The sequence below is a fragment of the Tachyglossus aculeatus genome, chromosome 4, assembly GCF_015852505.1.
Source record: "Tachyglossus aculeatus isolate mTacAcu1 chromosome 4, mTacAcu1.pri, whole genome shotgun sequence".
NCBI classification, from domain to species: Eukaryota; Metazoa; Chordata; class Mammalia; order Monotremata; family Tachyglossidae; genus Tachyglossus; species Tachyglossus aculeatus.
In genome coordinates, this window is record NC_052069.1 from 67,256,752 (window position 1) to 67,328,840 (window position 72,089).

At 44.5% G+C, this 72,089-nt stretch overlaps 1 protein-coding gene and 2 non-coding genes across 4 annotated transcripts; 1 reads left to right on the forward strand and 2 right to left on the reverse strand.

Moving 5' to 3' along the window:
• Positions 1 to 10,299: 10,299 nt before the first annotated feature.
• On the reverse strand, positions 10,300 to 10,437 carry LOC119927603. Its single transcript, XR_005450590.1, has one exon. It is a non-coding gene; the product is annotated as a small nucleolar RNA SNORA7 (small nucleolar RNA).
• Positions 10,438 to 22,803: 12,366 nt separating this feature from the next.
• LOC119927764 lies at positions 22,804 to 22,941 on the forward strand. The gene has a single exon (XR_005450737.1). It is a non-coding gene; the product is annotated as a small nucleolar RNA SNORA7 (small nucleolar RNA).
• A 7,193-nt stretch (positions 22,942 to 30,134) lies between these two features.
• Positions 30,135 to 58,952, reverse strand: COLEC10 (collectin subfamily member 10). 2 transcript variants are annotated; one of them, XM_038745559.1, is made up of 6 exons: positions 58,784 to 58,952; positions 43,883 to 43,954; positions 40,217 to 40,288; positions 35,461 to 35,514; positions 33,698 to 33,793; positions 30,135 to 30,753 (listed from the first exon to the last, which is right to left on the reverse strand). In XM_038745559.1, exons 1-6 carry the CDS (start codon positions 58,929 to 58,931, stop codon positions 30,353 to 30,355), a joined length of 843 nt encoding a protein of 280 aa, XP_038601487.1. In that variant the 5' UTR covers positions 58,932 to 58,952; the 3' UTR covers positions 30,135 to 30,352. The 2 variants fall into 2 exon arrangements, with proteins under 2 accessions (XP_038601487.1, XP_038601488.1); XM_038745560.1 differs by lacking the exon at positions 33,698 to 33,793.
• Between the last annotated feature and the right edge of the window lie 13,137 nt (positions 58,953 to 72,089).

Here is a 72,089-nt window from a genome sequence, read left to right on the forward strand (position 1 = left end):
GCTGGGTTTTAATTTGTCCTGGAGAAGCAGCATAGTCCAGTGGAAAGAGCATAGATCCTGGGAGTCATGGGATCAGAGTTCTAATCCCATTTCCACCACCTGCCTGCTGTGTGACCTTGGGCAAATCACTGCATTTCTCTGTGCTTCTGTTTCTTCATCTGTGAAACTGTGATTCAATACCTGTTCTCCCTCTTCCCAATTAGACCACAAGCCCCATGAGGGACAGGGACTGTGTCAGATCTGATTGTATCTACCCCAGTGCTTAGTTCAGAGAAGCAGCGTGGCTTAGTGGAAAGAGCACGGGCTTGGGAGTCAGAGGCCGTGGTTTCTAACCTCTGCTCCAAAACTTGTCTGCCATATGGCCTTGGGCAAGCCACTTAACTTCTCTGTGCCTCAGTTACCTCATCTGTAAAATGGGGATTAAGAATGTGAGCCCCACATGGGACAACTTGATTACTTTGTATCTACCCCAGGGCTTAGAACAAAGCTTGGCACATAGTAAGCGCTTGATAAATACTATAATTATTATTACAGCGCTTGACACACTGTAAACACTTAACAAAAACCACAAACATCATCCTGAGAGGTGTCAGAGTGCTGAGGCTTCTAATTGTGGGCAGGTAATATGTCTACCAACTCTATTATATTCATTCATTCAATCGTATTTATTGAGCACTTACTGTGTGCAGAGCACCGTACTAAGCATTTGGGAAATGCAAGTCGGCAACATATAGAGACGGTACCTACCCAACAACGGGCTCACAGTCTAGATGGGGGAGACAGACAACAAAACAAAACATGTAGACAGGTGTCAAAACCATCAGAATAAATAGAATTATAGCTACATGCACATCATTAACAAAATAAATAGAATAGTAAATATGTTCAAGTAAAATAAATAGAGTAATAAATCTGTACAAATATATACAAGTACTGTGGGGAGGGGAAGGAGGTAGGGCTGGGGGGGATGAGGAGGAGGAGAGGTAAAAGGGGGCTCAGTCTGAGAAGGCCTCCTGGAGGAAGTGAGCTCTCAGTAAGGCTTTGAAGGGAGGAAGAGAGCTAGTTTGGCAGATGTATGGAGGGAGGGCATTCCAGGTCAGGGGAAGGATGTGGGCAGGTGGTTGACAGCGGGACAGGTGAGAACGAGGCCCATTGAGAAGGTTAGCGGCAGAGGAGTGGAGGGTGCGGGCTGGGCTGTAGAAGGAGAGAAGGGAGGTGAGGTAGGAGGGGGCGAGATGATGGAGAGTCTTGAAGCCGAGAGTAAGGAGTCTTTGCTTGATTCGTAGGTTGACAGGCAACCACTGGAGATTTTCGAGGAGGTGAGTGACAGGCCCAGAGCATTTCTGTAGTAATAATAATGATGGCATTTATTAAGTGCTTACTATGTGCAAAGCACTGTTCTAAGTGCTGGGGAGGTTACAAGGTGATCAGGTTGTCCCACGGGGGGGCTCACAGTCTTAATCCTCATTTTACAGATGAGGAAACTGAGGCACAGAGAAGTTAAGTGACTTGCCCAAAGTCACACAGCTGACAATTGGCAGAGCCGGGATTTGAACCCATGACCTCTGCCTCCAAAGCCCGGGCTCTTTCCACTGAGCCGCGCTGCTTCTAATTATCTGTACAAAGATAATCCAGGCAGCAGAGTGAAGTATAGTATATATACTCTTCCAAACTCTTAGTACAGTTCCCTGGTGAACACTCAATATGTAGGATTGACTGACCTATTGTCCTCAGGGGCAAAGCCGGGGTGGGAAAGGGAGGAGCCTCTGAGGAGCAGAAAGATCCACTACCCAGACCTTGCTTTGTTTCCTCTCTTGCAGTGCGGTTGAGCTGTTTAAAGGAGATAAGATGTTTTTAATCATTACCCCGGGAAGGGCAGATTGCGATTACTGTTTTCCCTTTCCATGTCATTCCCACCCTTAGCGGTCCCAGACTTCTACTCGCAGATTGGGGGCTGTCCCTCCCCATCACCCCCACCCCAATCAAGCCCAATCCCCTTGCTCCTGTCCTTGGAAAACGTGTTCTTGGAGAGGGCGAGCTGTGGAGGACACCACTGGCCAGGGAGGTGTCTCTCTGATGCAACTCTTGCTCAGCTTTGCTTTCCCAGGAGGTCAGGTCAGGTGGCTGGCCCCAAATCCTCTGTGAACTGGAAGGTTCTGAGGTACCTCCAACTCCTTAACCCTCACTGCCATTGTCTCCTGGCTCACACTCTCCCCTACTCAACTGTTGCATTTCAGGTAGGAGAGCTGTGTGGCCCAGTGGAAAGAGTTGCCGCTGGGCATCAGGTTCCAATCCAGGCTCTGCCACTAGTCTGCTGTGTGACCTTGGGCAAGTCACCTAAATTCTCTGAGCCTCGCTTTCCTTATTTCTCCCCATCTTGGCTTTAACCTCATTCTGGGCAGAGAATGTATCTACCAACTCTGCTGTATTATAGCTCCCTAAGTGCTTTGAGAGCTCACCTCCTTCAGGAAGCCTTCCCAGACTGAGCTCCTTCCTTCCTCTCCCCCTCGTCCCCCTCTCCATCCCCCCCATCTTACCTCCTTCCCTTCCCCACGGCACCTGTATATATGTATATATGTTTGTACATATTTATTACTCCATTTATTTATTTATTTTACTTGTACATATCTATTCTATTTATTTTATTTTGTTAGTATGTTTGGTTTTGTTCTCTGTCTCCCCCTTTTAGAGTGTGAGCCCACTGTTGGGTAGGGACTGTCTCTATATGTTGCCAACTTGTACTTCCCTAGTGCTTAGTACAGTGCTCTGCACACAGTAAGCGCTCAATAAATGCAATTGATTGATTGATTGATTGATTACAGTACTCTGCACACAGACTGTAAGCTCGTGGTGGGCAGAAAATTCATTCATTCAAATGTATTAATTGAGCACTTAGTGTGTGCAGAGCACTATACTAAGCATTTGGGAGAGTCTTGTCTTGTTTTAAGCTGTCAAACTGTCTCCTACCCATAGCGACAATACAACAATAAAATGACGCATTCCCTGACCACAACGAGCTTACCGTCTAGATGGGGAGACAGACATTAATATAAGTAAACAAATTAGAGACATATACATAAGTAATGTGGGGCTGGGAGGGCGGGTGAATAAAAGGAGCAAGTCAGAGGAACACAGAAGAGAGTGGGAGAAGAGGAAAGGAGGGCTTATGTCTGTTATATTGTTATATTCTCCCAAGTGCTTAATACAGTGCTCTGAACACAATAACTACTCAATAAATATGATTTACAGTAAGCACTCAGTAAATAGAGAAGCAGTGTGGCTCAGTGGAAAGAGAACAGGCTTGGGAGCCAGAGGTCATGGGTTCTAATCCCGGCTCCACCACTTGTCAGCTGTGTGACTTTGGGTGAGTCACTTAACTTCTCTGTGCCTGTTACCTCATTTGTAAAATGGGGATTAAGACTGTGAGCCTCTCGTGGGACAACCTGTTTAACTTGTATCCCCCCCCCAGCACTTAAAACAGTGCTTGACACATAGTAAGCGCTTAACAAATACCATTATTGTTATTATTATTAATAAATGCCATTGATTGATTGAATGATTAAGATCAAGTTGCTCTTTGGAGGAGGCACTCAAACCACCATTAGCCAAGGATGGTGGGGTAAGGAGACAGTGAAGGAGGAGGAGTCAATGTTCTTTGATACATCCTTTCCTTTTTTTCCTTTAAAGACAATGCGCCCCTGCCCTTTTCTATTTTTACCACATGGCCATCTGGAATGAGCAAAGGCGACAGGAGACCTAGTTTTAAATCCTGGCCCAACCTTGCACAAACCACTTAACTTCTCTTGGCCTCAGTTTCCTCATCTGTAAAATGGGGAAAATAGCTCCTGCTTCTTTCTACCTTACAGGGTTGTCATGAGGATGGAATGAGATAACTAATGTAAAAGTGGTTTGGAGAAAAGAAAGCACTATTCAAAGGCCAGATTATGCAGTATTGCTTCTAGTTTCAGATTAAGCTCCAATCTCTGATTTTCACGGATTTCTTCCAGGTGGCACAGAGTAGGAAATATTGGCAATCAATCAGCTCTCTTCCTTCTACTTATCCACCCTGTTTTCATTCATTCATTCATTCATTCAATTGTATTTATTGAGCGCTTACTGTGTGCAGAGCACTGTACTTGGGAAATACAAGTTGGCAACATATAGAGATGGTCCCTACCCAACAACGGGCTCACAGTCTAGAAGGGGGAGACAGAGAACAAAACAAAACATGTAGACAGGTTTCAAAATTGTCAGAACAAATAGAATTATAGCTATATGCACATCATTAACAAAATAAATAGAATAGTAAATATGTACAAGTAAAATAGAGTAAGAAATCTGTACAAAATCTCTTCTCCCATTACACTCCATCTTGCTCTCTTCATTCTTCTGTGCCTGTTTTTCATCTCTCCTCTCACCAACTTTTTGATTAATCAGTCAGTTGTATTTACTGACTACCGTGTGCAGGGCATTGTACTAAGTGCTTGGGAGAGTACAACACAACAGTAAAATAGATGCATTCCCTGATCACAACAAGCTTATAATCTAGAGGGGGAGAGAGACATTAATATAAATAAATAAATTTTGAACATTTATATAAGTACTATGGGGATTGGGTGGTGAATAAAGGAAGCAAAGTCAGGGTGACACAGAAGGGAGCAAAAAATAAAAGCTTAGTCTCTTGGAGGAGATGTGACTTTAATAACGCTCTGAAAGTAAGAGGATAATTGTCTGTTGGATATGAAAAAGGGAGGGCATTCCAGGCCAAAGGCAGGACGTGGGCACGAATTTGGCAGCGAGATAGATGAGATCGAGGCACAGTGAGTAGGTTGGTGGTAGAGGAGTGAAGTGTGCGAGCTGAGTTGTAGGAGGAAAGCGGTGAGGTGCGGAAAGAGGGGGTAAGTTGATTGACTGCTTTAAAATCAATGGTAAGGAGTTTCTGTCTGATGTGGAGGTGGATGGGCAACCACTGGAGGTGTTTGAGGGGTGGGGAAACATGTCCTGAACCTTTTTGTAGAAAAATGATTTGGGCAGCAGAGTGACGTATGGAGTGGAGTGGGGAAAGACAGAAAGATGGGAGGTCAGGAAGGAGGTTGACACAGTAATCAAGGCAGCATAGGATAAGTGCTTGGATTAACATGGTAGCATTTTAGGGAGAGGAAAGGATGGATATTAGCGATGTTGTGAAGACTGATTGAAAAGGATTTAGTGATAGATTGAATATGTGGGTTGCATGAGAGAGAAGAGTCAAGGATTATGCCAAGGTTGCAGGTTTGTGAGACAGGAAGGATGGTGGTGCTTTCAAGAGTGATGGAAAAGTCAAGGGGAGGACAGGGTTTGGGTGGGAAGATAAGGACTTCTGTTTTGGACATGTTAAATTTGAGGTGATGGCAGGACATCAAAGTAGAAATGTCTTGAAAGCGGGAGGAAATTTAAGACTGCTGAGAGGGAGAGGAATCAGGGTTGGAGATGTAGATTTAGGAATCATCCACAAAGAGGTGATAGTAGATGCCATATGAGCAAATGAGTTCTCTAAAAGAGAGGGTACAGATGGAGAATAGAAGGGACCCAGATCTGAACCTTAAGGAAAACCTACAATAAGGGGGTGGGAGGCAGAGGAGGAGTCCACGAAAGAGACTGAGAATGAGCAGCCAGAGAGATAGGAGAAGAACAAGAAGACAGTGTCAGTGAAGTGGAGGTTGGATAATGTTTCCAGGTAAAGGGGGTGGTCGACAACGTTGAAGGCAGCTGAAAGGACAAGGAGGATTAGGATGTAGTAGAGGCTGCTTTTGCTCAGATTTATTTCCCCTCCTGGAAGTCCCTTCTCCTTCCAATTTGAAAGACCACAACTCTTTGTTTTCCAAATTCTTTTGAAAATACATCTCCTTCAGGAGGCTTTCCTTGATAGTTTTCTAATCTCCCAGTTTATATACCCAAAGTGCCATTTCGTGTCATTCTGGATCATCTAAAGTACCCTAAATACCCACAGCCACCCATAACAGACCCTGTTATTTAATCAGTAACTTCTGTACATATTCCTCTTTCATTCTTTCTCCTACCTGCAATTTATTTTAATATCAATTTCCCCAGCCAGATATAAAGATCCTTAAGGGCAGGAATCACGTCTACTAACTCAGGTGTACACCCCCAAGTACTGGTACAGTGCTCTGCGTACAGTAGGTGTTCAAACTACATTGATAGATGTGCGGCTCAACTATCCAAGTCCATTCGAGATTGATTCACTGATTGAAGGGTTCTTTCACACTTAATTGCCAATAAATTCTCCCCGTCTGGACTGTGAGCTCATTGTGAGCAGGGACCGTTTCTACCAACTCAGTTGTATTGTACTCTCCCAAGCACTTAGTACAGTTCTGCACATAATAAGTGCTCAGTAAATATGATTGATTGATTGACTGAATAAAATATTTCTTATATCAATCAACCAGACTAAGCTCTTACAGTTCATTTGGCCCAAGGGAGAGAGCACTGCATTGGGAGGAAATCACGAGACCTGGGTTCTAACTTCAGTTCTTTCAATCAATCAATCAATCAATCAATCGTATTTATTGAGCACTTACTGTGTGCAGAGCACTGTACTAAGCGCTTGGGAAGTACAAGTTGGCAACATATAGAGACAGTCCCTACCCAACAGTGGGCTCATTTCACCTGGGACTGTGCCATCAGTGAAGAAGATTTCTGACCAAAGGACACCTAGGACATTCCACGAGCTGGTCAGGACAAGTGGGTCAGCTGAAAAGTAGTTGGTTAATGTGGCTACCGAGACAGTCCCATTCATTCATTCATTCATTCATTCATTCATTCATTCATTCATTCAATCGTATTTATTGAGCACTTACTGTGTGCACAGCACTGTACTAAGCACCTGGGAAGTACAAGTTGGCAACATATAGAGATGGTCCCTACCCAACAGCAGGCTAACAGTCTAGAAGGGGGAGACAGACAACAAAACAAAACATATTAACAAAATAAAATAAATAGAATAAATATGTACAAGTAAAATAAATAAATAAATAGAGTAATAAATATGTACAAACATATATACATATATACAGGTGCTGTGGGGAGGGGAAGGAGGTAATGTGGGGGGAATGGGGAGGGGGAGGAGGTGGAGAGGAAGGAGAGGGCTCAGTCTGGGAAGGCCTCCTGGAGGAGGTGAGCTCTCAGTAGGGCTTTGAAGGGAGGAAGAGAGCTAGCTTGGCGGATGTGCGGAGGATGTGGGCCGGGGGTCGACGGCAGGACAGGTGAGAACGAGGCACAGTGAGGAGGTTAGTGGCCGAGGAGGGGAGGGTGCCGGCTGGGCTGTAGAAGGAAAGAAGAGAAGTGAGGTAGGAGGGGGCGAGGTGATGGGGAGCCTTGAAGCCAAGAGTGAGGAGTTTTTGCCTGATGCGTAGGTTGATTGGTAGCCACTGGAGATCTTTGAGGAGCTTCTACTTGTCAGTCACTTTGGTGAAAATAGGTCCTATGTCTTGGAGTTGATTAGGATTTACACAAGAATAGGGCTGAGAGTGGATTGTTAGAATTGGTGGTTTGAGTTATTATTCCTTTACATATTCCCTTTGGCTGCCAGAATCATCAGTGTCATTTATTAATAGAATGGAATTGACGTTCAACTGATATATGGTGTGTATAAATGAAGCACTAAATAAGAACAGCAGTTTCCTACTACAATAATCCTGATAAGCATGGGTTCTGATCCAGCTCCACACTTGTCTGCTATGTGACCTTGGGCAAGTCACTTAACTTTTCTGCTCCTCAGTTACCCCATCTGTGAGCCCCACATGGGACAACCTGATTACCTGGTATCTACCCCAGTGCTTACAACAGTGTTTGGCACATAATAAGAGCTCAACAAATACTGTTATTCTTCTTATTATTATCATTATAATTGTTATTAGTATTGTTATTATTAATAATCCTAGTACAGTAGTCTGTAAAATGACAAAAGTTTTATATTAATATATAGCTTAAAGATCAGTGTTCTAATCAAATAAAAATAAACTAGGGCAATAAGGTATTTTGTCTTTTAGCATTTTATAATTCTGATCTGTTCTTGAGTCTACTGAATTGAGTAGTATTCTATGACCCTCCCTTTTGATGCTACATTTTACTTAATATATTTATGTTTAATGTATGTAATGTGCTGGCTTCTACTTTTGAAGGCGAATAGCATGTTGGTTTAATAGAGTTTTTAAGAATTCATTAAGATTCATTTTTTTTGCAGGAATTTCTCCTAAGAACACGGACTTGGAAGTCAGAGGTCATGGATTTTAATCCTGGCTCCGCCACTTGTCTGTTATGTGATTTTGGGCAAGTCACTTCACTTCTCTGGGCCTCAGTTACTTCATCTGTTAAATGGGGATTAAGACTGTGAGCCCCATGTGGGACAACCTGATCACCTTGTATCTACCCCAGTGTCTAGAACAGTGCTTGGCACATAGTAAGCACTTAACAAATACAATCGTTATTATGATTATTACTAATATTATAATTCATGGATGTACTTATCCTCCCTCTCATTGTCTCTAATGAAATAAAAAAGGAAATTCACCCAAAATATCTGAAGAAGAATAGTCAAATATATCCTGCAACTTTGTGGGGTCAATGGCACCGAAGCAATGACAGAGTTCAGCTGCAGTTATGCAGTCAACTGGTATTAATGAACCAATTAAAATGTTTCTCAGGATCTTGTATGGGGAGTTCAGCATGGGCACAGCCTCCGGAGATGATCCACATGAAGGACACAAAGAGGCCTGTCACATACACAGTATTCGGTCAACCATAGATCTTAATTGCTCCCTACACTCCTTGTAATGCACCAGAAGGGAGATGGGATGGGACTGAGATTTATATTAATCTTTTACACCATTTCAATGAGATGTCTTTGAATTCATTCATTCTTTCATTCAATCAATCATATTTTTGGAGTGTTTACTGTGTGCAAAACACACAGTACAACAATAAGTAGTGACATTCCCTGTCCACAATCAGGTCACAGTCTAGAGTAGGGGAGACAGACATCACAACAAATAAATAAAATTACAGATGTGTACATAAGTGCTCTGTGGCTGAGTTGGGGGAAGAACAAAGGAAACAAGTCAGGGCAACACAGAAGGGACTGGGAGATGAAGAAAGGGAAGGGTTTAGTCTGGAAAGTCCTTTTGGAGGAGATGCACATTTAATAAGGCTTTGTAGATGGGGAGAGTAATATTCTGTCAGATTTGAGGTGGGAGGACATTCCAAACCAGAGGCAGGATGTGGGCTAGGGATCGGCGGGAGACAGGGGAGATCGAGGCACAGTGAGAAGATTAGCACCAGAGGAGCAAAGTGTGTAGGTTGGGTTGTAGAAGGAGAGAAGAGGTGAAGTAGGAGGGGGCAAGGTGATGGATTGCTTCAAAGCTAATGATGAGAAGCTTTTGTTTGTTACAGAAGTGGATGGGCAACCGCTGGAGTTTTTTGAGGACTGGGGTGACATATCCTGGACATATTTGTAGAAAAGAGATCCAGGCAACAGAATGAAATATGGATTGGTGTGGGGAAAGACAGGAGGCTGGGAGGTCAGCAAGGAGGCTGATGCAGTGACATGCATTTACTAAAGGCAGCAAGATGAAAATGTCTTTCCATTAGAATGCTAGTGTCCATCTTAGTAGGGAAACAGTGTATATTTACCCAAAGAATTCAAAATACAATACCGCAAAGTAGTACCAACTTAAATTGGTACTACTAAATTGAGAAGCAGCATGGCGTAATGGAAAGAGCATGGGCCTGGGAATCAGAAGGTTGTGGGTTCTCATCCTGGCTCTGCCACTTGTCTGTTGTATGGTGTTGGGCAAGTCACTTAACCTCTCTGTGCCTCCGTTACCTCATCTGTAAAAGGGGATTAAGACTGTGAGCCCCACGTCGGACAGGGACTATGTCCAACCTAATTTGCTTGTATCTACCCAGTACTTAGTACAGTGCCTGGCACATAGTAAGTGCTTAACAAATACCATAATAATAGTAATAATAATAATAATCCTCAGCACTTATGCATAGGTGCTTATTCTGGGTTGTTGCTGTTGTCTTATTCTGTTAAGTCATGTCCGACCCATAGCGACTCCATGGACATGTCTCTCCCAGAATGCCTCACCCCCATTTGCAATTGTTCTGGTAGTGTAACCATAGATTTTCTTGGTAAAAATGTGGCAGTGGTTTACCAATGCCTCCTTCCATGCAGTAAACCTGAGTCACCGCCCTCGACTCTCTCTCTTGCATGCTGCTGCCCAGCATGGGCGAGTTTTGACTTGTAGCAGATTGCCTTCCACTCGCTAGCCACTGCCCAAGCTAGGAATGGAATGGGTAGGCCTCTGCTGGACTCTCCCTCCTTTAGTCAAGGCTGGTAGAGTACTGGAAACTCTCCAGTTGTGACCCTGAGAGGGGAATATTATTACTACAAAACAGTTAAAGCAATAGTTAAAATACCATTTTAGCTCCGATAATTATCCTTTCTATTCAATTATTTTCACTCAATTTCACCCTCTATAATACATGCATTTTTTTTCTCTGCCTTTAAACTAAAAGATCCATGAATAAGACCTTTTTTTGATCAATGAGGAAACTCCTTATGTACTGTATGGGTTGCAAATGAAAGATTAATCCAGTGGTAACAATACACCAAGATCATGTTTAGACAAGCAAATAAGATAAGCAGTGGTTTCCAGTGTTTAAACAATGGCTTAGGGAAAACACTCAAGATACTCCTTTTGTTTTTAATTCTGCTCTTAACATGGAAGAAATCTCCTACCAGCCTAATGTAGAGTGTGAACAGGGTGAGACACGTTGTCTATCATTAGTTGTGTCTACCCAGGACACATGAGGGGAATGAGTGATAGCAAGATACCCAAACCACTGTGTATGGAGAGCTAAAACTGGAAAACCAAAAGTAAGCGGTACAGAGAAAATATTTTAAGAAATAAAACAAAGCATCAGGCAATTCTGCCCCACGCAGCTGAAAACTGAGCATCAAATATGGAGCCTATATCAGCATGATGAAGTGGATAGAACACAGGCTTGGGAGTCTCAAGATCATGGGTTATAATTCTGGCTCCACCACTTGTCTGCTGTGAGGTCTTGGGCAAGTCACGTCACTTCTCTGGGCCTCAGTTACCTCATCTGTAAAATGGAGATTGAAACTGTGAGCCCCACGAGGGATAGGGACTGTGTCCAATCTGATTTGATTGTATCCAGCACAGTTGGATAGTAGTAGTAAGCACTTAACAAATACCTCAATTATTATTATCATTCAGTTAATGCCATTTTTGAGCACTTTCTGTTTGCAAAGAACTGTACTAAGTGCTTGGGAGACTACAATGCAGCAGAGTTGGTAGACACATTCCCTGCCCACAAGGAACTTACAGTCTAGAGGGGGAGACAGACATTGTTATGAAGACATAAATTACATATATGTACAGAAATGCTAAGGTAGCTGAGAGTGAGATGAATGTCAAGTGCTTAAAGAGTACAAGTACATAGGTGACACAGAAGGGAAAGGGAGTAGGGGAAAATAGGGCTTAACTGGATAAGCCTCTTGGAGGAGACGCAATCTGAAAGTGGGCTTTGAAGGTGGGAAAGGTAGTGGTTTATCATATATGGAGTGTGATGGAGTTTCAAGCCAGAGGGAAGCAGCGTGTCTCAGTGGAACAAGCATGGGCTTTGGAGTCAGAGGTCATGGGTTCAAATCCCAGCTCTGCCAACTGTCAGCTGTGTGACTTTGGGCATGTCACTTAACTTCTCTGTGCCTCAGTTACCTCATCTGTAAAATGGGGATTAAAACTGTGAGCCCCCCATGGGACAACCTGATCACCTTGTAACCTCCCCAGTGCTTAGAACAGTGTTTTGCACATAGTAAGCACTTAACAAATACCATCATCATCATCATCAAGATGTGGGCCAGTGGGTGGTGGCAAGAAAAATGAGATTGAGGTAAAGGGAGTAGGTTAGCATTAGCATCTTGTTAGAAGCAGCATGGCTTAGTGGAAAGAGCATGGACTTGGGAGTCAGAGGTCGTGGGTTCTAGTCCTGGCTCCACCACTCATCAGCTGTGTGACTTTGGGTGTGTCACTTAACTTCTCTGTGTCTCAGTTACCTCATCTGTAAAGTGGGGATTAAGTTTGTGAGCCCCACATGGGACAACCAGATTACCTCATATCTATCCCAGAGATTAGAACAGTGTTTGGCAAACAGTAAGTGCTTAACAAATCCCATCATCATCATCATCACTAATACACAGCCTTGGATCACTTCCACAGTCTGCTTCCTTTGTTCTCGTGCATGAGCTGCAGAGCGCTGTTAGTGGAAATCCAGTTACCAAGCTGATCTCATCCATCTCAAGTTCATCCTTGCGTGCTTTTACTCTGCCCTCTGTTCTGCCCGGCAACATTATTTCTTCATCCTTATTATTATTATTATTATTATTAATGGCATTATTAAGTGCTTATTATGTGCAAAGCACTGTTAACTCAATCAGTCAGTCAACTGTATTTATTGAGAACTCACTCTGTGTAGAGCACTGTTTTAAGTACTTGGGAGAATAAAATATAACACATTCCTGCCCACTATGAGCTTACAGTCTAGAAGGGAATACAGACATTAATATAAACAAATAAAATTACAGATACATACATAGGGCTCCCATGCCCATTGCCTTTTCCAGTTGTTTCTGACATTCAACTTCCTCCTCAAAACTCCTGTCCAGCTGCCTCACCCATCAGCCCCCATCATCCCCCTTCAGCCATCAGCCTGGCTTCTTGGAAAGAGTACGGGCTTGGGAGTCAGAGGACCTGGGTTTTAATCTCTGCTCCGCCACTTGTCTGCTGTGTGATCTTGGGCAAGCCACTCACCTTCTCTGTGCCTCAGTTACTTCATCTGTAAAATGGGGATTAAGACTGTGAATCCCACATGGGACAACCTGATTACCTTGTATCTGCCTCAGAGTTTAGAACAGTTCTTGGCACATAGTAAGTGCTTAACAAATACCATAATTATTATTATTATTACAATTTCTTGCCCTAATGACTTAATCACATACTTCACTGATAAAATTGAAACCATCAGGCATGATCTCCCTAAAATCTCCCCTGCTCCTCTCCAATTCGTTGTCTGTCTCCCCTTTCTAGATTGTGAGCCCGCTGTTGGGTAGGGACCGTCTCTATATGTTGCTGACTTGTACTTCCCAAGTGCTCAGTACAGTGCTCTGCACACAGTAAGCACTTAATAAATATGATTGAATGAATGAATGAATGAATTCCTCCCTTCTCCTTCCCTTATTTGACTCTCCCATATTTCCTAGCAGTTTTTCAAGAGAACTCCTGCCTTCTCTCAAAATACAGTCACTCCATCTGAACTTCTGACCCCACCCCTTCAGAGCTTAACAGAACACTCATCCCCTCCCTTCTTCCTTCTTTGACTGCCATCTCAACATGGCTTTTTCCCCACTGCTTTCGAACATGTTCATGTCTTTCCAATCCTACAAAAAAAAACCCTCCCCTGACCCCATGGCTCTCTCTAGTTATCACCCCACCACTCTCCTACCATTTCTTTCAGAACACTTCGAGTAAGTTGTCTATACCCGCTTCCTCAATCAATCAATGGTACTTACTGAGCACTTACTTTGTACAGAGCACTGTTCTAAATGCTTGGGAGAGAACAATACAACAGAATTTGCAGACACGTTTCCTGCCCATAGTGAGCTTACAGTCTAGAGGGGGAGAAAGACATTGATATGAATAAATAAGTAATTTATAATAAATAATTTAAAGATAGGTACATAAGTGCTGTGAGGTTGCAGGTAGGGTGGTTATCAAATGTCCAAAGGATACAGATCCAAATGCATAGATGACACGGAAGGGAGAGCAATGCTGATAATGGAAGAACCGTTAGCAAGGTTACAGATTCTGGCAGAAGATAGGGTGTTCTGGAGAAAATATATCTATCGCGGCCTTATGAATCGGAAATGATGTGATGGCACTTAATAATAATAAAGTAGCCCATACCATTCTTGCTATGAACTGTATTTAAAATAAAATATTGTTATCCTCATCATGTGTTGGTAGTGTTCCTCTCTATGATAAAGTCAGAGGATGAGATACGAATGTTTAATTTCTAAAGCTGAAGCTAAATTGTCAGCTGTGTGACTTTGGGCAAGTCACTTAACTTTTCTGTGCCTCAGTTACCTCATCTGTAAAATGGGGATGAAGACTGTGAGCGCCTCCGTGGGACAACCTGATCATCTTGTAACCTCCCCAGCACTTAGAACAGTGCTTTGCATACAGTAAGTGCTTAATAAATGCCATTATTATTATTATTAAAGGGCAAAATTAAAATGATTATAGTGTCCTGGCATGACATAGGTCTGGGGAGGTAAGCAGAGGGCACTGAGCTATGTTTGCACATTTTTTAAAAAATAATAATAGTAATTATGGTACTTGTTTAGTGTTTACTATGTGCCAAGCACTGTTTTAAGTGCTGGGGTGGATGCAACGTAGTCAGGTTGAACACAGTCCCTGTCCCATATTAGGGCGCACACTCTTAATCCCCATTTTACAGATGAGGTAACTGAGGCCCAGAGAAGTGAAGTGATTTGCCCAAGGTCACTCAGCAGATATGTGACAGAGATGGGATTAGAACCCAGAACCTTCTGACTCCCAGCCCTGTGCTGTATCCACTAAGCCACGCTGCTTCTCTGTTATGGTATCTGTTAAGCGCCTATTATGTGTCAAGTACTGTTAGAAGCATGGGGCAGACACAAATCAATCAGGTCGGACGCAGTCCCTGTTCCAAATGGGGCTCACAATCTAAGTAAGAGGGAGAATAGATATTTAATCCCCATTTTACAGTTGAGGAAAGTGAGGCCCAGAGAAGTTAAGTGAGCTGCCCAAGATCATCCAGCAGTCAAGTGGCCAAGGTGGGATTAGAACCCAGGTCCTCTGATTCCCAGGCTTGCACTCTTTCCACTAGGCCATGCCGCTTCCTTCCAGGTCGTAAATGGCCTGAAAGATTTAGGTAACCAAAATTGATTCCTCTCCACGATGTTTCCTGTTTCTCACATATTTATTCTGCATGATTGGCTCAGGTCTGAAATGCTTTTCAGTCACTCAGGAGCCAGAGATCAAAAATCGCTCACTGTAAATCTCAATTACTGGCACCACAATCATTTGCAGGTGCAACCCTGTCATCAAAATTATAACTATATCCTAATTTCTATCTTTTGAAATCAACTACTCCATTCTCCCTGGCAAATGATTTGGCAAGATTTATTTCTCTGAGCCCAGATTGTGTGCACAGAAGTATAAAATTGAGCTCTTAATTGTTGACTTTCCTCTCACTGATCACTGGATGGGAAAAATCGGTTCAGATGTATTTAGGGGAGGAAGGGAATTGGTGGTGTGACAGCTTTTTCAGAGGTTAAAATCTGGTTAATGGGTTCTGTGTTCTGGTGACTTGTCTGAATAAACGAATAAAGGCTTTATTAATTTTATAAATGAAGGATATTCCCAAAGATGAATGTAATAGCCCTATTTCCTTGATAAACGAATTATAAATGAATTGCAAATGGAGGCAAGATATGCAAATACTTTTCTGGTGACCAAAAAGTTCTGCAGAAGCATAAATACCAGGGAATGGGGTGGAATTTCTACAGCATTCAGTTTCAGAGACTAGAAACTGTTTACGGATTAGCCTCTTGAGGTGATTAGCTAGCTGCATAGCAATTAGCTAGTTGCCTAGCAATTAGATGGTAATTTACCCAAAAGACTTTCTTGGGAAAGTGGTATTTTAGCAGGGATCCTGTTCCCACCCAAAGATTCCATGTGTGATCTGGTACCAGTAGCCAGTCTCGAGGGCAGCTGCTCTTTCACCCATGCACAGGTGCATGGGTGAAAATCCCCCAGAAAAAGCCCGTTTACTTGGCTGGTTTCTTGCACTGCAATTTTGGAGCCAGTTTTTCCAATGCCAGAGGAATTGAATAATTGCTCCGGCCTGTGTCTAGCTCTAGAGAAGAAAGATCTCAGCCATGACTCTGTAGACAGTGCCACATGCATCACATACGTCGGTAGTGCCCGATCCAGAAGAGTACACTGAAGACAGTAGAGTAGTTAGCTAAAGAAAGATAAGATTGGATATTAGTTCTCCACTCATGGCTCAGGGAGGATCCTCATGAAGAAATGGAGGATTTGGACTCAGTACCTTGGTCTGAAATGAGGGGATATGGATCCAGACTGTTGATTGATTTCCAAGTGGTATAAGATGCTACTTCATTCCAAAATCAAGGGAAGTTTGAAATGAGGGAGAAATTCACCAGAAATTTAGACCTGCTGGTAGCCTGAATGTTCTGCTTCTCGGCCAGCTCCCTGTGCTAACATGTTTTTGGGGGTTTTTTGGTATTTGTTAGGTGCTTACAAGGTGCCAGGCACTGTGCTGAGTGCTAGGGTAGATACAAGCTAATCAGGTTGGATGCAGTCTCTGTCCCATATGAGATTCGTGGTCTTAATCCCATTTTACAGATACAGGAACTGAAGCACAGAGAAGTGAAGTGATTTGCCCATGGTCACACAGCAGACAAGTTGTGGAACCGGGATTAGACTTGTGAGAACACACTCTTAGAACCTGAAGGGCAGGGAATATGCCTGCTAATTCTGTTGTATTGTACTCTTCCAAGGGCTTAGTACATGGCTCTGCCCACAGTAAGCCCCCAATAAATGCTAATTAATGAATTTAGGGAAATTTGTTTATTTAATGATTTATGTGGATATCAAAACTTTTATATTTAAAGGTGTGGGAAGTGGTGGGTTCTGATTAAATTTCCCCACCTTTTCTCCCCCAGTGCAATGAACTCAAGCTTCTGGATCTGAGTCTTAAGTGTTGGCAAAATTCAGCAAACTTTGCTCAGGCACTTTTCTAGTCACCTTCATAGACCAGCTCAATTAATCCATGATATTTACTGAGCATTTACTATTTGTGAGCACTAGGCTAAGCCCTTGGAAGAGTTCAATGGGACATATGTATTCCCTGTTAGAATTAGAATTGTTAAGCACTTATTCTATGCCAAGCAATGTAGAGCACGGGCCCGGGAGTCAGAAGGACCTTGGTTCTATGTCTGGCTCTGCTACTTGTCTGCTGTGTGACCTTGATCAAGTCACTGCACTTTTCTGTGCCTCAGTTACTTCATCTGTGAAATGGGGATTAAGGCTGTGAGCCCCATGGGGAATGGGGACTGTGTCCAATCAGCTTCGCTTGTATCTACCCTGGAGCTTAGTTATCTCTCCTCCTCCCCATCCCCCTTGACCTACCTCCTTCCCCTCCCCACAGCACCTGTATATATGTTTGTACAGATTTATTACTCTATTTATTTTACTTGTACATATTTACTATTCTATTTATTTTGTTAATGATGTGTATCTAGCTTTATTTTTATTTATTCTGGTGACTTGACACCTGTCCACATGTTTTGTTTTGTTGTCTGTCTCCCACTTCTAGACTGTGAGCCCGTTGTTGGGTAGGGACCGTCTCTATATGTTGCCAGCTTGTACTTCTTAAGTGCTTAGTACAGTGCTCTGCACACAATAAGCACTCAATAAATGCGATTGAATGAATGAATGAATGAACAGAGCAAATAGCACAGTTATTACTGTTATTATTATTACTAAGCACTGTGGCATACCCATATATAATAATAATAATAATAATAATGGCATTTGTTAAGTGCTTACTATTTGCAAATCACTGTTCTAAGCACTGAGGGGGATAAAAGGTGATCAGGTTGTCCCACATGGGGCTCACAGTCTTAATCCCCATTTTACAGATGAGGGAACTGAGGCCTAGAGAAGTTGAGTGACTTGCCCAAGTCACACAGCAGACATGTGGTGGAGCTGGGATTAGAACCCGTGACCTCTGACTCCCAAGCCCAGGCTCTTGCCCCTGAGCTATGCTGCTTCTCTACAAGCTAGTCAGGTCCTGCATGGAGCTCAAGTCCAAGTAGGGAGAACAGTTATTAAATCCCCAATTTCATAGATGAGGGAATTGAGGCATAGAGAAGTTAAGTGACTTGCCCAAGGTCACCCAGCAGGTATGTGGCGAGGCCAGAATCAGAACCCTTGTCCTCAAACTCAGGCCCGTGGTGTTTCCACTAGGCCATGCTGTTCCTCATAGCTTCTTCTGTTCTCAAGAAGCTCACAATGTGATGGGGTGGCAGACAAAACTGATTTACAAGGGGTGTGCATCAGAATATACATCAGGATGAAAGAGCAGAAAAAGCAATTGAATGTATAAATTAGAGTCCAAATAAACTAAGTACACATACCAGCAGCTCTCTCTGAGTACAAGGCAATTACAGTAGGCCCATTGTTTTCTATTATGATTGGAGACATCTTAAAGAGCTTGGAGTCCAGCATTATTTATTGTGTTTAGGTATGCTCTGTTGGTTTAATATGCTAGGAAAGAGGGTGTGTATTTGTGTGTGTGTGTGTGCGTGTGTATGCATATTTGTATGCGAGTGTGCATGTGTGTGAATTCTCAGATGCTCAGCATTCCAGTTGTGCCCCTGATTAAAACTCCAATAAAAAAGTAGAGGCAGAATTCAATGATATTTGTGGCTATCTCATGCTCATAATAATAATAAAACTAAAAACTGTGGTATTTATTAAGTACTTACTGTGACAGGCAGTGTTGTAAATGCTGGGGTAGACCCAAGCTAATCAGGTGGGACACAGACCATGCCCCACATGGGGCTCACAGTCTTAATCTCCATTTTCTAGCTAAGGAAACTGAGGCCCAGAGATGTGAAGAGACTTGCCCAAGGTCACATAATAGTGAAGTGGCTGAGCTAGGATTAGAATTCAGGTCTTTCTGACTCCTAGGCCTGTACTATATCTACTTTCTGCTAGGCAGTGTGCTGCAATAGCAGTATGCTAGAGTGGAGAATGCTTGCTTTGATTCTGACCATGTTCTCAGGGAAAAAAGTACTAAATATTTCACCTAGAAAAAAGGAGGTGGTCTAAGAGAAGCAGGAAAAGAGGCCTTTGGGAACTTCTGCATGACATTTCAAAGTCACAACAAGAGGGATAAGAATGTAAGAAGCAGCATGCCCTAGTGGATAAAGCACCGGCCTCGGAGTCAGAAGGACCTGGGTTCTGGGACCTGCTCCGCTGCTATGTGACCTTGGGCAAGTCACTGCACTTCTCTGTGCTTCAGTTTCCTCATCTGTAAAATGGGGATTAACACTGTGAGCCCCCTATAGGACATGGATTGTGTCCATCCTGATTAGCTTATTTCCACCCCAGCATTTAATACAGTGCTTAGCACTATAGTAAGCATTAGCAAACACTAAAAAAAAACGATGCCATATAGGCTCAGATTATACCTCCAAGAATATTTGGTCTCCAAGAATAGTAACAAAGGACCTTGGAGGAATCTGGGTGTACTTCCTGGCATCCAGCCTCCTGGCTACAAGTAGCCATCCAATATCCTTTAATAATTGCTCCTGGATTGAGCAAGCGTGTCTGGATGCTTTTGATACTTTCTGTCTGCAGAATACTCTATAATAGCTGATTTCATGGACTCACACAGACCATGAGAGGAGATATTTCCTTGTCACTGTTTTGAATCTTCAGCTGGTGCTCCCTTCTCTTGGTGCCATGAGATCTGGGGAGATGCAATTCTGTGTTCACCCCATCCACCTCCTTTCTGGGTATAAAATTTAGTCACATCCTTTTGGGGCCAAAGTGGAATTGTGGGCCTGTGAATCTCACCTCGGTGCTGGTGATCTGACTGCATTCCAAGGCCTTATTGTTGGAGATTCAGTCCTGGCATCTGATGCTGAAAGTGGTCCATAGATGATGCTGGTGAAATAGGTCATTCATTCACTCATTCAATCAATCACATTTATTGAGCATTTACTGTGTGCGGAGCATAGTACTTAGCACTTGGGAGAGTACAATGCAACAATGAACAGACACATTCCTTGCCAACTTGATGATCCTCCATGGTAAGTCCTCATTTTATGACCATATACAAGGACAGACCTACATCATGATGGTAAGCTAAATGTCTTGTTGTATCCCCCCAGTCTTGGTTGTCTGCAGTAAGTCTTTTTGATTGTGCTTATTGGAGCTTGTTCTGCCTACGTAGTCAAATTCATTGACAGCGTATGGCAGAAGAGCTCCTGACAAGAAGCAGCATGGAGTAGTGGATAGAGCATGGGAATGAGAGTCAGAAGTTTATGGGTTCTAATCCTGGCTTTGCCACTTGTCTGCTGTGTGACCTTGAGAAAATCACTTCACTGCTCTGGGCCTCAGTTACCTCATCTGTAAAATGGAGATTAAAATTGTGAGTCCCACATGGGACAATCCGACTACCTTGTATCTACCCTAGCTCTTAGAACAGTGCTTGGCACTTAGTAAGTGCTTAACAAATACCATAATTATTAACAACAGTAATAATAATACCAATAAACACCAGCTCACTATGTCCCTCATTAAGTTTTTTTCACAGCCTCAGTGCACCAGATTCATTCATTCATTCAGTCATATTTATTGAGCGCTTACTGTGTGCAGAGCACTGTACTAAGCACTTGGGAAGTACAGTTGGCAACATAAAGAGACGGTCCCTGTCCAACAACGGGCTTTATGGACAGTGTCAGAGAGTATCTCATCATCTCAATCAATCACATATATTGAGTGCTTACTGTGTGCAGAACACTGCACTAAGTTGTTGGGAGAGTACAATATAATAATAAACAGACTCATTCCCTGCCCACAATAAACATACAGCCTGGGTGGGGGCATGGTGGGCAGACATTAATATAAATTAATAAATTAAGGATATGTACATACGTGATGTGGGGCTGTCGGGGGTGGTGAATAAAGGGAGCAAATCAGGGAAACAGAGAAGGGAGTGGGAGAAGAGAAAAGGAGGGCTTAGTTAGTCAGTAGCCTTCAGTAAGGTTTTGATGATGGGGAGAGTAATTGTCTTTCAGATATGAAGAGGGAGTGTATTCCAGGCCAGAGGCAGGATGCAGGTGAGAAGTCGACAGCTAGATAGAAGAGATCAAGGTATAGTTAGCAGGTTGGCACCAGAGGAGCAAACCAAGTGAGTTGGGTTGTTGTAGGAAAGCAGTGAGGTGAGGTAGGAGGGGGCAAGTTGATTCAGTGAGCAGTATTTCCCTCATTTTACTGAATTAAGTGTCTAGAAATCTCTAGTCCCAGAGGCACCAGTGAGCCACTCTCTGGGCTGACCCCGGCATGCTGCTATTTGCCCAGGTAAATTGTGGCTACTAGGAAAAGACCATGCCTCGTCTACTGATTGCCCAGCCTGGCTTGTAGAGACAAACTGCTCCTCCATAATTGCCTGATTCCCCCAGAGCCAGGGCCATTTGTGTTCTGTTCCGAGTTTGAAGTCACAGTTTGGTGGCCATTATTTATGGAGTGGCCAGTGTGTGCTGGTTGCTGATTTAGAGCAGAGCTGGCCGAGGTCCTTTGAGAACCTATGGGCAGAAAGTAAATAATTCCTGTTACAAAATAAAAAATGACAAACTCTTCACAGGATTTAGTCTATGTTGTTTGCTGTTGTAAATTACTGAAGAAAACGGGTGTTATTAAACTAGCTAAGATTTATAGTTCCCTTCCCTTATGTTCTTGATGCTTCATCTCAATCAGGGTAAAATATGACACTAATTCATATCGTGCTTGGAAATTCTAAAATTCCCTAAGCCAAGAAATTCAAAATTACGGCTCCCCCTGTGTAGTTAATTCTCCATTCAGGTTGTGCTTTAATAATATAGTGCAATTGAGTAGTGATTGTTGAGGGAAATGTAACTGAGAATTTCTCAATTTGTAAGTGAAAGTTCATTAATTCATTCAATCGTATAGATGGAGTGTTTACTGTGTGCAGAGCACTGCACTAAGTGTTTGGACGAGTTCAGCAATGAATGAACACATTCCCTTCCCACAACGAGCTTACGGTCTAGAGGAGGGGAGATAAACATTGTTACAAATAAATAAATTACAGATATGTATATAAGTGCTGTGGGGCTGGGAGGAGGGAAGGACAAAGGGAGCATGTCAGGGTGAAACAGAAGGGAGTTGGAGAAGAAGAAAGTAGGACTTAGTCTGGGAAGGTCTCTTGGAGAAGATGTGCCTTCAATAAGCTTTGAACCACGGGAGAGTAATTGTCTGTTGGATTTGAGGAGAGAGGGCGTTCCAAGTTGCAATGTGACATAAACTGATTTTATAACATTAAGTCTTTTGGTGGGAGATAAAGGAGACCAAGAAGAAAAAAGACATTTTTGCCCAGTCTGATTCTCCACTCCAAACAAAAAGACTACTCTCCTGTATGTGGTCAGGAGAAGCTGGAGGGCTTCTATTTCCCATTGGAGGTTTCCTGAGTTGCATCTGGAAATCTTTTCCCCGAGAAAGATTTTTAGATTGTATCTCCTTGAAGATAGGACTCATGTCTTTTATAATAATAATAATAATAATAATGATGGTATTTGTTAAGCACTTACTATGTGCAAAGAACTGTTCTAAGTGCTGGGCACTGTTCTAAGTGCTGGTATATGCTCTCAAGAGTCCAGTACAGTGTCCTGACCATAGGTGGTACCTATTAAGGTGTATCCTGCCCACTGGAGGTTCCCAGTGCAGGGCCCTGGCTAAAAGAGTTGCCCAGTGCAGTGCTCTGCTCACAGAGAAGCAGCATGGTTTAGTGGAGAGGGCACAAGCATGCGGGTCAGAATACCTGGGCTCTAATCCTTGCTCTCACCTCTCAGGGTCACAGCTGGAGAGTTTCCAGTACTCTAACAGTCTCGACTAGGGGAGGGAGAGTCAAGCAGAGGCCTACCCATTCCATTCCTAGCTTGGACAGTGGCTAGTGAGTGAAAGGTAATCTGCTACAAGTCAAAACTCAACTGTGCTGGGCAGCAGAGGCATGGGAGAGAGTCGAGGATGGAGACTCAGATTTATTGCATGGAAGGAGGCAATGGTAAACAGCTTCGGTATTTTTACCAAGAAAACTCCGTGGATCCACTACCAGAATGATTGCAGGTGGAGGTGGGGCATTCTGGGAGAGATGTGTCCATGGCGTTTCTACGGGTCGGACATGACTTGACAGCATGAGACAACAACAGTAACAATCCCCACTCTGCCACTTGTCTGTTGTGTGACCTTGGGCAAGTCCCTTCACTTCTCTATGCTTCAGTTACCTCATCTGTAAAATCCAGACTGTAAGCTCCATGTGGGACATGGACTGTGTCTGACCTGATTACCTTGTATCTGATTACCTTGTATAGAGAAGCAATGTGGCTCAGTGGAAAGAGCCCGGGCTTTGGAGTCAGAGGTAATGGGTTCAAATCCCGGCTTTGCCATTTGTCAGCTGTGTGACTTTGGGCAAGTCACTTAACTTCTCTGTGCCTCAGTTCCTCTTCTGTAAAATGGGGATTAAGACTGTGAGCCTCCTGTGGGACAACCTGATCAGCTTGTAACCTCCCCAGCACTTAGAACAGTGCTTTGCACATAGTAAGCACTTAATAAATACTATTATTATTATTATTATTATTATTATCTACCCTCTTGCTTAGAACAGTGTCTGACACACAGTAAATGCTTAATAAATACTATTTTTTTAAAAAAAGGAAGTTCTTACAGGGATTTCCCAACAGGGGGCATCCAGTATAGTGCCTATACCCCAGGAGCCGCCCACTAAAATGTCTTTCCCGCAGGAGGCACCAGGTACATACTGATGATGTTGATCAGCCTGGGTTCTAATCTTGGCTCTGTCACATATCTGCTGTGTGACTTTGATCAAGTCACTTCATTTCTCTGTGCCTCAGTTCCCTCACCTGTGAAAGGGAACTCAGTACCTGTGCTCCCTCCTATTTAGAATATGAGTCTCATGTGGGAATGGATTATCTTGTATCTACCCTAGCGTTTAGTACAGTGTTTGGCACAAAGTAAGCACTTAACAAATACCACAATTATGATTGTGATTATTATTGTAGTCCCGAGAACCAGAAACACATTTTTCTTCTTCTCCCCCATCTTCTAGCCATCCTCCTTTGAAGGAAGACAGGTGTGAGATATTTCAGCCAGAGTCAGACCAGTGAATGCTTCTGAATCCAAGGGTTGGGTTGAAAGCACTTCATCAAGTACACCTAGAATAGGCTATATTTCCCTAATAAAGCATACATTTGATACCCTCTCTTTTCTTCTCTCTCTGTTCCTCTCCACACTCTCCTCTGCATCTGCCCTGCGTTGATCACGTTCTCCTTTGACTGCAAAACTGTAAACACACTGGTTGGTTTTTGGTTCATTAGAAAAAAAAAACACATAAGAAATTCTGAACCCTCCCAAACCAGTCAGCCTGCATTCTTGGGAATTCATTACCAGCCGTTTGGTACAAGGAAGTAAAAATGCCCATGGTACATAAAGATAGGCTGGTTCACTGCTAGGCCTATGCATTGCTTGCCTTTACAGTGCCATTTGAGAGCAAAGATCAGAAAAAGAACGGTGTTTTTGCTGTCATGCATGGGTACTCCGATGTGGTCCCCATAGCCAACCTGAACCCCATCCAAGGCCTACTCACCTCTGGGGGCTGCAGAAGTAATAATAATAATAATAATAATGGCATTTATTAAGTGCTTGGTGAAGTATCCAGGGGTGAAAGACAATGAGATCGGGGTAAAGTTTTCTGAAACAACAAACCACCTGGGGCATCTTGGATGGTGGGTGTCCTGGCTGCGCAGAAATCCAGAAAATAACTGGCTACTGTCTCTGCAGCCCGAAAGGTGGCTAAACTGGATGCCCTCCCCTGGCTTCTGGGAGCTGGGGCACCCGGTAGTCACTCTCTGGTACATCCACACTGGCCATAAATGGGTTTTGTGAGAAATTCTAGTGTGTACTTCGCAATTCTTGGCCTAGTGGAGAAAGCCCGGCCTGGGAGGTTGAAGGACCTGGGTTCCCATCCCAACTCCACCACTTGCCTGCTGGGTGACCTTGGACAAGTCACTTCGCTTCTCTGTTCCTCAGATAACACATCTGTAAAATGGGGATTAAGACTGAAAACCAAATGTGGGACAGGGACTGTGTCCAACCCAGTTACCTTGTATCTACCCCAGAACTTAGTACAGTGTCTGGCACATACTAGGTGCTTAAAAAATAACACAATTATTAATATTATTATTATTATTAGAGAAGCAACATGACCTAGTAGATAGAGCACGGGAATGGGAGTCAGAAGGTCATGGGTTCTAATCCCGGCTTGGCCACTTGTCTGCTATGTGACTTTGGGCAAGTCGCTTCACTTCTCTGTGCCTCAGTGATCTCACGTGGAGAATGGGGATTGAGAATGTGAGCCCCACGTGGGAAAGGGACTGTTTCCAAATTGATTTGCTTGTATCTAACACAGCACTTAGTCCAGTGCCTGGCACATAATAAGTACTTAACAGATAACATTGTTATTATTATTGATAATAATAATTTTGCTGCACCCCTATCCCCCTACTCAATTATCACATCTACTGTCCCAGAGGAAACAGATCTGCTGGAGATGAGACTCTGGATGAGGCATCATAATCACTGTCACTAAACTCCTTATCAGTGACTGACTGATAGTGACTGATAGTGACTGACAGTGACTGACAGAGGATTCCCTTCTCTAGACTGTAAGCTCCTTGTGGGCTGGGATCGTGCCTATCAGTTCTGTTCACTGTACTTTCCCAACCACTTAATAGAGTGCCCTGCCCACAGTAAGCACTCAATAAATATCATTGATTGATTGATTTGTGCAAGGAGCATAGACTTGTATTCGTTGCTTCCCTTACTGTAATTTATTTTAATATCAGTCCTTCCAACTAGATTGTAAGCTTCTTGAGTTCAGGTACTCAACATGGCCCACATGTCTTGTCTTGTCTTATGCCATCGAGTCGTTTCCGAACCATAGCGACACATCTCTCCCAAAACACCCTGCTCTCCATTTGTGATCGTTCTGGTAGTGTATCCTTAGAGTTTTCTTGGTAAAAATACAGAAGTGGTTTACCATTGCCTTCTTCCGCACCTGAGTCTCTGCCCTTGACTCTCTCCCCTGCTGCTGGTGCCCAGCGTGGGTGAGTTTTGACATATAACAGATTGCTTTCCACTCGCTAGCCACTACCCAAGCTAGGAATGGAATAGTTAGGCCTCTGCTTGACTCTCCCTTTCTGTAGCAGAGACTGCTGGAGTACTGGAAACTCTCCAGGGGCGACCCTGAGAGGTTCCCACATGTCAACTATCTCTTTCATATTGTAATAATAATAATAATGGCATTTATTAAGCGCTTACTATGTGCAAAGCACCATTCTAAATGCTGGGGTAGATACAAGGTAATCAATTTGTCCCACGGGGGGCTCACAGTCAATCCACATTTTACAGATGAGGTAACTGAGGCACAGAGAAGTTAAGTGACTTGCCCAAAGTCACACAGCTGACAATTGGCGGAGCTGGGATTTGAACCCATGACCACTGACTCCAAAGCCCGTGCTCTTTCCACTGAGCCATGCTGCTTCTCTAAGCCATGCTGCTTGTACTCTTCTGAGCACTTAGAACAGTGCTCTGAACACAGTAAGGGCTCAACAAATACCATTAACTGAATAATTGATTGAAAGTGTTACTGACTGGGCCGATGTTTGTCAATCATTTATGATAGGATATCTGTAATTTATTTATTCATATTAATGTCTGTCTCCCCCTCTAGAATGTAAGCTCAATGTGGGCAGGGAATGTGTTTGTTATATTGTTATATTGTACTCTCCCAAGCAGTTAGTACAGTGCTCTGCACACAGTGTTTGCTCAATAAATAAGATTGAATAATAGGATACTCCCTTTTATGCAGTAAATAAAGTCACTCAAACCCATAAAAAAGAAGTCCTTGCCCACCCTGCACTTTGCTTCTGATACCTGTGTATCAGGCCAGATGAGATCATTCCTGTGGGCATGGGGGTGGTTCAGGGGCTACATACTACATGATACGTACAATACGATTACCTTGTATCTACCCCAGTGCTTAGTAAAGTGCCTGGCACATGCAGTGGGGATCCAATCAAATGGGGATGGATATAGCCCCTGTCCCACGTGGGGCTCACACTCTTCATTCCCTTCCCATTTTAAGATGAGATACTTTTGAGGCACAGAAAATTGAAGTGACTTGCCCAAGGTCACACAGCAGACAAGCAGCAGAGCCAGGATTAGAAGCCGGGTCCTTCTAACTCCCAGCCAGTGCTCTATCCACTAGGCCATGCTGCTTTTTAATATAGTGCTCTGTGGACAGCACGCACACAAAGTAGGGCTCTGACGGCAGTAAGCCCTCAGTTCAGTGCTCTGGAGGCAGTGGGCACTCCATAAATCTTGATAATTACATCAACACCTGTTTCCCAGGAATGCTGAGGCCCAGGGTTAGCCTGTCTGTACCGTGGTGTCTGCCATGACCACCTTAAAGTGGGCAGTGATGAGAGAGCACAGGCCTTGGGGGGCAAGTGAAAATGGTGGATAGAAAAGGCTAGAATAGTCTGAGAGACCCATGCCAACCAGAGAAATGTTCAGAACTTCCTTTTCAGGTTCATATTTCTACAGCAGAGGAGCTGATGGTATTCAGATTCTAAGCAGAAAGCCAGGCCACCCCCAACTCTGCAACATAGTTTTCAGTGTCTACTGGAAGGAAAATTGAGCACTATTTTGTCAGGGATCTTTCTCTTGCTTCCAGATTTTATCCTAGAAGTTAAAATTACATGAGAAACAGCATGGTCTATGGCAAAGAGCACAGGCCTATGAGTCATAGGACATGGGTTCTAATCCAGGCTCCTCCCCCTTATCAGATATGTGACCTTGGGTAAATCACTTCATTTCTCTCTGCTTTGATTTTCCCATCTGTAAAATGTGAATTAAATACCCACTCTCTCTCCCTCTCCTTTAGATTGCAAGCTTGTCATGAGCAGGGAAGGTGTCTCCCATATTGTTATATTGTACTCTTCCAAGAGCTTAGTACAGTGTTCTGCACACAGTAAGCGCTCAATAAATGTGACTGACTGACTAGATTCTGAACCCTATGTGGGATAGAGACTGTGTCTGACCTGATCATCCCCATTTTATAGATGAGGACACTGAAGTACGGAGAAATTGAAGGACTTGCCCAAGGTCACACAGACTTACACTAGACTAGAACTGGGACTAGAATCCCAGTCCCATGCTCTTTCCACCAGGCTATGCCGCCTTTCTAGAACAAACACACCAGAAAAATGTGATTTTTTTTAATGTAGCAAGTGTGAGGAAAAGTACCACGCAAATCAGGAATGTGGTGGCGAATAACAGATGGTGAGGGAGGTAGTAATGAGCAATTCCAGCATCAACAAGCCTCCTCAGAATGTGAATCATGGAATAAGCCATTCAGCAGGGGGCTTTACCACCCAGTTCTGGGTCAATCATCTCCATAATCAGAACTGATAACAGAGAACCCAAAACCTGAAGTAGAAGAGTTAAGATAAATCTGTAGGGAGCAAAGACTTGCATGAAAATAACTGTTTTTCCATCATATAATTTTATTCCCCAAAGAGCTTTTTATCATTTCTATGGGTAGAGAAGGGTGAAGATGGAAGATTAATAAGGGCTGAGGAGACAGAAGAATGAGTGAAGTCTACATTTAAAGTCCCCCACGTGCCGGTCTAACCTTAATTCTCCACACCTGTGAGATTCCAGGGCGTGAAACCAGTCATCACCGTGACAATGTCAACTGCAGATCATCAACCTGAGCCTCCCATCCTCCCCTTCTTGCTAAAAATATGTTGCTCAGGGTGTGGGAATTTGGGTTGGAGGGAGACCCTTGGAAGAGACAACTAAAATATATCCTCTGACTAGTCAGCAGGCACTGGTGAAGGGAAAATAATGAATAACAAAGGAACTCAGAATTAGATTGTTAGTTATTTTTTTCCTTTAAGGCACACAACACCTTTTTCTAGGAATTTTAGAACGGCCAATGGAAACAATAGACTCTGGAATAATTAAAGAGTGGTAATACGGGAATCTTAGCAAGATCCAGAGATCCTATAGACACCACATGAGCAACAACTTTGGTCTGTTGCAGCCTCAACTGTGGACAGATGGTTTAGGCAAAGATAGGTTGATAATGTATTTTCCAAGTTTATTAATCATTTCCCGGAGATTTCAAATGTTATCAGGCCCCAGATTAAAGGGCTTCAGCTGTCACTTTATTGCTATTTTTGTCTTTTTTCATTTCTAGCTGAGCTGTGCAATGAGTCAGGATGCCTGTAACGGGGGGATTCCTCCTCACCCCCCACAGCTAGGAAGGACTATCTCAAGGGCAGGAACTTGTGATCAGAGATCTCTGTGCTGTCCTGGGAGTAAGATTAGAGGGTGTATATTGGGGTTTGCTGATGCTACTGCGCTTCCCTTCCTGAAAAGTGTGGGTGACCATACATCTTCCTGTCCCAAGGGGCTAGTCCATTAATGGTTTAAGGACACAGAGTGAACCAGATATCTCCTCAGTGGGGAGATAGCTGAGAGGCAGGGTAGTCTAGTGGACAGATCACAAGACTGAGAGTCAGAAGATTGGATTTTTGCCCCAGAGCTACCCCTAGAAGGCTGAATGACCTTCAGCCAGTCACTTCCCCTCTCTATGTCCTAGTTTTCTACTCTGTTAAAATGGGGATAAAATCAGTCATGAGTCTGGGGAGGGACAATCAGATAATGAGAATCCTGTGTCTGTCTCAGCCCTTAGCAACACAGTAATAATTTAATAGATACCATCATTATTATATCTGAAACCATAACTAATTATGTCTTCCACTCCTAGTGTAGTGGTAGAGAGGGACCAGAACTTTGGGGGACATGTCTAGTGCTTTTATTTTCCCAAAACACTTTCACTTCTTTGACCTGTTTTGCCCTCACAACATCCTGTGAGACAGGAAGATTAACCCAGCCGTTTTACAACTGAGAAAACTGAGGCCCAGAGAGGTTAAGTGACACACCCTAAGTCACTTGTCGTGGGCAGGGAATTTGTCTGCTTATTGTTATATTGTACTCTACCAAGCATTTAGTAATGTTCTCTGCACACAGTAAGCACTCAATAAATAGGGTTGAATGGATGAATGAATGAATGAACACAGTGCCAGTCTGGGGCAGGCTGGAAGCTGGATTTCCTGCCTTCCCAGGCTTCATGACACTCTCCACCCGGTTTGTGATGGGGCAGTGAAAGTGATTTCACATTCTCAGAATGATCCCGTGAACCCCAGCCCTGGCATCCTCCCCACCCCCACAAAATGGCAAAGTCAGCGAGCCTCCACCCTCCTCTTGGCAAATTCGCAAATGAAGTACATGGCGCGCTGGCACTCGGTGTCATTCCAATGTCCAGAGCTGAGCATCTCCACGCAGTCCTCACGGCCGGAGGGGTCGTCGGGTTCCCCCTCACGCCAGTGGCTGTAGTTCTGTAGTGGCATGTCATCTGTGAACACGTAGCGTCCCTCCTGTTCCAGGTCGTTGACTCCGATGAAGACCCGGAACAGGCCGCTCTGGGCCACATAGTCGGCGATGAGCGCATTGGCCCCCTCATCCTTGGGCATGGCCAGAGCCCCTCCCCGGATGCGGCAGTGGGTAAGGGACTCACGGTAATTCTTCTCCTCCCTCACCAGGTAGTAGAACTTGTCCTCCGTCTCCCTGATCCCTGCGATGACTGGCAGGGTGACAGAACAGAATCAGGAGCTGTTAGCGGCCTGGAAAAGGCCTTCCCTGACTAAGCCCTTCTTTCCTCTTCTCCCACTCCCTTCCACGTCACCCTGACTTCCCCCTTTCTTCATCCCCTCTCCCAGCCCCACACCACTTATGTCCATATCTGTCATTTATTTATTTATGTTCATGTCTGTCTCCTCCTCTAGACTGGAAGCTCACTGTGGGCAGGGAATGAGTTTATTGTTGATCGTACTCTCCCAAGCTCTTGGAACAATGGTCTGCACACAATAAGCACTCAATAAATATGACTGTCTGACTGAAAGGGAAATGACAAAACACCCTGCTTACAATCCCTGTTTTGTTAAAAGTGGTCGGATGGGATAAAACAGAGCCTTGGTTGAGGTCACATCTCAGTGAGTCAGTCCTTGAGGGAAGACCTGAAGGGCTATTTGAGCAAAAGCTTCTTATGTAAGCTCCCTAGACTGTAAGCTCCTTGTGGGCAGGGAACATCTCTACCACCTCTGTTATAGTGTATTGTCCCAAGGCTTTTCATTCACTCATCCAATCGTATTTACTGAGCGCTATTGCTATATTGTACTCCCCCAAGTGCTTGTCCAGAGCACTGTACTAAGCACTTGGGAGAGTAAAATATAGCAATAAACAGACATATGCCACGATGACAACGAGCTTTCAGTCTAGAAGGGGGAACAGACCTTAATATAAATAAATAAATTCCAGATATGGACATAAGTGCTGTGTCGCTGAAGTGGGGGCGGTGAATAAAGGGAGCAAATTGGGGCAACGCAGAACAGAATGGGAGAAGTGGAAAGGAAAGGTTAAGTCAGAGAAGGCTTTTTGGAGGCGATGTGCCTTTCATAAGGCTTTGAAAGCGCGGAGATTAGTGTTCTGCACACAGTAAGTGCTCAATAAATACCACTGATTGATTAATGGAAAGCAAGACAAGGAAGCAAAAGAGAACTACAAGCATGAAGCACAACCCCACCCAGGACAGTCTTTTTGTGTTCACGATATGTTCAGCACTGTGGATCTTGCATTGGCCTTTCCAGCAGTGCACTCACTTACAGGTGAACTTCACTGTCAGGGGTGTTTTCTTCAAATACCAAGGGCAACATCTTTGTATTTGAAGAAGACATCCCTGACATAGAAGCAGCATGGCCCAGTGGATAGAATACATGCCTGGGAGTCAGAGGACCTGGGTTCTAATCCCAGCTCTGCCGCTTGTGTGCTGTGTGACCCTGGGCAAGTCACTTCACTTCTCTGCGCCTCGGTTACCTCATCTGTAAAATGGGGATTAAGACTGTGAATCCCATGTGGGTCAGGGATTCCATCCAACTTGATTTGCTTGTATCCACTCCAGCACTTAGTGCAGTGTCTGGCACATAGTAAGTGCTTAAAAAAATACCACAATTATATATATATATATATATATATTACACACACACATATATGTGTGTGTATATATATGTAATTGTGGAATATACATATAATTATGGAATAATAGTGGTATATCTATCTATCTATATGTATAGATATCTATATATAGATAGATATTGTTGTCCTTTGTATTTGAAGAAGGAACCCCTGAAATTTGCACATATAAATGTATGTGTATAATGTGTATGTATGGCTACAAAAATGTCTCCTAGCTTTGCTCTATGGTTCTGGTATTTATCCTGCCCTAGGCATTCTAGTTATGAGCCGAGAGTGGTAGGAAAACAAAATGAACCTCTTCTCTTTCCCATTTTCCCTTCTGCTCCCACTCCTTCTCCTTTTCCCCCAGGGATGTGGTTCTAGTGTAGAGCAGACCTAAAGAGCCCACTCCTCTCTAAGGGCTTCTGGCCTAGGTCTAGGGGCCTTCCAGGCCCCAGGGCAACAGGGATTTGGGTCAGCTGGTCTCAGGCTGATGTCAGACTTCAGAGCTGCTCTGGAATGGGCTTGGGAATCTGGAATAGTAGTGATACTATTGATTACATGCTTACTATGTGAATAGCACTAGTCTAAGAACAGGGAAAGAATTTTCAGGTGAGAATTCGACACAGACCCTGTCTCTTGAATGGCTCATCTGGGGTCTGGAGATTGTCCCTGGGCCTATCCAACACGCCACACTGCCTTCCATCTCAGGAAATCAGGTTTATCCCGGGCTAGAATTTCATGGGGCCTGGGAATCAGAGGACCTGGGTTCTAATTCCAGCTCTGCTCATTGCCTGCTGTGTGACCTTGGGCAAGTCACTTCACTCCCCTGGGTCTCAATTTCCTCACCTGCAAAATGGGAATTCAATACCTGTTCTCCCTTCTACTTTGCAGTGAACCCGGTGTGAGATAGGAATTGTGTCCAAGCTGATTAACTTTCACTGGCCCAAGCACTCATTACAGTGGTTGGCACATGGTAAGCACTTTACAAACACCACAGTTAGCATTATTATTATTAAACCACTCTCCACAGTGTGGCTCAGTGGAAAGATCACGGGCTTTGGAGTCAGAGGTCATGGGTTCAAACCCCGGCTCCGCCAATTGTCAGCTGTGTGACTTTGGGCAAGTCACTTAACTTCTCTGTGTCTCAGTTACCTCATCTGTAAAATGGGGATTAAGACTGTGAGCCCCCGTGGGACAACCTGATCAACTTGTAACCTCCCCAGTGCTTAGAACAGTGCTTTGCACATAGTAAGTGCTTAATAAATGCCATCATCATCATTATTATTATTATTCTCTAGCACTTGTCCCTACAACAGTGAACTAGCAAATTGGATCTATTCATTGGAGCTGCTTTCCTCTGACCCTAGGCAAATGTTTCAGGGTAGGGTTGCTTCCTATTCTGTCTCCCTAATTAACAAGGCAGATTGGATGATTGTGTAGTTTGGATGGCTGGCAAGATCAGCAGTTGATAACATGCTAACTTGAGGGCCCAGAGTGAAGTTTAAAATGCTCACCATTCTTTACAAATTTCATCGAGGTTTTGAGTCTAGCAACACTAATATCCAACTGTCCAACCACTTTGCGGTACCTTCCACAGTCACAGACAGTGCCTAGAAAGAGGATCAGGAACTTTGAGTTTTCTGGGAAGAGATGACAAAAATGAATGTGCTCACTGACCCTCAGAAAATATGCACCCAGGGTCTTCCCTACTTTCAAAGCCACCTCTTCCAGCAGGCATTCCCTGATTTATTCCTAACTTCCTGTTATGTCACCTCACTCACCACCTTTCGCGCATATTGGTTTATTCATTCTCTTTATTCATCTAGTTTGGGGTTGGATTATTTTTATGTCTTTGTTGTTACTTATTGAATCTGTCCTTATTTCTGCTTCTGTAGGACACATCTGATTTGTGCCTGCCTCTTTCTCCCAGTAGGTTGTGAGCTCCTTGAGGGAAGGCACCACTTCCTTTACTTTACTAAAGGTAGTGTTGTCTACAGTGTTGTGTTGTCTACAGGATCCTTTACTTTACTATCCTCCTAAGTGCCTTATCCATTGCTCCACATGCAGTAGGCAGACTCCACATCAGAGGGAAGGAAATCACCCCACATAGTGCTTTGCACACAGTGGGAGCCCAGGAGAACACTTTGGAGCTAGAGAGCACTCTGTAAATATGAATGAATGAATGAATGAATGAATGAATGGATGAGGCACTTTGGAAATATGAATGAATGAATAAATGAATGAGGTACTCTGGATGAATGAATAAATGAGACACTCTGGATGGATGGATGAATGAATGAATGAGGTACTCTAGAAGAAGGAAGGAAGGAAGGAAGGAAGGAAGGAAGGAAGGAAGGAAGGAAGGAAGGAAGGAAGGAAGGAAGGAAGGAAGGAAGGAGGGACGCACTCTGGAAATAGGAATGAATGAAAGGCATTCTGGAAAGTGAATGAATGAATGAATGAATGAATGAATGAATGACTGAAGGCTCTGGAAAAGGAATGCTTGAATGAATGAATGAATGAATTAATGAATGAATGAGGCTCTCTGGAAGAATGAATACATGAATAAATGAAGCACTAGGGACCGTCTCTATATGTTGACAACTGGTACTTCCCAAGCACTTAATACAGTGCTGTGCACACAGTAAGCACTCAATAAATACGATTGAATGAAAATGAATACATAGGAATGAATGAATGAGGCATTCTGGAAAGGCAAATGAATGAATGATGAATAAAGCACTCTGGAAATAGTAATGAATGGATGAATGAATGAATGAGGCACTCTGGAAATGCGAATGAATGAATGAATGAATGAATGAATGTATTGCAATGAAACTGTGCCTATACCTTAACCAGATTCAGCTTCAGTTCCAATCCGGATTCTAGTGGACAGTCAGTTGACACAGCCGAGCCATTTTCAAATGTGTGCCCGAAGGGTCTAGGTCAGTGCTAGTCACTGTGGGACCACCAGGCTTAGTTGTTGTGTTGGGGTCCCTTCTCCCAACATGACCCAACAAGAATAAAAAGCACTGCACCTCCCCACCAGGCCTGGGATGCTGTCTGGAGAGGACCGTTCTCCCCTCAGCCCAGGGCTCTTTAAGGAAGTACAGAAAACTGGTTTGAGAAGAAGGAATGATATGGAGGTCAGCAGAACCTCCATCTCGGGCTCGGGGGAAGAGTGGTGATATTTATTCAAACTTGACAAACTAATTCAACTGAATGAATCTGGCAACTCACCAGGACATGAAGGGAAGCCAGAGAAACGATACTGTACCTGCTTTTCCCTTTCCTCCTGCGCCCCCAGGTGAACCCTTCTGCCCTTTGTCTCCTGTGAGGGGAAGAAAAAGGGAAGGTCAATCAGCCGATCAGTCAGTCAGTCGAATTTATTGAGCAGGTTACTGTCTGCAGAGCACTGGACTAAGTCAAGCAATGCTGCAGACTGCTCGCTCGCCCTTAATAGGTGGGAAACGCTTCAGCAGAGCCGGTGAGCCATTTCACCAGGTGGCCGTGAGCCCTGGCCTGGAACAAGCCCTGAGGGGCTCGCACAGGGAAGTCAGACCAATGCCACCTGATGGATTCACTTGGCTGAGCATGGAAGGGTGGCCAAAGCTGAATCCTGGAATGGCACCTGTGATGCCTTCTAATCTGGTGTGCTCTGTGGGCAGATTTGAGTCACCGGGACTTTGTCTCTGACCACTCGATTAATCAATCAATGGTATTTATTGAGCATTTACTCTGCACAGAACATTGTGTTAGGTTTGGGAGAGTACAAAAGAGTAGAATTGTTTTGAAGGCACATCTCCTTCAAGAGGCCTTGCCTGAAGAAACTCCTCCTTTCTCCTTCTCCCACTCCCCTCTGCATCAACTTGACTTGCTCCCTTTCTTCATCCCTGCTCCAAACCTCACAGCAATTATGTATAGAGCTGTAATTTTACTTATTTACATTAATGTCTGTCTCCCCCTCTAGACTGTAAGCTCATTGTGGGCAGGAAATGTGTCTGTTTATTGTTATATTGTAGTCTCCCAAGTGCTTAGTACAATGCTCTGCACAGAGTAACCACTCAATAAATATGATGGAATGAATGAATGAGTTAGCAGACACAATCCCTGCCCATGAGGAGCTTCTAGTTAAGAGGAGGAGGTAGATCTGAAAATAAATTACAGGTAGGAGCAAAGGCAGAATATAATAACAATAATAATATAAGAATATTCATTCATTCAAGCTTTTAATCACATTTAGTGAGCATCTATTGTGTGCAAAGCACTGGACTAAGTGCTTGGGAGAGTAAAATACAGCAATAAACAGACACATTCCCTGCCCACAACAAGTTTACAATCTAGAAAATCTGTACTTAGGTGCTGGGGGGCTGGGGAAGAGGTGAATATCAAGTGTTCAGGGGTACAGAGCGAAATGCATGAAATGATGTCTGAGTCTGGGATGGCCATTTGGAGGAGATGAGATTTTTGTGGGACTTTGAAGGTGAAGGGAAGGGTGGTCTTTTGGGTTAGTGTGGGGAGAGAATTACAAACCGGAGAGAGGATGTGAGCAAGGATTGGTGGCAAGAACAACGAAATTGCAGTATACTGCTGCTTCTGCTTGAGTCTCACAGATGGGAAACAGTTCATTCTTGGGTGGTTGGAAACTGGGAGAGCTGGGGAAGCAGTGTGGTCTAGTGGATAGAGCACAGGCCTGGGCGTCAGAAGACCCGGCTTCTAATCCTGACTCTGCCACTTGCTTGCCGTGTGACCTTGATTAGGTCACTTATTTTCTCTGGGCTTCAATTTCCATTCAGAGTGAAGTGGAAAACTATTCCCCAAAGCATCAGGTTATTGAATTCAGATACCGTAAGTATTTTACTCTGATGCTGAACCCATCATGATGAGGCCTCAGTAAATCATGAAGTTTCCTTATTCCTGGGATGAGCTACTGAAACCCAGAAATCTTCCTCACTCAAAGAAATGCTGGCATTCAGGTCAACTGCCGTAGGTGAGATTAATTTGAACGAACAGAAAACTTTGGAAGCTCTGGAGAGCAAGGTTGGCTGTAAATTTCCAAGACTAGATCCAAAACGAAATCTCTTCCAGCAAGCCAGAGTGGGGAGATGGTGTTTGAATTCTGCAGGAGCAGTCAAATAGAGGGATATCATGTTTCCATTCACACAATGTTCTTGTCTTTCCTTCTCCCTCTGAATGAAAAGCAATAAAAATATTAGTGTGGGATCAATAAGGAGGAGGGGGGATTCTTGCCCCTAAGCTCATTCCTTGTCAGTCAGAAGTGCTTCAGGAGTGATTGCTGCAGTTTTGATGAGCGGAAAGGAGGGCAAATTTTTTTCCCTAGAAAGTGCACTTCCTATTTGTTGAATGCTCAACACAGAGAGCATTGCACATTTGTGCCAGCGTCTGGACACTTTGCATTTAGTCAGTGCTCAAACACAGAGAACACTGCAAGTTGGTTTGCTCCTCCAGACAGTTTGCATTCATTCAGTGTTTGTGCACAGAGAGCACTGCACGTTGGTATGATCGTCCCAGCAGTTTGTATTTATTCAGTTCTCGAGCACAGAGAGCACCGCACATTGGTACGAATGTCTGGGCAGTTTGTATTTATTGAGTGCTTGAGCACAGAGAGTACTGCACGTTTGTACGATCGTCCAGACATTTTGTATTTATTCAGTGCTCGACCACAGAGAGCATCTCATGTTAGCATGATGGTTAGGGCAGTTTATATTAATTAGTGCTTTGTCTCTGAGGAGCAGCAAGTGATTCTTTTTATGGATAGAAAAAAAATCCACATTGGTATTCCAGGTGAAAAAATTTCACAGGGTCACAGGCTTCTATGATCTTTTTCTTAATTAAAGCAGGTCAGCCCTACCCAGATCCATGGGCTCAGAGAGGAAATGTTAATCAGGAAAGGCCTTTCTACTGGTTTGAACAAAACTAATGAACACAGGCATAAGTGCCTTTGTGTCCTCTGAGGATAGCAAACATCATTCATTCATTCAATCGTTCAGATCACTGTACTAAGCGCACATCATTCCTGGGACTCTGCAAGGGTCAAGGGGCAGGAGAAGGAAGGCTTTCACTATAAACAGAGTGAACTTCTGAGTAGGGGCGATATCGTAGGAGCCCAAGTCTGGATGATAATGAAGGTACCTGTGTGAGACCAGCCTGAGATATGTCCAAAGTCACCTGACCATAACGAGCCAAACTGACTCCATTTTGGAAAGGCCCACCATCTCCTCTGTTATCCAGGACCTGTTACATGCTCTGAGTTGTTTATGTATGGGTATCTAAGGATTAGTAGTCAGAGGCCACAGCTTACAGACGTCCAAATTCCCTGAAACCTTCCCCACCTACCATTTCCACAAAATGTTTATGTGTAGATTAGGGTTCATACGGAAGAAGCTTTATGTTATGCATTACAGACAGATAATCTTTTCCAAAACATGACAGTGATATAGTATGCTCGCCCGGTTGGTTGGCGGAATGCAGATGCTAGGCTAGGACAGCCGGGAATGTGTTCGGCTCTCCCAGGGACACCCAATTCAAGGCTCTGTAAGGGACCAGCTGAGTACTAGAGAGGAAAAGGAAGCAGCATGGCTCAGTGGAAAGAGCCTGGGCTTGGGAGTCAGAGGTCATGGGTTCTAATGCCTGCTCCGCCACTTGTCAGCTGGGTGACTTTGGGCAAGTCATCTAACTTCTCTGTGCCTCAGTTACCTCATCTGTAAAACAGATGAGGCCCACGTGGGACAACCTGATCACCTTGTATCCCCCCAACACTTAGAACAGTGCTTTGCACATAGTAAGTGCTTAACAAATGCCATCATTATTATTAAAAGGGGTTCAAGGACCTGTCCATCTGAGATAGGGGTTGATGCCTGCATAGAACCATTCCACATTGGAGCAAGATATTGAGACTCTAGGGCATTATAATATGCAATTTGTGGGCCCCTACAGGATGTAATAGCTTGTGTTCAAGTTTTCGGTATGTTTTACGCATTGGATCCATAGCTTTTTTCATAGGTTTATATATATTAAAGCCATAGTTTTTTGTAGATTCTATACATTAAAGCCATAGTGTTGTACACCAAACTCAGCAAGTGCATTTGTTTCATTCTTCCACACCTGGAATTAAGTGCCCACGGATGAGCCCCTTCCTTAGGGGTGTATCATACCTGGAATGCATATAAAGCTCCGAAACACTGTCACCTTCATTCTCATTTCAGCTTCTGGCTCTGCCACCTGTCTGCTGTATGACCTTCGGCAAGTCACTTCACTTCTCTGTGTCTCGGTTACCTCATCTATAAATTGGGGATTAAGGCTGTGAGCCCAATGTAGGACAGGGAATGTGTCCAACTTGATCAACTTGTTTCTACCCAGTGCTTAGTACAGTGCCTGGCACATAGTAACCAAATGCCATTTTAAAAAATGTAGTTTCCCTAAGAGTGTTTTTTCCCTAATGGCATTTGTTAAGGGCTTCAAAAATTCCTAAAATCATTTCTCGTCTAAGAGGCTTTCCCTGACTAAGTCTTGCCTTCTCCTTTGCATCAACTATACACTTGGTTGTTCACTAATGAAGCACTTTGATACTCATCTCAGTCCCATGGCACTTCTGTAAATATCCTTATTCTTTATTATTTCCTTTATCTGTATTTATTTCAATGTTTGTTCCCCTCAAGAGTGTCAGCTCCTTGTGGGCAGAGATCATGCCTATTAACTCTGGTAGACTTCCAGTAGAAAAGCAGCATTGCCTACTGGATAGAGCACAGGCCCAGTAGTCAGAAGACCTGGGTTCTATTCCCATCTCCATCGCCTGTCTGCTGTGTGACCTTGGACAAGTCACTTCACTTGTCTGTGCCTCAGTTACCCCATCTGCAAAATGGGGATTAAGACTGTGAGCCCTTTGTGGGACAGGGACTGTGTTCAATTTGATTATCTCATATTTACTCCAGCACTTAGTACAGTGTCTAGCACATAGTGACCGTTTAACAAATGAAATTAAAACAAAAAGAACAAAAAAAAATGCAACTTACCCTTCCCCCCGATTGGGCCAATTTTGCCAATAATGCCTTGGTTTCCTCTGTCGCCAAGGTCTCCTTTAGTTCCTGAAAATCAAGAGAAGTAGCTTTTTGAAGCAAAGGGAAGCATCATAGCTGAGTGGACAGAGCATGGGCCTTGGAGTTAGAAGGTCATTGGTCTAATACTGGCTCTGCCACTTGTCTGCTGTGTGATCTTGGGCAGAAGCAGCATGGTGTAGCGGATGGAGCATAGGCCTGGAAATTGGAAAGCCATAAAGCCGTGGGTTGTAAGCGTGGTTTAGTGGAAAAAGCATGGGCTTGAGAGTCAGAGGTTGTGGGTTCTAATCCCAGCCCCTCCACTTGTCAGCTGGGTGACTTTGGGCAAGTCACTTCACTTCTCTGGGCCTCAGTTCCCTCATCTGTAAAATGGGGTTTAAGACAGTAAGCCCCACGTGGGACAACCTGATTACCTTGTATCTACCCCAGTGCTTAGGACAATGCTTGGCACATAGTAAGCGCTTAACAGTTACCATCATTATTATTATTATTATTGTTATTATTATCCTGGCTCCACCGCTAACCTGCTGTGTGATCTTCGGTAAGCCACTTCACTTCTCTGTGCCTCAGTTACTTCATCTGTAAAGTGGGGATTAAGACTGCGAGCCCTGTGTGGGACAGGGACAGTATAGAAACCCATATCTATACATAACTGTATACACACACACATACACACACCTGCATCTGCATGTACATATACACATGCACACATGTGTGCAAGCACACACACATAGCTGTACTTCATTTTGTGACTATTTCACTAATTTTCTCTTATTTTCTTTTATTTTTCAGGGCTGTCAGGAAGAGCCCTAAGCAGTCACAGCTAAAACTCTCTGCCTCCTCTGTGTCCCTGGAGAAGCCCAACTCCTTTGCAGTAAATCCAAGCCAGACTACAGGGAAGCTGCATGGGTTAGCAGATAGCACATGGGCCAGGGAATCAGAGGGGCCTAGATTCTAACCCCGACTCCGTCACTTGTCTGCTGCGTGACCTTGGGAAAGTCACTGCACTTCTCTGGGACTCAGTTCCCTCATCTGCAAAATGGGGATTCAATACCTCTTCCCCTTCCTATTTAGACTGTGAGCCCCATGTGGGACAGGAACTGTGTCTGACCTGATTATCTTGCTTCTTCCCCAGAGCTTAGAGCAGTTCTTGGTACATAGTAACTGCTTAACAGATACCACAGTTAATTCTTACTGCAGGAATCAGAGCAGCCTAGGACCTAAAATATTCCCACTATGTTCTGTTGGTGAGAGTCTCACTTTGCAGGCAAGTGTGCTGTTGAGTAATCCACCCTGTACCATTGCAAACATGAAAAGAGAGATCCTTGCTACCCTAATGTATTTGTCCAATTCAAGGCCTTTCTCTGTTTCTACGATGACCTCCTTGTAATCCAATATTGGCAGAGCCTTGGTTCCACAAGAAAAATCCCTCTATTCCTCTCCCTATTGCTCCCCACCAGATATTGATGCCTGTCTACTTGTTTTGTTTTGTTGTCTGTCTCCCCCTTCTAGACTGTGAGCCCGTTGTTGTGTAGGGATTATCTCTATCTGTTGCCAAATTGTACTTTCCAAGTGCTTAGTGCAGTGCTCTGCACACAGTAAGTGTTCAATAAATACAATTGAATGAATGAATGAACGCAGCTGCAAGTCTCTCAGCATCTTACCCATGTGTTTCCCTGTTTAACAATAACAATAATAATAATAATAATAATAATATAATAATAATAATAGTGGCATTTCTTCAGCCCTTACTTGAGAAGCAGCATGGCATAGCGGGTAGAGCACGGGTCTGCGAGTCAGGAGGTCATGGATTCTAATACCGGCTCTGCCACTTGTCTGCTGTATGGCCTTGGGCAAATCACTTTGCTTCTCTGTGTCTCAATTACCTCATCTGTAAAATGGGGATTGAGACTGTGAGCCTCACATGAGACAGGGACCGAATCCAACCTGATTTGCTTGTATCCACCCCAACACTTCATACAGTGCCTGGCATATAGTAAGCACTTAACAAATACCACACATATTATTATTATTACTATTATTATTCTGTGTCAAACACTAAGCACTGGAGTAGGTACAAAATATGCATATCAGATTCAGGCTGTGTTTCATTGTGCCTATAAATAATTTAATCTTCCCTCTCAGTTTGCCCGGGCTTCTTCCAGATCCCCATTCTGCAACTGGCCCAGTGCTCTGCTTTTGTCTGTTTTCCTCACTTGCAGCTCTCAGCTGTGCTGCATGGTAAGGGAGCTGTGTGATGGGGAATTTGTGTAGCAGGGAAGTTGTGTGGTGGAGGAGAAATTGTGTGGCAGGGAAGCTGTGGGGTGGGGGAACTCTGTGGCAAGGGAGTTGTGTGTCACGGGAGCTGTGTGATGGGGTGGCTGCGGAGCTATGTGGCAGGGCAGGTGTGTGGCTGGAGAGCTGTGTGACGGGGAATGGTGTGGTGGGGGAACTGTGTGGCTGGAGAACTGTGCACTGTCAGTGTTTCTTCAGTGTTGGCAAGCTTGCTGCATTTCAGGGCCTTGCTGTGGTTCAAGAAAGTGTGGAGGCATCTGAGCTCATTTCCTGCTACAAGGGGAAGATCTCTCTCTCTCTCTCTCTCTCTCTCTCTCTCTCCCCTCCCCCCAGCCCCCCCCCCCCCCCCCCCCCGTGTGTGTGTGGTGTCTCTCTCACTCTTTCGTTCCAGTGGTCCTATTTCCCATTTGGGCTCTCTCCCACTAATTGGTTCAGAGGAGCAGAGAATCCAGGGGGCCAGTCTGCTGTCACCACCTGCAGCAGACATGCCGGGAGAAGGAGGGACTGAACTCATGGAAGGAAAAAGCTTTATAGAGAAGCAGCATGGCTTAGTAGATAGAGCATGGCCTTGGGAGTCAGAGGGTGTGGGTTCTAATCCTAGCTCTGCCACTTCTCTGCTGTGTGACCTTGAGCAAGTCACTTCACTTCTCTGTGCCTCAGTTCCTTCATTTGTAAAATGGGGATTATGACTGTGAGCCCCACATGAGTCAACCTCATTACCTTATATCTACCTCACCGCTTACAGCAGTGCTTGTCACATAGTAGGCACTTAACAAATACCATTATTATTATTATTATGTTGATGATGATGTTCCAGGAGACACAGCACTTTAGCAGATAACTAACTTCGCAGCCAAAGGACATCATTTTGGACACACTTTTTTATGGCATTTGTCAAGCGCTTACAGCATGCCAGGTACTGTACTAAGTGCTGGAGCAAATACAAGCTAATCAGGTTGAATTCAGTCCCTGTCCCACATGGGGCTCACAGTCTTAATCCCCATTTTACAGGTGAGGTAACTGAGGTCCAGAGAAGCAAAGTGATTTGTCCAAGGTCACACAGTGGAGAAGTGGCAGAGCTGGGATTAGAACAGAGGTCCTTCAGATTCCCAGGCCTATGCTCTATCCTCTAGATTATTAAACTCATGGCAGGCAGAGAATAGTGTCCATTATATTGGTATACTGTACTCTCTCAAGTGCTTAGTACACTAAGTGCTCAATAAATATGATTGACTGACTGATAGGTTACACTGCTTCTCCTGGGTCATGCTGCTTTTCACACAGACTCACGAAAGAGAGGGAGAACAACCTATCCAACTTTCCACCTACCTTTGGGTCCCATGGGGCCTACCTTCCCAGGCCTTCCTCCTTCTCCCTCTTCTCCTTTCTGGCCAATATCCCCTGGAAATGGAGAAAACAAGATCCATAAAACAATGGCTTTTACTCCCTCCCATTTAGACCAGAAGCCCCATGAGAGACAGGGACTGTTTCCAACCTGATTAACTTAATGATAATTCATTCATTCATTCTTTCAATCATATTTACTGAGCACTTACTGTGTGCAGAACACTGTACTAAGCTCTTGGGAAGTACAAGTCAGCAACATATAGAGACGGTCCCTACCCAACAACGGGCTCACAGTCTAGAAGGGGGAGACAGACAACAAAACAAAACAAAATGATGGTATTTGTTAAGTGCTTACTATGTGCCAGATACTGTACTAAGGCTGGGGTGGATACAAGGCAATCGGGCACAGTCCCTGCCCTACTTGGGGCTCACAGTTGCAATCCCCATTTTACAGATGAGGTTACTGAGGCACACAGATGTGAAATGACTTGCCCAAGGTCACACAGCAGACAAGTGGCAGAGCAGGGATTAGAACCCAGGTCCTCTAACTACCAGGCCTGTGCTCTTTCCACTAGGCCATACTGCTTCTCTTATAATCTATAGGGGAAGACAGACAGTAGAATAAACGATAGATAAGAGGAAGAAGAAATAATAGCTGTGTGGGCTATATGCATCAGCTAATGGTTAGGTGATAATGTATATGAAAGATTTACACAGAAGTGTAATGCGAGATTGAGAGAACTTAAATTTGGTGGCACAGAAGTGCTGATGAGGCAATAGGTGAGATATGAGCAGGGGAGATTAGAAATATATCAGGGAAGGCCTCCTGGAGATGTGATTTCAGGTGGGCTTTGAAAATGGGGGGCTGTCAAATTTGAAAAGAAAGGGAGTTCCTAGCAAGAAAGACAAATAGGGAAGGCAGGAGCAAGAAGTCTGCAGTAGGAGAGATGAAAACAAAGTACAGTGAATAAGTTTTCAGGAGGGGAACAAAATGTGTGAACATTAGTGAAGTGGTAGAAGACAGGAGAAAAGTAAGCAGGGGGGAGAGAGCTGACTGAGTGTCTTAAAGCTACTGGCTAGGAGTTTCTGCTTGATATAGAGAGGAATGGGTGACCATTGAAGGGTTTTGAGGAGTGGGGAAGAAAGTGCCTTGGATAGAATAACTAAACCGACATGTCCTCTGCCCACAGGGAGGATTCAGTCTAATGGGAGAGACAGGCAGAAACAAATTACTTAGAAATCGTTGGCATTGCAGGTAATAATAATAGTAGTTGATCATTATGGTATTTGTTAAGCGCTTACTACATGCTAGGCACTGTTCTAAGCACTGGGATAGATATAAAATAATTAGGTAGGTCACAGTCCCTGTCCCACATGGGGCTCATCATCATCATCATCATCATCAATCATATTTATTGAGTGCTTACTATGTGCAGAGCACTGTACTAAGCGCTTGGGAAGTACAAATTGGCAATATATAGAGACAGTCCCTACCCAACAGTGGGCTCACAGTCTAAAAGGGGAGACAGAGAACAAAACCAAACATACTAACAAAATAACAAAACAATCTTCATCCCCATTTTACAGATGCAGGAACTGAGGAACATATAAGTAAAGTGACTTGCCCAAGGTGGTAGATCAGATAAGTGATGGACCCAGGATTAGAACCCAGGTCTTCCTGAATCTTAGGCCCATGCTCTATCCACTAGGCCACCCTGCTTTTCTAGAGTGAACTTTTCAGAACTAACTTCACTTTCAGTAGTATCTTCATCAACCAGAAGATACAACTTGATTCAGCATGTTGTGTTCTGGGCACAGGGAGGCGGGTACAGGGAGCTTTCCTGGCCCTGGGAGTCTGCCTAACTCTTGCTCTGAACAAGCTGCTCTTTGAGATTGGAGAGCAAACAAACAAAACATTCTGGTACCTGCTCTGGCAACATAATAATAATGATGATGGCATTTACTAAGCGCTTACTATGTGCAAAGCACTGTTCTAAGCACTGGGGAGGTTACAAGGTGATCAGGTTGTCCCACGGGGTGCTCACAGTCTTCATCCCCAGTTTACAGATGAGGTAACTGAGGCTCAGGGAAGTGAAGTGACTTGCCCAAAGTCACACAGCTGACAATTGGCAGAGCCGGGATTTGAACCCATGACCTCTGACTCCAAAGCCCGAGCTCTTTTCCACTGAGGCACGCTGCTTCTCTTCTTCCCTCTGCACCACTCTTGCATCCCATCTGTGCCACCCTTGCACTTGGATTCCTTCAACCACTCGATATTCACCTCACCCTCAGCCCCACAGGTCTTAGATTCGTATCCGTAATTTACTTTAACATCATCTCCCCCTCTCCACCTTCAGCTCCTCATGGGCAGGGAATGAGCCTACCAGCTCTGTTATATTGAACTCTCCCAAGCGCTTAATACAGTCTCTGCTTACGGGAAGTGCTCAGTGAATACCACTGATTAATTGGTTCATTCCTCCTGTATCTCCCCACTTCAGTCTATACTTCACTCTGCTGCCCGGATAATCTTTGTACAGAAATGCTCTAGGCATGTAACTCTCCTCCTCAAAAATCTCCAGTGGCTGCCTGTCAACCTACGAAACAAGCAAATACTCCTCACTCTTGGCTCCTCATTCTCCATCACCTCACCCCCTCTTACCTCATCTCCCTTCTCTCCTTCTCCAGCCCAGCCTGCACCTTCCACTCCTTTGCCACTAACCTCACTGGACCTCATTCTCGCCTGTCCCGCCGTTGACCCCCGGCCCACGTCCTTCCCTGGCCTGGAATGCCCTCCCTCCACACATCCACCAAGCTAGCTCTCTTCCTCCCTTCAAAGCCCTACTGAAAACTCACCTCCTCCAGGAGGCCTTCCTCAGTCTGCTGAGCCCCCTTTTTTCTCTCCTTCTCCCCATCCCCCCGCCCTACCTTCTTCCCCACCCCACAGCATTTGTATATATTTGTACAGATTTATTACTCTATTTATTTTACTTGTACATATTTACTATTCTATTTATTTTGTTAATGATGTGCATATAGCTTTAATTCTATTTGTTCTGACAATTTTGACACCTGTCTCCATGTTTTGTTTTGTTGTCTGTCTCCCCCTTCTAGACTGTGAGCCCGCTGTTGGATAGGGACTGTCTCTATATGTTGCCGACTTGTACTTCCCAAGCACTTAGTACAGTGCTCTGTACACAGTAAGCGCTCAATAAATACCATTGAATGAATTAATTCATTGAATACTTACTGTGTGCAGGTCACTGTACCAGAGAAGCAGCGTGGCTCAGTGTAAAGAGACCGGGCTTGGGAGCCAGAGGTCATGGGTTCTAATCCCAACTCCACCACTTGTCAGCTGTGTGACTTTGGGCGAGTCACTTAACTTCTCTGTGCCTCAGTTACCTCATCTGTTAAAGACTGGGAACCTCACAAGGGACAACCTGATCACCTTGCATCCCCCCCAGAACAGTGCTTTGCACATAGTAAGTGCTTAACAAATGCCATTATTATTATTACTAAATACTTGGGAGAGTACAATATAGTAACAAATAGACACATTCCTTCCCACAACGAGATCACAGTCTAGAGGGGGAGACAAACACTGATTGATTGATTGATTCATTCATTCATTCGTATTTATTGAGTGCTTACTGTGTGCAGAGCACTGTACTAAGTGCTTGGGAAGTACAAGTTGGCAACATAGACAGACGGTCCCTACCCAACAGTGGGCTCACAGTCTAGAAGGGGGAGACGGACAACAAAATAAAACATATTAACAAAATAAAATAAACAGAATAAATATGTACAAATAAAATAAATAAATAGAGTAATAAATACGTACAAACATATACATATATACAGGTGCTGTGGGGAGGGGAAGGATGTAAGGTGGGGGGGATGGGGAGGGGGAGGAGGGGGAGAGGAAGAAGCGGGCTCAGTCTGGAATTGATTGGAGCCCTTATTCTCTTTTTTGTTTTAATGGTATTGGTATTTGTCTCCCCCTTCTAGACTGTGAGCCCACTGTTGGGTAGGGACCGTCTCTATATGTTGCCAACTTGTACTTCCCAAGCGCTTAGTACAGTGCTGTGCACCCAGTAAGTGCTCAATAAATACGATTGAATGAATGAATGAATAAATTTGTTAAGCGCTTACTATGTGCCAAGAACTGTACTAAGCGTTGGGGCAAATACAAGCTAATCATGTTCGACAAAGTCTATGTCCCACATGGGGCTCGCAGTCTTAATCTCCATTTTACCGAAGAGATCACCGAGGCACAGAGAAGTTAAGTGACTTGCAGTTAAGTGTGACTTGGCCGAGGTCACACACAGTAAACAAGGCGTTCTGATTCCTAGGCCCGGGTTCTAATCACTAGGCCACACTGCTTCTCAACTCGGTTCAAGTTCTCAACTTGCTCCTTCACACAAGTTACCTCTTCAGCTCGTCTGCACTGTACAGGCTCTGTTTTGGGTTGATTGAATAACCACTAGAGGCCAGACTCTCACGTCAATTTTAAAAGACTTCACCACCAGGAACGGTTCTGTCATACACTCCACACTACAATCAATCCATCAGGATAATTTATTGAGCCCTTACTATATGCAGAGAACTGTACTAAATGTCTGGGAGAGCACATTATAACTGAATCAGCAGACACATCCCCTAGAACAAAGTTAGGTTTATCACCTGGGGAGGAAAATAACAGGCAATAATAATAATTGCCGTATTGAAGAATTTCTCATGGTTTTTTTTTTTTGATGGTATTTGTTAAGCGCTTACTACATGCAAAGCACTGTTCTAAGCGCTGGGGGGATACAAGGTGATCAGGTTGTCCTATGTGGGGCTCACAGTCTTCAACACAGTAAGCCCTCAATAAATACGATTGAATGAATCCCCGTTTTACAGATGAGGTAACTGAGGTCCAGAGAAGTGAAGTGACTTGCCCAAAGTCACACAGCTGACAAGCGGCAGAGCCGGGATTTGAACCCATGAGCTCTGACTCTATTCATTAATTCATTCATTCAATCGTATTTATTGAGCGCTTACTATGTGCAGAGCACTGTACGAAGCGCTTGGGAAGTACAAATTGGCAACATATAGAGACAGTTCCTACCCAATAGCGGGCTCACAGTCTAGAAGGGAGAGACAGACAACAAAACAGAACATATTAACAGTATAAAATAAATAGAATAAATATGTACAAGTAAAATAAATAAATAAATAAAGTAATAAATACATACAAACATATATACATATATACAGGTGCTGTGGGGAGGGGAAGGAGGTAAGGCAGTGGGATGGGGAGGGGGAGGAAGGGGAGAGGAAGGAGGGGGCTCAGTCTGGGAAGGCCTCCTGGAGGAGGTGAGCACTCAGTAGGGCTTTGAAGGGAGGAAGAGAGCTGGCTTGGTGGATGTGCAGAGGGAGGGCATTCCAGGCCAGTGGGAGGACGTGGGCCGGGGGTCGATGGTGGGACAGGCGATAATGAGGCACAGTGAGGAGATTAGCTGCAGAGGAGTGGAGGGTGCGGGCTGGGCTGTAGAAGGAGAGAAGGGAGGTGAGGTAGGAGGGGGCAAGGTGATGGACAGCCTTGAAGCCAAGGGTGAGGAGTTTTCGTAGGATGCGTAGGTTGATTGGTAGCCACTGGAGATTTTTGAGGAAGGGAGTAACATGCCCAGAGTGTTTCTGCACAAAGACAATCCAGGCAGCAGCGTGAAGTATGGATTGAAGTGGGGAGAGACAGGAGGATGGGAGATCGGAGAGGAGACTGATGCAGTAATCCAGTCAGGATAGGATGAGACTCCAAAGCCTGTAACTCTCTCCACTGAGTCATCATCATCATCATCATCAATCGAGTCACTCTCCTTCTCATGTTCCAAGCACTGGACTAAGCTCTGAGGTAGTTTCAAGATAATCAGAGCAGTCATGGTCGCTTTCCCCCATGGGGCTCACAGTCTATCAATTGTGGGCAGGGAATATGATTGTATACTGTTGTTTTGCACTCTCCCAAGTACTGAGTACAGGGCTCTGCACACAGTAAGCACTCAGTAAATGCGATTGATTGAATGAATGAATGAATTTATTGAGTGTTTATTGTGTGCAGAACACTCACCTAAGCACTTGTGGGGGTACAATACAACAAAGGGGGAGACAGACATTAATATAAATAAATAGCAGATATGGAAATAAGTGCCTTGGGGCTGAGACTGGGATGAATATCAAGTTCTCAAAGGGTACAGATCCCAAGTGCAGTGAGAATATTCCCAGTTTGGACCTAGATCCCTCCAGAATATGTTGTCACCAGAGGTTTGGGTCAGTGCTTCCGGGTCCTGTATGGAATCGCTGCTGGGTCTCACACAGACACTACGCATGGCCCCTCTCCGGACTCTAAATTAAGAAAAGTAAAAGTGTAGGTTCCATGTAAATGATGACACTGCTGGCCCACTGCTGCCATACAACGTTGGTAACTGAGCTGCGCTGCATTCAGTGTGTACGGTGCAAACTGCATTCTAAACTAATGTGTGTAGGAACCTGAGACTGAATATTTTTCTTGGTGTTTTGTTTTTTTTGTGGAAAATTCCCAGCTGCTCTCTCCAAATTTTCCCCTTGAAGCCCTGCTTTCAGGGTCACTCCATCAGTCAATTAATCACTGGTAATTATTGAGTGCCTACTGTGTGCCAAGCACTCTACAATAGAGTAGGAATAAATTCAATCAATCAATCAATCGTATTTATTGAGCACTTACTGCGTGCAGAGCACTGTACTAAGCGCTTGGGAAGTCCAAGTCGGCAACACATAGAGACAGTCCCTACCCAACAGCAGGCTCACAGTCTAGAACTCAGCACTTAGAACAGTGCCTGGCACATGATAAGCACTCAACAGATACCATAATTATTATCCCTGCCCTCATGGCATAGTGGATAGAGCAGGGGCCAAAGGCCAGAAGGTCATGGGTTCTAAATCCAGCTTTGCCACTTGTTTGCTGTGTGGCTTTGGGCGAGTCACTTCTCTTTGCCTCAGTTACCTCATCTGTACATGGGGATTGAGACTGTGAGCCCCACATGGGACAGGGACTTTGCCCAACTCGATTTGCTTGTATCCGTCCCAGCGCTAAGTACAGTGCCTGGCACACAGTAAGAACTTAACAAGTACCATCATCATCACAAGGAGCTTACAGACTATAATCAATCGTAGTTATTGAGCAGTTACTATGTGCAGAGCAGCGTACTAGGCAACTGGGAGAGTACAGTATTACAGAGTTGGAAGACATGTTCCCTGCCCACAGTGAGTTCACAGTCTAGAGGAGACAGACGTTAAAATAAATTATAGGCAGATCCCTGCAGAAGTGCAGTGTGACTGGGTGTGAAAGGTGAATATCAAAATGCTTTGGAGGTACAGACCCAAATGCATAGGTGATGCAGAGCAGGAGATGTGATTTTTAGGAGGTCTTTGAAGATGGGGACTCATTATGGGCAGAGAACACGTCTGCCAATTCTTTTGCAATGTACTCTCCCAGCCATTTAGTACAGTGCTCTGCTCATAATAAGTGCTCCATCAATACCATTGATCGATTGATTGATTGATTGATGGGGAGTGGTGGTCTTTCACATATGAGGAGGCAGGAGTTCCAACCCCGAGGTCGACTGGGTTTTCCAACTGGTCCTGGAATCATGGTCAGAGCAGGACTTCCAGCATCCCAGACACTGTAGCCTCTCCCGGATAGCTCTGCCAGAAGCAGGGAAACAACCTTATCTACCAGGACTCCTATCCCATCCCACCTTCTGTAATTTTATTTATTTGCATTGATGTCTGTCTCTCCCACTCGAATAATAATAATAATAGTATTTATTAAGCACTCACAATGTGCAAAGCACTGGGATAGATACAAGGTTATAATAATAATAATGATGAAGGTATTTGTTAAGCACTCACTGTGCAAAGCACTATTCTAAGCACTGGTATAGATACAACGTTATCATAATAATAATAATGATAATGATGATGGTATTTGTTAAGCACTTACTATGTGCAAAGCACTGTTTAAAGCGCTGGGGAGATACTAGGCAATCAGGTTGTCCCACATCATCATCATCATCATCAATCGTATTTATTGAGCACTTACTATGTGCAGAGCACTGTACTAAGCGCTTGGGAAAATCCCCATTTTACAGATGAGGTAACTGAGGCACAGAGAAGTTAAGTGACTTGCCCAAAGTCACACAGCTGACAAGTGGCGGAGGAGGGATTAGAACCCATGACCATTGACTCCCAAGCCCTTGCTCTTTCCACTGAACCACGTTGCTTCCCCTACTAGATTGTCTTACATGGGGCTCACAGTCCTAATCCCCATTTTACAGAGGAGGTAACTGGGGCACAGAGAAGTTAAGTAACTTTTAACTTTTAACTGGGACTGTGTGCCCAAAGTCACACAGCTGACAAGGGGTGGAGCCAGGGTTAAAACCCATGACCTCTGACTCCCGGGATCTTTTCACTAAGCCATGCTGCTTATCACTAAGCCATGCTGCTTCTCAAGACTGTGAGCTCGTTGTAGCAGGGATTATCACTCTTTATTGGTGTACTGCATTTTCCCAAGCATTTAGTACAGTGCTCTGCACACAGTAAGTGCTTAACAAATACGAATGAAGGAATGAATGAATTCTCCCTGCCCCTTTCTCCCTCTCTAGCAGCCTAGACCTGGTGGAGGGGGAAAAGAGAGAGAGGGGCCAGGCTGGAGTGGCTAATTGCTCTGCAACCCTTCTGCTGGTCGGGCTAACTAGGCATGTGCTTCCTCACACAGACTAATGATATAAAAACATAGATAACACTTAGAGATGGTCAAGAGGACAGTATGCACAAGAGGAAAATGTGTTTGGGAGAGGACAATTAAGTTAAGGAAGAATAATATGCTTTTTAAATCTAGCTGAATGATCAACTAGACGGTATGGCTAAGAGTTTTCTTCTTTTTTAGAAAAATGTAATTTACCTCTTGTTTACTCATTTGTAATAATGATGACAATGATATCAATATTAATCATAATTGTATTTATGAAAGTGTTTAATTACTGATAATAATTATGGTATTTATTAAGCACTTACTATGTGCCAGACTCTGTACTAAGCTCTAGGGGGGTGATACAAGCAAATTGGGTTGAATACGGTCCCTATCCCACATAGGTCTCACAGTCTCAATACCAATTAGAGAAGTAGCGTGGTTTAGTGGAAAGAGCAAGGGCTTGAGAGTCAGAGATCATGGGTTCTAATCCCAGCCCTGCCACTTGTCAGCTCTGTGATTTTGGGCAAGTCACTTAATTTCTCTATGCCTCAGTGACCTCATCTGTAAAATGGGGATTAAGACTGTGAGCCCCATGTGGGACAACCTGATTGCCTTGTATCTACCCCAGTGCTTAGAACGGTGCTTGGCACAGAGTAAGCACTTAACAAATACCGTTATTATTATTATTATTATTATTATTATTATTATTATTATTATTATTATTATTATTTTACAGATGAGGTAACTGAGGCACAGAAAACTAAAGCAACTTGCCCAAGATCACACAGCAGAAGCAGCAGAGCCAGGATTAGAACCCATGATCTTCTGACACCCAGGTCCGTGCTCTAATCCACTAAATCATGCTGCTTCATTGTGTCAAGAGGTGGGGGTGGATCCAATACAGTCTGATTGGACACAGTCCCTGCCTTACATGGGACTCACAGTCAAAGGGAGAGAGAAAGAATAGGTATCTTATCCCCATTTTACAGATGAGGAAACTGAGGCATAGAGAAGTGAATATGCATTTACAATGTGCTAAATAAGATTACCAGATTGGATAAGTGATCAGATTGCCCAAATTAATCCTTGAACACCCTGCCTCTCATTCATTCAATCTTATTTATTGAGCGCTTACTATGTGCAGAGCACTGTACTAAGTGCTTGGGAAGTACAAGTTGGCAACATATAGAGATGGTCCCTACCCAACAGTGGGCTCACAGTCTAGAAGGGGGAGACAGACAACAAAACAAAGCATATTAACAAAATAAAATAAATAGAATAAATATGTACACATTAAATAGAGTAATAAATACGTACAAACACATTTCTTTGATGGCGTTTATTAAGCACTTACTATGTGCAAAGCACTGTTCTAAGTGCTGGGGAGGTTACAAGGTGATCAGGTTGTCCCATATGGGGCTCAGAGTCTTAATCCCCATTTTACAGATGAGGGAATTGAGGCCCAGAGAAGTGAAGGCCCTTCAAGGCCCTGCTGAGAGCTCACCTCCTCCAGGAGGCCTTCCCAGACTGAGCCCCTTCCTTCCTCTCCCCCTCGTCCCCCTCTCCATCCCCCCATCTTACCTCCTTCCCTTCCCCACAGCACCTGTATATATGTATATATGCTTGTACATATTTATTACTCTATTTATTTATTTATTTTATTTGTACATATCTATTCTATTTATTTTATTTTGTTAGTATGTTTGGTTTTGTTCTCCGTCTCCCCCTTTTAGACTGTGAGCCCACTGTTGGGTAGGGACTGTCTCTATATGTTTCCAATTTGTGCTTCCCAAGCGCTTAGTACAGTGCTCTGCACATAGTAAGCACTCAATAAATACGATTGATGATGATGATGATGATGAAGTGATTTGCCCAAAGTCACACAGCTGACAGTTGGAGGAGCCGGGATTTGAACCCATGACCTCTGATTCCAAAGCCCGGGCCCTTTCCACTGAGCCACGCTGCTTCTCTCTATATACTTGTATACTTGTATACAAGGGGAGGGAGGGGAGGTAAGGCTGGGGGGGTGGGGAAGGGGAGGAGGGGGAGAGGAAGGAGGGAGCTCAGTCTCGGAAGGCCTCCTGTCCCCCCCTTCTTTAGCCAACTCACCTCTCCTCTAACCCCAGCTGGGCCACTCTGCCCACCAGACACTTGCCCGCTGTGACTCTTCGACAGTCAACTTCCTGAAAAAATCTGAATCTCATCAAGGAAGACTCCACAGCCAACCTCAAACTTGGGCCCCTCACCAAACCTCTCCCCAGCCCAGCTAGAACAGTGACATGGAGACACCGGGGCAATTGTCCAGTCCACCCATCTGGCCTGTCCTCAGGGCCCATCCACCCAACCTATCTGGACCACTGTCCAACCCGTCCTATCTGCTCGTCCCACCTGGCCTGCCCACCCAGTCTGTCCACCCGACCCACCTCTCCTGTCCATCCAGGCTGCCCACCTTGCCCACCTACACTGCTGTCCATCCTGACCAATCCGCCCAGCCCACCTGGCCTGCCCAGCCTGCCCACATAGCCAGCCCACTCAGCCTGTCCACCTTGTCCACCTGACCTGTCCAACCAGTCCACCAACCCAGCCCACCCAGCCTACGCACTCTGTCCCCCTGGCCTGTCCACCCCACCAACCCACCACGCCCAACTAAACTGCTAGCCAACTTGCCCAATGTGCCCAGCCCGCCTAGCCCACCTAGCCAGCCCAGCAGCCTGCCCACCTTTTCCACCTGACCTATCTGCCCAATCCACCTTCCCAGCCTACCCACCCAGCCCTCCTGGTCTGTTCACCCAAGCCACCCACCCTGCCCGCCCATTCTGTCCAAGTTTCCCACCCTACCCACCCCACCTGGCCTGCCCACCTAGCCCTCCCAGTCCACCCGGGGCACTCAGCCTTCCCAACTAGTCCGCCTATCCTGTCCACCAAGACCACCCACCCAGCTCACGCGGCCATCCTGGTCCCCCCTCATGTCTGCTGTGACATCTGCCCTGAGGAAAGGTCCCACCCGGGAGATGAAACAATCCTGTCCCAGATTCCCAAGGCAGCAGGAGTGGCAATGGCCTCAGTGAGTGTGTGAGCAGCAGCAGCAGCAGCAGCAGCAGCAGCAGCAACAGCAGCAGCAGCAGCAGCAGCAGCAGCAGGGCTGCAGTGAACCCCAGGGCTGCTGACTCTTAATCCAAGTTTCGCCCTCCCTTCCCATCACGAAGCCCCACCATAACCTTTCTCCTCCTCCTCCCATCCTTTGTCCAGAAGCAGTAGGCAAGAGAAAAGGCACAGCTGCTACTTAGAGCCAAACAGACTCAGAAAGCCCAGGCAAATGGACTGTCAGTCTGCAGCTGCTGGAGCAGTGGTGTCCCATCTTCTCCCCAACATTCCATGGATGGGGGTGGGTGACCGATCCGATTTTGATCCGGTAGAGTTGACCAGTTGCTTGGGCAACTCCTTATCCCCTCTCTGTCCTGGGCAGTTCACAAAGCCCTGCAGGAACTACAGGTCACTGAGGAGAAGCTTCGAAAGCCTACCCTTCCTTTCCTGTTGCTCATCCTCCCTCTTTTGATTGACCGATTGATAGATTGATTGATTAATTGAATGATTCATTCACTCATCTATACATTCATTCCATGAACAAACCACACCGCTTCCCCCAGGCCCATTGTGCCTCCCTGCAGCCATTTAATGACATCAGAGGTTGAAACTCGGTGACAATCTTTGGAGGAAATGAATTCACTGATTTTAAAACTACCTTTAAGCTACGTCCACATGACCAACTGATAAACCTGAGGCATTTCTGATTAAAAATGCTTTTTCCTTCTTTAAAAACAGACAGGCATTCCTTCCCCACTGGTTCACCCCACAGCCACAGAACAGTATGGCCTAGTGGAAAGAGCACGGGCTTAAAATCAGAATACCTGGGTTCTAGTCCCAGCTCCATCTAACTTCTCTGAGATTTGGTTTCCTCTTCCGTAAAATGGGGATGAAATCCTCGCTCTCCCTTGCTTTGCCCCATGTGGGACAGGGACTGTGTCTGACTTGATATTCTTGTATGTACCCCAATACTCAGTACAGTGCCTGGCATATAGTCAGCCCTAAATAAACACCACAGTTATTACTATCGTGCTTCCTTTAGGAAAGCACAACATGAATGACTGATAAAGACACAATAGTCTGCACTCCATCCCTTACTCTGAGAACAAAAGTTAAGAGCTCTGGTGGAGAACAGTCTACTTTTATGAGCTGCCGGCGTGAGGCATTGCTAGACCACACTGGGCAAGAATGAGGTAGGGCAGTCTATCAGGCCTGGGGGGCCAGGAACCTGGCTCCGAAAAAGCCGTCCCCAAATCGAGACAGCCTGCTACTACTCCTTCCGGCCTTCGCAACCCAGTTACAATGAGTAAGGAAATATGCTCAGAATCTCTTTCTTGGCCTCCAAAAACCCCTCCCTCAAGGTTGGACTTGAGTGCAACAGATAGGGCCCCCTACTACTACTACTAATAATAATTGTGGTATTTCATTAATTTAATCGTATTCACTGAGCACTTACTGAGTGCAAAGCACTGTACTAAGCACTTGGGAGAGAATGATACAACAATGAACAGACACATTCCCTCCCCACTGATATTTTTCTAGTGCTTATTATGCATCAAGCACTGTACTATCTGTACTATACTATCTGTTGAGAAACAGCGAGGCTCAGTGGAAAGACCATGGGCTTGGGAGTCAGAGGTCATGGGTTCTAGTCCCGGCTCAGCTACATGTCTGCTGTGTGACCCTGGGCAAGTCACTTAACTTCTCTAAGCCTCAGTTACCTCATCTGTAAAATGGAGATTAAGACTGTGAGCCCCATGTGGGACAACCTGATCACCTTGTATGCTCCCCCAGAGCTTAGAACAGTGCTTTGTACATAGTAAGTGCTTAACAAATGCCATAATAAGCCATAATAATAATAATAATAATAATAATTATTATTATTATTATTATTATTACTAAGTGCTGGGGTAGATATGAGATGAATGAGTCCCACATGGGGCTCACAGTCTAAGTAGGAAGGGGAACAGGTATTGAAACCCCATTTTGCAGATGAGAGAATTGAGGCACAGAGAAGTGAAGTGACTGGCCCAGGGTCACACAGAATGCAAGTGGCAGAATCAGGCTTAGAACCCGGATCCTCTGACTCCCAGACTGGTTCATTCATTCATTCAATCATATTTATTGAGCACTTACTGTGTGCAGAGCACTGTACTAAGCACTTGGGAAGTACAAGTTGGCAACCCTACTCAACAGCGGGCTCACAGTCTAGAAGGGGGAGACAGACAACAAAACAAAACATGTAAACAAAATAAAATAAATAGAATAAACATGTACAAGTAAAATAAATAGAGTAATAAATATGTACAAACATATATACATATATACAGTAGTACATATATAGTATAGTATGTAGTATAGTATAGTATACATAGTATATACATACTATAGTATAGTATATACTATACAATATATACATACTATAGTATGTATATGCTATATATATGTGTATATATATACATATATACATGTTCATGCTGTTTCCACTAGGCCAGACTGCTTGCCTACTACTCAAAGGGCTGCCTGCCCTGGCAAATGAATGCCCCATGACCTGTCTCTGCCCCTCATCCTTGGCTTGGCCCTGTCCCAGAACCTGGGCTAACACTTTTGGCCCAACCCACCTAGGGGAAAGCAACAGCTCAGGGCCCACAGCAGGTTTTGGGCAGGAGCGCGATGGGTAAGGGTTTAGAAGCAGAATGGAAGGTGGGAGGAGGATGGAGGGTAAGCGGAGAGAAGCAGCATGGCATAGTGGATAGAGCCCGGGCCTCGGAGACAGAGTGTCATGGGTTCTAATTCCTGCTCTGCCAGTGGTCTACTGTGTGACCTTGGGTAAGGCCTCAATTTCCTCATCTGTAAAGTGGGGCTTGAGACTGTAAGCCCCAAGTGAGACAGGGAGTATGTCCAACTCGATCTGTTTGTAACCACCCCAGTGCTCAGTACAGTGCTTGGCACATAGTAAGCGCTTAACAAATACCACAATTATTATTATTAGTAGTAGTATTATTAAGGAGGGATTTTTCCTCTCTTTTCCTCACCTTTCGGTCCCGGTAAAATTGTGTGGGAGGAGCAGACGTCAGACGCAGAGCGATCATCAGCGTCAAAGCAGAGGCTCTGGATTTGGAAAAGGAACAGCAGGGAGAGGATGAGCTGGATCCTCTGTGGTGGCACGCAGACACCACTCATCTCTGCGGCTCTACGATGTCCTGCCGGGGCGAAGGGGGGAAAATGGACAGTAACAGAGCAGGGGAGTGGGGGTGGGGGGTTGGGGGAGGGTATAAAACAGGGGTTGAAGGGGAAAGGAATTGAGGAGGAGAGGAGAAAAGAGAGAAGGTGAGGAGAGGAGATGCAGAGGAGAAAAAGCGAGGAGAAGAGGAGGTGAGGAGGACGGGGAGAAGAGAGAAGGTGAGGAGTATGGGGAGAAGAAGAGAGAAGGTGAGGAGGAGAGGAAGAGAGGAGGTGAGGAGGAGAGAAGGTGAAGAGAAGAGGAGACGAGGTGAGGAGGAGAGGAGAGGAGGCGAGGAAGAGAGGAGGTGAGCAGGAGAGGAGAGCCCTGGTTGGTTCCAAACAAAGAGCTTGTCCTTTCCAATCAAGCCACCCGCTTGCAGGAACAGAACCAAATATTTGGAGCTCACATTCCCAAGGGGTCCCACGACAAGAAACAAGGCCCCCCCAGATTGTTTATATATCCAGGCTCCAAACAGACACTCTAGTGGTCAGAGTGTTTATCTGAAAGTGACAACTGTTTATTGCAACTTATCACAGAACTGTCCGAGAGCTGGGCAGCCCAGCAGAAAGGCCCTGGAGTGTCTGTGGGGCCATTGGCCTTCCTTCCGCCTGGCTCTTATCTGGTGGGGCCTGCTTGTTAGGGAGGACTGAGGTTTCCGGTCTTTCCCAGGCTGGAGAGGGAAAGGTTGTCTTCTTATTTAAGCAATCAATGTCCTGTAGTTAAGAGTCCGGGATGGCTTAGTAGATAAGCGTGGGCCCAGAAGTCAGAAGGATTTGGGTTCTAATCCCGGCTCTGCCACCAATCTGCTGTGATCCTGAGCAAGTCACTTCACTTCTCTATATCTTAGTTACCTCATCTGTAAAATGGGGATTGAGAATGGGAACCCTATTGCCCAACCGGATTAACTTTTATGTTTCCCAGTGCTTAGTAAAGAGTCTGGAACTGTTTAACAGGTGCCATAAGAAAAGGAAACATTTGAAGTCTGCAAGTAGCTGACTGTAACCAGTGCAACATTGTTCTTGCTTTCTTTCTGTTTCAGTCACCCCTGGCCATTGGCTATTAGATTTTTGCTCACTAGTAGCCATGTTCTATGAAGAGGACCAGCATCATAGGGAAAACAAACAAAATCAGCTCCTAATCCACCAAGCCAATGGATCAATGAGTTGTTTAATCGGTGGTATTTATTGAGTGCTTATGGTGTGCAGAGCATGGTATTAAATGCCTTCCCATTACAAGTCTCATGACTTTCTCTCACTGAGCTCCCTGCTGCCCCTCTGGGATCACGCCCCTGCTCTCCTCCATGTCACCGGACCATCCGTCCCAGCCCACCTCAGATCATCATGACCTGGAAAAAAAAAAGCAGCCGTGGCCTGGGGCTGCCTCAGAGAAACCTCGGGAAGACCTCGGCGCCTGCTGCTGTAATGCTTTCACTGTGAGTGACTGTGACTGTGGACCCTGTTCTGTGAGGGACCCAAAGTTAACAATACTAATACTTGTTAATTGCTTGCTATGTGTCAAGCACTGGTCTAAGCACTGAGGGCAGATACAAGATAATCAGGTAAGACACAGTCCCTGTCCCAATAGGAGGGAGAACAGGTATCGAATCTCTTCCTCTCCTCCCTCTCCTCCTCCCCATCCCCCCGCCCTACCTCCTTCCCCTCCCCACAGCACCTGTATATATGTTTGTACAGATTTATTACTCCATTTATTTTACTTGTGAATATTTACTATTCTATTTATTTTGTTAATGGTGTTCATTTAGCTTTAATTCTATTTGTTCTGACGACTTGACACCTGTCCACATGTTTTGTCTTGTTGTCTGTCCCCCCCTTCTAGACTGTGAGCCCGTTGCTGGATAGGGACCATCTCTATATGTTGCCAACTTGTACTTCCCAAGTGCTTAGTACAGTGCTCTGCACACAGTAAGCACTCAATAAATACGATTGAATGAATGAATGCATGAATTTCACATACACTGGAGGCACAGAGAAGTTAGTTGACTTGCTCAAAGTCACACAGCAGGTAAGTGGTGGAACCAAAATCCTTGTTTCTTGTCTTCCTGATGTCAGTGCTTTTTTTCATCTCTCTTTATATCTCTGTTGCCAATCTCCTTTCACCCTTGTTATTTTTAGATTGTGAGATTGCCGTGTCTACTTCCAGTGGGAATTAGACAGTGTCACTGTGTATTCTTTTCCAGGATTTAGTAAGCACTTAATAAATACCATTACTACTACGATGACAATGAGGATGACCACATCTGCTCTCCTACATTATGATTTTCAGTCACCCTCTGAGTGCTATCCTGAAGTTGACTCAGAGCCAAAACTGCCCACTTGGAGAAGTGGACTCCAAGTGGACTTGGAGAAAACACACCTTAGGGTCACAAATGCTAGCAACCGAGCACTGGGGAAATTTGAGCCTTTGGGTGCTTCGGGAGCCAGAAAAATGGAAATCATTAGGGTACAAGCTTTGAATAAGCATAGATGTAATAATAATAATAATAATAATGATAATAGCATTTGTTAAGCATTTACTATGTGCCAAGGTCTCTACTAAGCACTGGGGTAGATACAAGATAATCGGGTTGGACAAAATCCCTGTTCCCCATGGGGCTCACAGTCTTAATTCCCCACTACAGACGAGGTAACTGAGGCACAGAGAAGTGAAGTGACTTGCCCAAGTTCACACAGCAGACAAGAGGCAGAGCCGGTATTAGAACTCAGGTCCTTCTGACTCCCAGGCTCCAGGAAGGCTCCTTTGAGGAATACTCCCTGATGTTCTCCACCTCCCAGTGAAACTTAAGCAGTCATTCCCACCCTAGGCCACCAGTAGCCTTCTCAGGGCAATCAAACAGTTAATCAGTGGTAGTTATTGAGCACTTACTGTGTGCAGAGCACTGTGCTAAACCTTTGAGAGAGTAGAGTATAATAGAGTACTGCATGCATGGCCTAGTGGATAGAGCATGGGCCTCAGAGTCAGAAGGACCTGGGTTCTAATCCCAGTTCCATCATTTGTCTGCTGGCACTTGGGCAAGTCACTTCACTTCTCTTTGCCTCAGTTCCCTCATCTGTCAAATGGGGATTAAGACTGCGAGCCCCAGGTGAGATAAGGACTGTGTCCAACTCAATTGCCTTGTAACTACCCCAGTGCTTAGAACCGTGCCCAGCACATGGTACTTAACAAATATGATTATTGTTATTATTATTATTGGAGTTGGTAGGTATGTTCCCTGCCCACATGAGCTTACAATCTAGAGAGAGTTTACAGTAGAGGCAGACCCAGAGGAGGCCAGGAGCCAGGCCTCGAGTTCCAGGTGGATTCCCAGATCATCGAGCAAAACTGACCATGTGAAGTGCCCCGTTCTTTTTGCTCCCACACCGAACTTCCCATTTTCCCTCTCAAACCCACTGACTTTCCCATCTCCATCGATCACAATGCCATCCTCCCTGTCCCAGAAGGTCACCACCTCATTGTCTTCCTGGACTCCTAGCTCCTAATTGTCTTAAGACTCTCCCATTTAGTTAACGACCATATCCTAACAGTCCTTCCTCCCCAGTGTTTCCTGGATCCTCCCTTCTTCTATCCCCAAAGAGCCACCCCACTTAGACCCACAGTTAGACTTCAGCATCCAGTCCCGCGCTGGCAGACAAGTGTCAGAGCAGGACTTAGAACACAGGTCCTCTGACTCCTAGGCTTTTGCTCTTTCCACTAAGCCATGCAGCTTGTCTTCTGAGGGACCTGGGGTGAGTTACTTAACTTCCCTGTGCCTCAGTTACCCCATATGAAAAATGAGGATTAAGACTGCGAGCCCCATGGGTGACATGGGCTATGTCCAACCTGATTAACTTGTATCTACCCCAGTGCTCAGAACAGGGCCTGGCACATAGTAAGTGCTTAACACATATCATAAAAAAAATACTAGCTGAAGGAGGGATATACATGATCCCAAACCCAGATCCTCACTGATGGCAAAATGTATGTGCCCTCAGAGGTCTGGGGATAGGATGATTTATAAAAATGCTAATGAAAATAACCTATTTTTCAAGATTTCTTAATTCATGAGGGGCTGAGTTGGGGAGGCTTGCTGAGAAGAATGCTAAATAGGCATGGAGGGAGAGGTAGTTTATTAGTCTGTTAAGCTCAGTGGAAAGAGCATGGGCTTTGGAGTCAGAGGTCTGGGGTTCAAATCCTAGCTCCACCAACTGTCAGCTGTGTGACTTTGGGCAAGTCACTTAACTTCTCTGTGCCTCAGTTACCTCATCTGTAAAATGGGGTTTAAGACTGTGAGCCCCCCGTGGGACAAACTGACCACCTTTTAACCTCCCTGGCGCTTAGAACAGTGCTTTGCACATAGTATCATCATCAATCATATTTATTGAGCTCTTACTGTGTGCAGAGCAGTGTACTAAGCGCTTGGGAAGTACAAGTTGGCAACATATAGAGACAGTCCCTACCCAACAGTGGGCTCACAGTCTAAAAGGGAGAGACAGAGAACAAAACCAAACATACTAACAAAATAAAATAAATAGAATAGATATGTACAAGTAAAATAAATAAATAAATAAATAGAGTAATAAATATGTACAAACATATATACATATATACAGGTGCCGTGGGGAAGGGAAGGAGGTAAGATGGGGGGATGGAGAGGGGGACGAGGGGGAGAGGAAGGAAGGGGCTCAGTCTGGGCAGGCCTCTTGGAGGAGGTGAGCTCTCAGTAGGGCCTTGAAGGGAGGAAGAGAGCTAGCTTGGCGGATGGACAGAGGGAGGGCATTCCAGGCCTGGGGGATGACGTGGGCTGGGGGTCGATGGTGGGACAGGTGAGAACGAGGCACGGTGAGGAGATTAGCAGCAGAGGAGCAGAGGGTGTGGGGTGGGCTGTAGAAGGAGAGAAGCGAGGTGAGGTAGGAGGGGGCGAGGTGATGGACAGCCTTGAAGCCCAGGGTGAGGAGTTTCTGCCTGATGCACAGATTGATTGGTAGCCACTGGAGATTTTTGAGGAGGGGAGTAATATGCCCAGAGCATTTCTGGAGAAAGATAATCTGGGCAGCAGCGTGAAGTATGGATTGAAGTGGGGAGAGACATGAGGATGGGAGATCAGAAAGAAGGCTGATGCAGTAGTCCAGACGGGATATGATGAGAGCTTGAATGAGCAGGGTAGCGGTATGGATGGAGAGGAAAGCACGGATCTTGGCAATGTTGCGGAGCTGAAACTGGCAGGTTTTGGTGACGGCTTGGATGTGCTTAATAAATGTTAATAAACATAGTAAGTGCTTAATAAATGTTATTATGATTAGAAAGGGACAGTCTTCCTGATGCACTCTATGTGCACAACAAGAATCATGTCCACTGTAGGTGCTTTGCAATTACCACTGATTGATCGACTGATTGATTCCTGCCTTTGAAAAACAACAATTGAATGGGGAGAAGACAAGCCGACACTGAGAGGAACGAGAGTACGACTGACAGAAATTAAAAGAAGCGAATAGTGAATGAATAATTGGAATAAACTAACCTGCACGGAATTGCTAAGGGTGGCTGAAGGGATGGCAAACATGACCAAGAAGGTAGGGATTAATCAGGGAATGCTTCCTTCTGGAGGTGGTTTGTTAGGAGGATTTGAGGATGGCAGAGTGCCAGCTTGACAGATTTGAAGGGAGTGAGAGCTCATTGCAGGAAAAAGGCATGGGTTAGAGATGAGAGAAGCCAGAGAGATTCGATAAGCAGTCTAGCTGAAATGGGTTGAACAATGTGAGTTGGCGAAGAGACACAGAAGAGAGGGTAGCATCATGGCCTAGTGGTTAGAGCACCGGCCTGGGAGTTGGATGGACCTGGGTTCTAATCTTGGCTCTGCCACTTTTCTACTTGGGGACCTTGGGCAAGTAACTTAAGTTCTCTGTGCCTCAGTCACTGCATCTGTACAATGGGGATTAAGACCATGAGCCCTATGTGGGACAGGGACTGTGTCTAACCTGATTACCTTGTATCTACTCCAGTAGTTAAACAGTTCCTGACACATTGTAAGCACTTAACAAATACCTAATTATTTTTATTATTACTAAGAGAAGTGGAAGGTGAAAAGGAAAGAGCATCAGGGTCAAAGTAACTTCATTGACTGGCATTCGAGTGAATGAAGCTGCAGAGATGTGTAAAATACAGGAGATTCATTCAGTCATATTTATTGAGTGCTTACTGTGTGCAGAGCACTGTACTAAGCACTTAGTACTTAGTGCTTAGTTCTTAGTACTCAGTGGTTAAGATGCTTCTGGGATTTCTCCAGTGGCCTGGACATTTCAAAGTTTCTTCCCAGGCATACCTCTTCCCTTGTAATATCAAGTCATTCAGGAAAGAAAATTAGGTCGGACACAATCCATGTCCCACTTAGGGCTCACACTCTTAACCCCATTTTACAGATGAGGTAACTGAGGTCCAGAGAAGTGAAATAACTTTCCAAGGTCACATAACAGATATGTGGTGGAGCCAGGATTAGAACCCAGGTCCTTCTGACTCCCAGGCTGATGCTTTATCCACTAAATCTAAGCAATGGTCACAAACCAAAGAAAATGTCAGCAGAGTACCAGTACGTCATTAAATTGTCAGCTCAAAGGTGGGCATGGAAAATGTGTTTCACTTCTATCGTATAATAATCACTGTGGTATTTCTTAAGAACTTGCTGTGTGCTAAGCACTGGGGTAGATATAAAATGATCAATCAATCAAATGTATTAAGCACTTACTGTGTGCAGAGTAGTATACTAAACGCTTGGGAGAGTACAAAATAATCAGCTTGGATACAGTCCCTGTCTCACACAGAGCTCACAGTTTAAGGGAGAGGCAGAACAGATATTAAATCCCCATTTTACAGATGAGAACACTGAGGCCCAGAGAAGTCAAGTGACTTATCCGAAGTTACACAGCAGGTAAGTGGCAGAGCCAGGACCCTTTGAGTCCCAGGCTCGTTCTCCTATTAGGCCATGCTCCTCACTCAATAAATACTACTGAATTCATTCATTCATTCATTCAATCGTATTTATTGAGCACTTACTGTGTGCAGGGCACTGTACTAAGCGCTTGGGAAGTACAAGTTTGGTGGGTCAGAAGCTACCCCATCTAATAGATTTTCTCAGTTCATTAAATGAAAAATTCACTTGGTTTGGATGGGGAGAATTTATAGGAGGAGGAAACATAAACTCAGCCAGTGAAAGAGACCCTCAGAGCTTCCGTCCATGTCCAGGAGAGTCAGTAGGTCATGGTCAAATGTGAGACGGCAAGCCCAGGACTGGTTTCTCTCGATCTGTGAGAGGAAAAGAGTTAAAATACCAAGACTTCCTTTTGCTGAGAGGACAGAGCACTGAATGAAGGCCAGGCTTGGGAACATATTTTCTGCATTATCCTGATAAATATTTATGCTATTCCTTCTGGGAAGCCTGTTTCTTGCTAAATTTAATGGTCTTCTTCCCAACTGTTTGTTTACATTGTTAAGATTTGTAATCACAAATTGCTCTCTTTTTCATGGAAAGAAATTCAAGTTTTGATACTTGTCTGAGCTTCTCTGTATCTTTAGTAACAAAAGTCCTCCCCCTCCCCGCTAACCCCACCCGGATCACTGGAATTCAAGGCCCACGACATTTTCTGATTTTCTACAATTGATCCCAGAAATTATCCTTTGTTTATTAGATGAGTCTGATCAGGTGATTAGGTAGTTGAAACAGCGAGGCCTAGTGAAAAGAGCATGGGCATGAGAGTCAGAGGACCTGGGTTCTATTCCCGCTCCTCCACTCTTATCTGAACTTCATTTTCTTATAAAAACTTTGCTTAAGACAAGGTGCAAACTCTTTATAATTTGATCATTGCCAAGAGAAATGCAGCAGATGAAACATTAAAAAAACCCTAATTTACTGCCCACACACATGTATGTCTATATAAGGCAAATGCTACTCATCATTTAGACTGTGAGCCCACTATTGGGTAGGGACTGTCTCTATATGTTGCCAAGTTGTAATTCCCAAGCGCTTAGTACAGTGCTCTGCACACAGTAAGTGCTCAATAAATACGATTGATGATGATGCTACTCATCATTAATAATAATAATAATAATAATAGTAATAACAATGGTATTTGTTAAGCACTTACTGTGTGCCAGGTACTCTACTTAAGCACTGGGTTAGATACAAACAAATTGGGTTGGACACAGTCCCCATTCCATGTGGGGCTCACAGTCTCAATCTCCATGCTATAGATGACATGGAGTCAGAGGTTGTGGGTTCAAATCCCTGCTCCGCCAACAGTCAGCTGTGTGACTCTGGGCAAGTCACTTAACTTCTCTGTGCCTCAGTTACCTCATCTGTAAAATGAGGATTAAGACTGTGAGCTCCCCGTGGGACAACCTGATCACCTTGTAACTCCCCAGCACTTAGAACAGTGCTTTGCAGATAGTGAGTGCTTAATAAATGCCATTATTATTATTATTATTGTTATTATGAGGGAACTGAGGCACAGAGAAGTAGAGTTAGTCTCCCAAGGTTACACAGCAGACAAGTGGCAGAGCCGGGATTAGAACCCATGACCTCCTGACTCCCAGTCCCGTGCTCTATCCACTAGGCCATGCTGCTTCTCATGTACTTCCTTTAAGGTTAAAGCATCATCTTGGTGAAGCCACCACGGATGACCAAAGCATATGGAACAAGAAGAAAATGAAAAATTCTTATGGCCAAATGGCAACATTGAGGCTGCCAGTCATAGGTGAGTGATGACGATGAGCCCAAACCCTTTACCTATCAACCAAACTATCAATCAGTAGTATTCACTGAGCACTGTAGTAAGCTCTTGGTAGTGAACTACAAAGTTAGGAGACACAAACCCTGCCCTTAAGGAGCTTACAGTTCAGTGGGAGAGACAGACACGAAAAGAAATTACATATAGGTGGAAGTAGTAAAGATATAGACCTCAGTGTTATGGGGTTTGTGGAGAGGGGATCCCTATTAAAATCATTAAGCCCTACTAAAAGCATATCTGCTCCAAGACCAGTGCTTAGTACAGGTCTTAAAATATAGTAAGCACATAACAAATACTAGTACTGTTGTTACTATTACTATTATTATTATTATTATTATGCACTTGGGAAAGTATGCCTTAAGCACTTTATACTTATCCCTGCCCCCTTAGCAGAGTGTAAGGATACATACATACATATTTCTTTATCATATTGTCCGTCATCCCCTCTAGACTGTAAGCTCCTTGTGGGTGGGGATCATATCAATCAATCAATCGTATTTATTGAGGCTTACTGTGTGCAGAGCACTGTACTAAGCGCTTGAGAAGTACAAGTTGGCAACATATAGAGACAGTCCTTACCCAACAGTGGGCTACCAGCTCTGTTGTATTGTATACTCTCAAACAGTACAATGCTCTGCACACCGTAAGCAAAGCACTCAAAAAATACTGCTGATTGCTAGTTTAATGGAAGGGAGCATGGGTTTTAATCCTGGCTCCACCACATGTCTGCCGTGTGGCCTTGGGTGAGTCACTTCACTTCTCTGTGCCTCAGTTGCCTCATCTGTAAAATGGGGATTGAGCCTGTGAGCCCCACATGGGATAGGGACTGTGTCCAACTGGCATTGTTTGTATCCATCCCAGAGCATAGTACAGTGTCTGGCAGATAGTAAGCGCTTAATAAATACCATAATTATTATTAAGACTGCTTAGGAGTTCTGACAGTGCCTGAAGTGGCAATAGGGGGAAAATAGGGTGGGGAGACCAAGGGAGAGATCGTGTCTACCAACTCTGTTATGTTGAACTCTCCCAAGTGCTTAGTACGGTGTTCTGGACACACTAAGTGCTCAGTAAATATGATTGATTGATTCATTCATCAGGGGAGATGAGAGATGAATAAGGGAAGATCTACTACAGATGTGATCTTAGAAGGGCTTTGAAGTTAGGGAGACCGGTGGTCGGTTGGATGTGAAGCTGGGAGGGAGTTCCAGGAAGGAGGGAACCCGTGAGCAAGAGGTAATTCCTTCAGATCACTCTACAAATAGATTTTGTACCAGACACCAGATGTTATTGAACATGACAAACTTCATATGAACTGAAAGGAAAAGATCACAGATATAGACAGAGCCGTGATGAGTTCTGTGACAGCATGATTCATTTCCAGGAGAAATCAATGTCTAGATGAGTTTTTCCCCTTCAGAGCCAATAGAGCAGCTGCCTATAATTAGGTAAACTCTCTCTGCCTTATCAAAACAAACCATTTCACCAGAAAGAGACCACTTAACATAGCTACGCTTCAACCAAAGCTATAGTATTTTAAACTAAATACACTATGAAGTTTGGATGAGTCAATCTACCGTAAATTTTCAGCTAAAAGCATGTGTCATAGGAAATAACTTCGGCTTTTCCAAAGACCATAGATTTATTCAGCAGGCGTTTTAGAAGCAAAGTGACAATAATTTTAGGTAAAGCAACTCCAAGTGTTCTCTAAACCATAACTGCCCGCAACTAGCTATTTCTAGAATCACACAGAACCAAAATAGAAAACATAGAAACAGAAAGCAAGGAGTTAGAATTCAATGGAGAAAAAAAAGAAGTTTGGGGAAATTTCAGGGCAGGAAATATCTTATCTTCTATCTACTGAGGCATTCAAAGTTTTAAAGCAAAGTTCAATTACTAATTTTTAAATGTCAGTATTTATTAGTGTTCCATTCCCAAGAGGGTAATACAATTTGACCCTGGATATGTGCCAAATTCTCTCTGAAATTGAAAAAGAGTGGGTAAAACAATCTCTCATTAAAATTGAAAAAATGGAAGAAGAGAGTCTTGCGGGCGCCATTGTTCAAGTGATTAGGATAAATAGATTTACCCTCTTTAATCTTGGGAGATATATGTTATCTTTCCAATTCGAGCTATTATGTTCCACCTGCTGTACTGCACAGTTACAATTTAATTTTCCCATTAGATTGTAAGCTTCTGAGGGCAGGAACTGTGATGACTGGGAGAACAGCATAGCCCAGTGGTAAAAGGCTCTCGTTCACCTAACAAATCCGATCCATCACCAAAACCTGCAGGTCTCACCTCCGCAACATTGCCAAGATCCGCCCTTTTCTCTCCACCCAAACCGCTACCTTGCTAGTTCAATCTCTCATCCTATCCCGACTGGATTACTGCATCAGCCTCCTCTCTGACCTCCCATCCTCCTTCCTCTGCCCTTCTTCAGTCTATACTTCATGCTGCTGCCTGGATTATCTTTGTGCAGAAATGCTCTGGGCATGTTACTCCCCTCCTCAAAAATTTCCGGTGGCTGCCTGTCAGCCTACGAATCAAACAAAAACTCCTCACTCTCGGCTTCAAGGCAGTCCATCACCTCGCCCCCTCCTACCTCACCTCCCTTCTCTCCTTCTCCAGCCCAGCCCACACCCTCCATTCCTCTGCCGCTAACCTCCTCACTGTACCTCATTCTCTCCTGCCCCGCCATCGACCCCTGGCCCACGTCCTCCCCCTGGCCTGGAATGCCCTCCCTCCGCCCATCCACCAAGCTAGCTCTCTTCCGCCCTTCAAAGCCCTACTGAGAGCTCAACTTCTCCAGGAGGCCTTCCCAGACTGAGCCCCCATTTTCCTCTCCTCCTCCCCATCCCTCCCACCCTACCTCCTTCCCCTCCCCATAGCACCTGTATATATATTTGTACAGATTTATTACTCTATTTATTTTACTTGTACATATTTACTATTTATTTTATTAATTATTTATTTATTGTATTAATGATGTGCATATAGCTTTAGTTCTATTTGTTCTGACGATTTTGACACATGTCCACATGTTTTGTTTTGTTGCCTGTCTCCCCCTTCTAGACTGTCAGCCCGTTTTTGGGTAGGGACCGTCTCTATATGTTGCTGACTTGTACTTCCCAAGCACTAAGTACAGTGCTCTGCACACAGTAAGCGCTCAATAAATGATTGAATGGATGAATGAGTGAAAAAAACATGGGCTTGGGAGTCAGAGGAAGTGGGTTCTAATCCTGACTCCACCACTTGTCTGCTATATGACCTTCAGCAAGTCACTTAGCTTCTCTGAGCCTCAGTTACTTAATCTGTAAAATGGAGATAAAGACTGTGAGCTCCATGTGGGACAGGGACTGTGACCTGACTACCTTGTATCAGGTAATCAGAAGCAGCGTGGCTCAGTGGAAAGAGCCCGGGCTTTGGAGTCAGAGGTCACAGGTTCAAATCCCGGCTCCGCCACTTGTCAGCTGGGTGACTTTGGGCAAGTCACTTCACTTCTCTGGGCCTCAGTGCCCTCATCTGGAAAATGGGGATTAAGACTGTGAGCCCCGCATGGGACAACTTGATCACCTTGTAACCTCTCCAGTGCTCAGAACAGTGCTTTGCACATAGTAAGCGCTTAATAAATGCTATCATTATTATTACTTCAGGGCTTAGCACAGAACAAGTGCTTAATACCATAATAATCATTATCATTATTTTTCATTTTATCAGGAGGCAGCAGGGCCAAGAGGAAAGGGCACGGGCCCAGGAGTCTGAGGAGCTGGGTTCTGATCCCAGCTCTGCCACTTGCTTGCTCTGTGACCTTGGGCAACATTTCTGAATCTCAATTTTCTCATTTGTAAAACAGGGATAAAATACCTGTTCTCCCTCCTATTGAGACTATGAGCCCTATATGGGACAGGGACTGTGGCTGATATGATTATCTTGCATCTACCACACTGCTTGGCACACATTAAACACTTAATACATACCTTCATTATTATTATCAATGTTGTAAGCAGTGTGGTTCAGTGGAAAGAGCACAAGTTTTGGAGTCAGAGGTCATGGGTTCAAATTCCGGCTCCACCACTTGTCAGCTGTGTGTCTTTGGGCAAGTCACTCAACTTCTCTGTGCCTCAGCTACCTCATCTGTAAAATGGGTATTAAGACTGTGAGCCCCATGTGGGACAACCTGATTACCTTGTATCTTCCCAGCGCTTAGAAAAGTGCTTTGCACATAGTAAACGCTTAACAAATGCCTCGTTATTATTATTATTGCCCTTTTTCAAGCACTTAGTTCAGTGCTCTGCATTCACTAGGTGATCAGTAAATAATACTTAATGCATAGTAATCACA

Bases quoted from the DNA above. Each gene is read 5' to 3' on its own strand.
- COLEC10 (XM_038745559.1), bottom strand. From the start codon at position 58,931: ATGAGTGGTGTCTGCGTGCCACCACAGAGGATCCAGCTCATCCTCTCC. The intron at 43,955-58,783 runs GTGAGGAAAAGA...CTCCATTTCCAG, and splicing joins AATTTTACCGGGACCGAAAG to GGGATATTGGCCAGAAAGGA. The intron at 30,754-33,697 runs GTGAGCATTTTA...TCACCCTGCCAG, and splicing joins GATGAAATTTGTAAAGAATG to TCATCGCAGGGATCAGGGAG.